Source organism: Pholcus phalangioides, unplaced genomic scaffold (assembly GCF_987345545.1).
Source record: "Pholcus phalangioides strain wild (caught in Gottingen) unplaced genomic scaffold, Ppha-v1.0 ptg000040l_1, whole genome shotgun sequence".
Taxonomy (NCBI): Eukaryota; Metazoa; Arthropoda; class Arachnida; order Araneae; family Pholcidae; genus Pholcus; species Pholcus phalangioides.
Genome location: NW_028301626.1, coordinates 5,692,089 through 5,756,094, shown reverse-complemented (window position 1 = coordinate 5,756,094; position 64,006 = coordinate 5,692,089). Strand labels below are relative to the sequence as shown.

The following is a 64,006-nucleotide window of genomic DNA, read 5'->3' as shown; positions in this document are numbered from 1 at the left end:
TTTGATAAACTTCCCTAAATTTATCACTTTTACCGTCGATTATGCATAATATCCAAGCGTCGTCCATGACATGATGAATCGTACTAAATTCATCACACTTGTCGGTTATTATGCATAATCGACATTTCGTATTGGTAAGTGAGATAAATCGGTCCCATTTCCGTGATAACATTTTATTATTCAGATGATTATCGGAATCAGATATAATGAACTCTGATGTAGCGAATTTTTCCGAACATCTTCGAAATAACACTTACAATCAGCTCATATTTGACGAATTCTGAAACCTGACCTTGATATAACAAACGCCTGTTTGACAAATTTTACGATTGTTACGATCTACATGCAATAAATCTTTTTCCCCAACGTTAGGTATAAAAAACAGACGAACATTCCCTGGATGTAATCACACAGCAATTTCTAATCTCAACAATTTCTTGAGGAAACGTCATCAGCATGGTGACGCTGGCAGTCGAGCCGTTAGGAAGCTAGCCTCTCACTGTGCAGGTCTGGGTTCGAATCCCGGTTCGGGCATGAATGGGGCCGTTCAAGTATTACGTAAGCAAGTTTTTAGCCATTTTTGACCCCCCTCCCCCTTGTCAGCAAAATTTCGTCATCAGCTTTGCCCCTCTGAATCCTAACTCATATTTTCATAAAGGGTGGTTGATGACGTAAGCATTATCCAAGTACCCCCCCCCCCCTTGTCATCAAAAGTCATGACGTAAGTCAAAAATGATGACGTAATACGAACGGGCCCCAATGTTTACTAACAAAGTCCCTGGACAGATCATGCTGATCCCTTGGGAATACGTGAGGATCACAAATTTAATTGAATAATTTAATTCGTCGTTGTATCCGAGGTGGTTGCATTTTTTATCGACGCTACAAGCAATGTTCATTAACATTATTCTTTATGGGAATGAGTACGAACAGTCAATAATTACAGCCGAGGTGTCGTTACAACCAAAGTCGTTATAACCGAGTTTGACTGTACGTTGGGAGTCACGCATATGCACAAAACACGCTCTGCATGCACGAATTCCTTAGAAATTTCCCAGAGAAATGTTTACGAGAAGCATGTGCGGTTAAGTAGCACGGTAAAACCCCTCTTAACGGGGACACTCCACTGATGGAGTCACCCCTCTTTTACGGCCAAATAATATTTTCCCTTGGTGTAATAAAAGTTATAAAATTGAAATACTTGATAAACGGTCACCCATTTTTTACGGACGAATTTTATTTTCGTCCCACCAGTGACCGCAGAAAAGAGGTTTTACGGTACTTACTCATTAATTACACTAGTAAACAAATTACTACTTTCTAAATCTCTTAAGCTAAGCAAATGGGTAACGTAATGGGCGGCTTTCCTTGGATCAGCGTGGAGTCACTTCGGTTATAACTGGAGTAACCACGAGACACCCACTGACGCAAAAATCAACGTAACACTTCGCCCCGCTCCCCCCCGGGAGGAGGGGGAAACCGTGTATCTCAGGTAAAACCAGAATTTATTGATATGCCAAAAATTAAATGTAGTGCATCGTAATGAACATTATGTGAATCGAACAATCAAATAAATCAAGTCAAAGTGCAACGGGCGCCAATCATAAATTACAGAAAGTTGTGTAAAATCATATCACACAGGAGCAATCAAAAGTTTGATCGATCAAGGATTACATGACAGAGGGGTGGAGCACCCCATTCCGCTCAGACAATTCAAACGGTACCAGTGTCCTCTTGTCGAAGCAGTCGATTGACGGTGTATTGATAACTCATGTGGTCAATCCTATCCATCCCGATGAAAATTTTACGGGAACCACCGAAAACCAACTTCATCACCACTGTGGTGACGGTGGAGTTCGAATCCGGGTTCTCGCATTCGACCACCACAGTGGTTTAGTGTACATACCTACGTTTGACTGCAGTAGTCTTGAATGAAACAGTTTCTGCTCAGCTCTGCGAACCCTTAGCCCACCACCTCAAAACCCGGCACCATTGGCACAGTGATACCATTGCCACGACGATGTTGTGTGTAAGTGGCTGAGCAACTGACCCCCAAATGCAGGGAGGACGAACGCAAAGGGTTCGCTCACTCAAACTGCCGGGGGTCACGATGCTCGGTACCTCTCTGGTCCACAGAGCTAAGCCAAACTAACAGGGGGAGAAAGAACAACGAACCACAAAAACATCAAACGAAGACATTGGGAACCCTTCCCACAGCTACCTAACCGTGTCAATGCCCACGACCGAAGCCCTAAAAACTGTGATTCTTACCTGAATCCTTACCTACCCTAACAGACGTTTCAACACCTCCAAAATGTATTTTTTAAGAGATTCCGTTGCTCAATAATGAGCGAGAAAGTAATTCATTCGTTGAAACACATTGTTATTCAACTATGGTAAGAGCGAATCACAGTGGTGCGCAAATCGTGGGTCGCAAGGGCGTAGCGAGGGGGGGGGGGCTTGGGGGTCTGGCCCCCCCTCGAAATGTGAGAAAATGACCGAAAAAAGGGAAAAAGATGGCCAAATCCATTGTTCTGTCACTTTGGTCCCCCCCCCGAACGAAATTTCTGGCTACGCTCCTGGTGGGTCGTGTCAATGAACTGGGGGGCGGGGGTCACGAGAGATTCTCCAAAATAAAAACTTACAAATAAGAAATTTGTATTAAAAAATATGTCAAAACTAAAGAATGCCTTTATTCAGCTGAGCTAATTACCATGTATCATACTGTAATTTGTTTTGTAACATAATTCTGTCAAATTCTGCTTGTGCAATAACCAATATATCGGCTACGTCATGCCAGAATCACGAATGTGCAATGTCCCATGTGTGTAACATGGCACATTCTCTAGCCATGCTACTCTATGGAAGCTATTTTCCTAAGATGTTTTGTAACGTGTGCTTCAAAAGGATACACATCCGCGTTTCAGGAACAACTTAGGCCCCTTTCACACGGAGCGGATGCGGACGCGGATCCGCATACCCTTTCACACGAGCACTGAAGATGCGGGTGTTTCGCCCGCATCTTTAGTTCGAAATTCGTGCATAAAAAGTGTTTTTTCGCAATTTTTGTACTTATTTTTCTCCTTCACCCCTGATTCAGTGCCCATATGCAGCCTAGAGGTATTCTTTGGTGGTTTAATCTAGAGCCACATAGAATATGGGAATAAAGATGTCTTCCTTCCGATCCTCACAAGTAGTCGATGGGAGAAAATGTCTTCAAATATTTTCAAAAAATTTTGAAAAAAAAATCCGTCTTTTCGGAAAAATATGGAAGAAAAATTCCAAAAACATCCAATGTTCGAAAAATCAAATCCAAAAACATCCAAAACTAATATGTTCCTAAAAAAAAAATTCAGGAGATATCAAATAATTTTCAAGTAGTAAAAAAGGGAAGGGGTAGAGACTTTCAAAATGCCTGCGCTTAGAAATATTCACTTCACAATTCTGTCTTAGGCCTGGATTACACTATAAAAGTTCGTTTATAAAACTGGAAAAATGCAACCGATAGGCCGATCAGTTAAGTTCGCTCGAATGTAACAGATGTGTTTATTGGTTACATTTTTCAAGTTTTATAGTGTAATACCAGCCTTAGGCCGGGATTACACTATAAAAGTTTTGTAAAAGCACTTTGATAAAACGTGAAAAATTCAACCAATATTATCTTATTGGTTGAATTTTTTGAATGCAAAATGTGTGTGTGTGCACCGGTTGCATTTTCTTGAATGCAACCGACGCGCCTATTGGTTGAATTTTTCAACTTTCATAAAAGTTCTTTTATAAAACTTTATAGTATAATCCCGGCCGGATTACACTATAAAAATTTTATAACAATTATTTAAAAAAAAGCAACTAATAAATTTATCGGTTGCATTTGCTCTAATGCAACCGATAAATTTATTAGTTGCTTTTTTCAAGTTTTATAAAATAACTTTCATAAACCTTTTATAGTGAAATCCCATCCTTAGATTAGTCATTTCTGAAATATAAAATTTCATTTTTTAAGTTTACAGACTGAATATTGAGTAAAATATACTTGTAGGTATGCGGGGAACCACCAAAAATATTCAAGTGCTAGGGTCTTCAAACGTCTTAATCCGGCCCTGAGTGAACCCCGTACGTGGATAACGTTGTTTAATAAAAGGGTTTTTTTTAAAGTTTAAAAAAATTAACAGATTAAAAATTTAAAAAAATAACACATATTTAAAATAATATTTCATATATTTTTAAATAATTTTAAAAATTTAAAAAGAAAAAAATTGAAATTTTTAAATTAAATTTAAAAGTTATTAAAGTATGTAGTCAATTAAATATTCGTAATGAACAGAACGGCTTATAATTTTGGTGCCGTCAGTGGCCGTTGTTGGCAGGTTTTATTGTATAAAATTGTGAAATATGGACAAAAGGCAGTTAAAATTTTGCTATATCTCAATCTCAGAAGGAAACGGAGGGATAGACGTATGTAGGTACATTATATTAATGAGCAGGGACCATCATATGGTGTTTTTAAGGGTATTTATGGCAAATAATTAAAAAAATTCTGTGAAAAATCACCTTCAAAAAGTAGCCAAAGATGTGGACGAATTCGCTCCGCATCCGCATCGTCTGAATAGCCCCGAATAAACCTATTGTCAAAACTTCTATGTGCGGATGCGGAGCCCGCACTTAGGTTTTGACACATGCGGACGATGTCCGGACCCGCATGAACATTTCCTAGGTGCGGAGATTTTTCGGCTCGTCTGAAAGGCGCAGTATATTCCAATTGTTAAAACTTCTTCCGGACCCGCATCCGCATCCGCTCCGTGTGAAAGGGCCCTTAGATAGCATAGATCAGCGCTTCTCAACCTTTTTTGACTAGCGGAGCCCTTTTCAGTACATAACTTTTATATCGGAGCCCTGTTTGACTCGAGGAGCCCTTTTCAGTACATAACTTTTATATCGGAGCCCTGTTTGACTCGAGGAGCCCTTTCTGTATATAATTTTTATGGTGGAACCCTGTAGGCCTCTTTTTTTCATTTTATATATATCTATCAAATTTACTTATTTTATTTTCCTTAAGTCACCGCGGAGCCCCTAAGAAGTGAACACGGAGCACAGGTTGAGAATCGCTGCTCTAGGTCATTCTTTTGGATGTTCACTTACATGGTTCCTTGCATTATGGATCTCATTCTTTTGATTATTTACACTTTCACCTATGCTTTGTATCATTTTTTGGACATTCACGTGATTTCACACTCTATAGGTCAGCGTTTCTTAACCGCCGGACCTAATGCTAGTCACACCGGGCAGTGAGTGATCGCAGTTTCATTTTTCCCATTAATTTCTCGTTGGTAGTGTGTATGAAAGGCACTTACCGGGCCGCGGGCTTCCAAAGGTTGAGAACCACTGCTTTAGGCGCTTTTGTAACGCTTTTAGTCACACTTTTGGTCATTCAAATGCCTGCACACTCTCTAGGTCATTCACTCTGTAGGTCACTATTTTGGTCATTCGCACGTCTACTTACGCTCTAAGTCATTCACTTTGTAGGTCATTCACATACTTGCTAAAGCTCTAAGTCACTCTTTTGCTCACGTGCTCTAGGGCACTTTTTTGGTCGCTCACTGATCTAGTCCCTATCTATCTGGGCAGATGCGGATTTATTGAATGTTATACAAATTTTGCCGCCCTTCTCCTATTCTACTAATTTTCTTGGACACTCAAATCAAATCACTCATTCCTCAAATTTTTCGCCCCACTGAATTTTCCTCCCTGGGCTATAGACCGCTAAGCACCCTGCAAATACGCCACTGGCGTTTTTCATCGTAGCTCAGTTGAATTCGTAATGCCTAAAGTCGTGAAAAAAAATAATATGCATAACTTATTACTGTGTGACAAAAATTTGAGTTTGTTCATCTCATATTTTTGTCGTGCATAACAAATACTGTACGTACATTTTAACATTTTATAGACCGAATTCAGATTGATTTTCATTATTTTGCCTTTCTGAAACCCTTCGTTAGAGATGATATCATTCAAGAAATTCACAGGAGAAAACATTTCCTGTATGTTTTTAAGATTAATTTTTGTCCCTGAAATAAAATTGGAATGAAAATGAGTTTTTTCCATCGAAAATGGGTGATTTTTGGAAAATATATCAATGGAAATAGTGTTACTATAATAAATGAAATTTTTGTTTTCGAAATTATCACTGAATTTATATAATGACGCACCAACCAACACCACTATCGATGTGTGTAAACATCTTATTCGTGATTTTTCTGTCTTGGCTAACGAACATTTTCGTTGATATGGATGTACGTACTAACATTAAACAGTCACGTCGCGTGAGCTGAATTTTCGTACCAATCATCAGAATTACTCTCACTTGACACCGATTAACTCATATGTCCACCTCGAAATATTTTTCCAGATGTACCTACACTTTTCTTTCTGAAAGTTCTGAATCATCTCATTAAAATGAAAGATTCAGTTAATAGGCGTTATTGTAATAGAAAATGCATTAAACAAAAAGGAGTCTATGCTTACGGAAGGCGCTTCCTTTCAGCGCAAGACTCTGATCGTCAAACTGAACAGTCTGGATATTTTAGGATCTTTCCTATCTGCATGTATCACACACAGAAATGAGCTGACCAAATCACAAATGTGGATGGGGACACCTAAGAATTCGACTGTGTTGTGTCAACATCGGCTTCAATAACAACGACACTGCCAACACCCAGGGCCGTCTTAAGAGTATCATGGGCCAAGTGATTTTTCTGAGGCCCTACCTACTTCACCGCACACCTAGTCCGGTCATATATCGCAGGGGTGGGAAGTGACTAAGTCCATTTCGGAGCAGCTTTGGAGCAGCAAAATTCAAGATTCGGAGCAGCAAAATTCAGGATTCGGAGCAGCAAATTCTGGATTTGGAGCAATTTTGGAGCAGCAAAATGTGGGATTCGGAGCAGATATTTATAAATTGGAGCAGTGAAATTAACAAGAATATTTTCGTTAACCCTCAACCCTTTTCAAAATAAAACTGCACTGTCTTTTGCTATGAAACATCGCTTCATCAGCTTGATTTTTGTTTTTGGTGTTTTAGTCTTTTGACACCTTGTTTGAAAGAGCGGCTGTCATAAAATTTTTTGCACCCGTCTATTTAGGATGATTTTTGCTTACTGAGGGCACTATTTGCTGCCTTGAACAGCAGCACTTCAAATGAGCTAAAAAAATGTTTATAAGTTTTTAATTTTTTTATACTTGGAAAGAAATTGTTGCAAAATGGGAGAAAATTTCGGAAGTATCAACTCGGTGTTTGGCGATTCAGCACTCATTATCTGGCGAGATTGGCGATCTGACACTCGTTATTTGGCGAGATTGGCGATTTAACGCTCGTTATTCAGCACCATTGGCGATTTAACCCTCGTTATTCGGCAACATTGTCGATTTAACACTCGTTATTCGGCAAAGTTTCTAAACTAACATTCGTAATTCGGCGGACATGCGCTTTTTACTCCCGGAATGACAATTTTTTCACGAAACATCGGGATTTAACACAATGACAATCGACTACAGTAATTTCTGCTGCTTCCAGTGACGACTTTTTTTTAAACGGAAACACTCGAATTTGCACTTTAAAGCTGAAAGGCACTGCAAACCATCTTCAGTTCCACGATCACGGGCAATATCGGGATTTCGCAATGGAAAGCCCGATCAGGGGCCGATAGTTTAAGTATAGTGGAATAAAACACGCTCTTTTCGTAAAGAAACGTTTCGTGGCTAGCAGGAACAAAAAAAACTTTTGGCGTCCTTTCCGAAATTCCGGGCATACTGAAGCGAAATTCGCTATTTGGCGCAGAAAAATGCGAAAATACGCTATTGGAGCAGGATGGCGCAAGATATTAGTTTTGGCGCAGTGCGGCGCAATTGGCGCAGAGTTCCCACCCCTGTATATCGCCATACGGCAATTTCCAACCAGTGGAGTTGGGTGGGAAATGAAGGCTCCATCCATAGGTGGTCGCCCCAGGCTCGGTAGGTAAAGAACTTGCTTCTGATGTTCTATGCCCGGATTCGAACCCAGGGATTCTAACATTCATAGTGGAAGACGAGCATCTTTACCAATGCGCCACTCGGGCACTGAGGCCCTACCTGGCAAATTCTAGAAAATTTGAACAGGTTCTCATTTTTGTGAGGACCCTCTTCTCTTGAGGCCCGGGTAGGCCCATGCGTTAACACGGCACAGCCAACACCGACTAAAGCTGGTGTGTTGGTTGTGCGCATACGTACTATAGGGTAATAGATCTCCTAGATAGATCCTAAAAAGATCTCCAATATCTCTCATCTTCCTGTAAATTCTCATTTATCCAATTTTGAAGCTGTTCATCTCTTAGCCTTCTGTCAGTTTTTGTCTTTTTTATTGCGTTCTCTCCTCGGCATTTTGAAAAATTCATCTTTAAATTTTTGGGAGAACCCAGAACGCGAGAATCAAACAATTTTCTCTTTAGAAACCTAGGGGGGAAATTACGTTTCAGCTTAAGAAGATTTCGGCTAATGAACGTGATTCCGGAACAAATCATCTTCGTTAGACAAGGCATCACTGTAGTTCTAGTCTGATTTTCTGCCTCACTGAACTTGCTGCCCTGGGCTTTTTATAGGCCCACATTAGAAACCCTGTAACAAGATCATCAGTTCAACTTTTTCTGGGGAGGGGCAAAGAACATATACTCAATGTATGTAAAAAATTATATATGTGTATATATTTCTAGTGTATTTTCTAAAGCTGGGGAGGGGCAATGGGTCCACCCGAATGACGGGCCTGCCCTGTAATACGCCACTGCCCTCACCCAGTAATTTTTTGGGAATGATCAAATAAAGGCAAAGAAAGTATTGGGGTTCTAACTTGTCAAGGGCCGCCCAGAGCACCAGAATCCCTCACCCCATTTCCACTCTGCGAACCTTGGAGTAGGTATTTTGGATTTAACAATGTTCAACTGTATTAAAAAACACAATCCTAAAAGGAAGGAGAATATGATGGCTCATCAACAAGAGCTGTAATGTGGAAAAAGTTATTTGGCATAATTAAGAACGTTGAAATAATTCTAGACAAAAAAAACAAAAACAATACAGTTCTTTAAAAGTGGAACGTATGGTCAAGAACATTTTATATAGACTATACAATTGTGTGCAATTTCGGGAGGGTAAAAAAATCAAGTTTATCCCTCAGAGTCCTCATGAATAAAGCCCTTCAGCCTACCACCAGGGTCTTCTTTAGGGGCAGTTCATGAAGTTGAGCCGCTTCTGCCTCGGGAAAAGTATCAACACCTTATTTACATTCTTTGGAAACTCTGTCATATAGCCAGATGCCTTCAGGTATGCCCTAATGAACACAAAGTCTCAAACCATTCGATAAGATGGGCCCAATGGGTGGTTGGCTCCATTGGTTTGACTCAATGGATGGTTTTGCTGGTTTCTGAAAGCAATCACTCATTCTCCTGTGATATTTAAGGCCAATTTGTAAAAAATCCATACTAGTGAACTGCTTTGGAAAAAAAGAATTCAGCATTATTTTGCAAGAAAGAAAATACCATAACCTACGAGTGATAATTTTTTTTTCTTCAAATGGTGTGCACAAATACTTTATTAAGGTGTTAGAAAAAAAGGTTTATCAAATTTATAACTAAAATTTTTTATTTCGTTACAAAAGAATTTTTCTTTTTTGTAAATAATGCCAAAAACTTCAGATAATATGAACTGGCTTCAAATGTGCAAGTCTTGGCACAAGGAAGCATCAGCCCCATTATTATTTACTGATTATGTCAAGGCTTGACAAATTGAGAAAAAAAATATTTTAAGTGCCAAGCGCATTTCTTTGGCCCGCGCTAGTAAGCACGATTGCTCAAATGGTGCAGTGGTAAGATGCTCGTCTTCCACTAAAAAAGTTGCCATCAAGGTCCATATGTTCAAAACCAGCCAAAGAACATCAGAAACAAGTTTTTTGACTACCGAGCCTGAGGCGACCACCGATAGATGGCACCTTCATTTCCCACCAAAGTCCACTGGTTGGAAATGGTGATATGTGCAGAGTTTGTGTGCGATATACGTAATCAAATAAAGAAAATTCTAGGCACCAATACAAATTTTTTAGCCACCATGGTGCCTTGGCACCTGGGATTTGTCATGCACTGGATTATGCAATAATGAAACTTTCCAATTCATGCCAACAAAATATTTATTTCATATAAACTACTCTCTCTGTATATATTAACAAAAACTTTATGGAAGACATTTACAGGTGTATAAAAACATCATGTTCATCAAACTGAAGTATGTACATGATCTGACCATTTTCATGCAATGGATAATGTTGTTAATCATGTCCATACATTGACAGGTGCTGGTGATTGAGATGGCTTTCTTGATACATAGGGAAGGGCATAGATTTGACATCGAGGACGGCTTATGGGTTTTCAAAAATAGACTTCAGTTTGTGACTTCAGACAAAATAAAAGCAGTGAATATTTGTACATTTGCTCGGTACTAAATGGTTTAAATTTGTAAACAAAAAATATCTGGAGTACAAACAACCGATGGCTTGAGTACCAACTGCACAACCTGGAAGAACTTAGAACACTGGGACAAATAAACACAAAGGTACTACTACTAAACCACATATGCACCTCATCCACATTCTTCTGTGGCAGGGATTCCCAAACTGTATGGCCATGAGCAGCAGCCATGCCAAAGGTTTTTCATAGAGATTCTTTGTTAAATTGTTCTGGGGAACTGTGGATGAGCATTGATTAGGGTGCCACGGGTGGAATAAGTTTGAGAACACCCTGCTATATGGAATTTCTAATGAATGAGTACATATTGGAATGTGTGTGTGTAATAAAAGTACTCTTTTCAGACCCCCTGATTAACAGTCACCCTCTTTTACAGACAATTTTTTTTTGTTCACAGATGTCTGCAGAAGAGAGGTTTTACTGCACATTGAGTTAATACTTTAATATTTTGCAAAAAAAAAAATGTGAGGAGGGGTGGTGACTTTGGTCATGTCATTAGTGAAGTAGGGGGTATAAGGCATTGATATGTTCAATAGGCAGTTTCACTTTGCGTGTCATTTCATTCATAAAAAAAAAACACATCATCAAATGCTGGTTTCTTACTTCTGATTCAAAATACACACAGATGGCAGTACCAAAAAAGCATTCACTTAATAAAAATTCAGTTATGTTCCACAAAAATTAATTACACACAGAGTTAAATGATTGTAAAGCACCCCCATCCAAATAAAATGGGACAGACTGATGTGAAGCCAATTCCAAAGGGCTATTACTCTATGATATTCCAGAGATTCAGACTTAGAACTGGTTTTTGCTGCTCTGAGAGAATTCTAATGGAAAATAAACTGAAGAATAGACAATATTACCTAGTGTATGAAGGCAAAATTCTTCCAAAAAAACAGTTTGGGCATGAAAAATCTCCACGATTTGAGACAACGGACGAGTTCTTATCCAGGGCTGTGTTAGGTCAATTTAAAAAATGAAAAGTGGGAAATATTTCATAATGAGATTATTAAAGAAGCGAAAGAACGTGAATTTCATTGGGGATTGCGAGAACGTGAAGGGATGTGTGGTCTAGTTAAAATGGCGAGGAACCACTGGACTTCATGAACTACTACAGTTGATGCTTATTTTCACAAACTCAAAGGGAGGTGAAAAATTAATTCACAGAATTGAAAGTTTGTAAACGGGAAAGAAGTTTAAAAGCATTATATATTGCTTGGGATCAGAAAATTAGTTTGTAAAAATGTGTGATTAGTAAATTGGAGGTTCATAAAATCGAGCAAGCATAGACTGTACTACTTAAACAAACATGGATTTCATGAACGTTTCTAATCTAGGAGAGCTGCGAAATTAGTCCATTCTGTGGAATTTGAATAACATAGTGTGAGATATGAGAACGATGAAATAAGAAAACCTGAAATAGAGAATTTCAGAAAGATATAAAAAGAGAGCCAAATTAGCACTGAGAGAGGAACTGAATTCCAAAAACCTTCCTTAGAAATGTTGCAGAACCTATCAAAGCAGGGAATAGACATCATCGATTTCAATTCAGTTCTGTCCAACATAATACAAATAAATATTGGTAATTAATTATTTTGACAATCATTGATAATACAAGAACATGGATTTGTTATTAAATCGAGATTTGACATTATTCAATTTTTTTAAAAAATCAAAAAAACTTGCCATGTGTTTTGATGTGAATCACACAATACAGTCAAATCTCGTTAGTGTGTCACCCGGTAAACACGTCACTCAGTCACTTTTTGTAAGTCTTAATTTGTAGTTCTTAACATTAAACATTTCTTAGAATAAGGTTGCTTTTACACACCTACCACTATCGAACTGTACGTGCATCCCTAGAAAATTCCTAAGAGGAACTTCTAACGAATCAGTACATGCATCCCCAGAACATTCCTTCAAGGAACTCCTAATGAATCGGTACATGCTGGAATGTTTGTTCGGTATGTATGTGTGGCTCCTAAAGTATTTATGTTGTCTGAGTTGTGCTTGTTTTGTGTTCTTGACGGTGATGCCATCTGTCTTCTACACTACTAAACTGTACATGCATCTCATATAAGCATTCCTCTGGGGAATTTTGAACAAACAAGCACAAGCAGGATAGTGTTTTGTGAATATGTATGCCATCCTAATGTTTAAAGTGGTCTGCGTTTGAGAGGTTCAGCTATCACTGTCTCATATATTAAAAGTGAATGTGGCTGTTAAAGCCCATGCGCATAAGCATCCATGTATTTGTGATTTGCCATAGGGAGGCGCTTTGGGAGAGAGTGGGGGGGGGGATTGACCTTTCCGGGGAGGGCCTGTCTTTTCATCTCTCTCTCTTACAGTGCACTCCTCAACAAGTCAAGTTTGGGTTCTCTCCTTGAGAGACACGCACATACTTTAAAGGGTCTCCGCTCGCCCATCTTAATGATTGTTTCTAAGCTGTTTTTAAGCAATTAAATGGCTATTATTGTTACTCCATAGTGGTGCGAACTTATATGACTCGATCCTCTGTCTCGGTGAGAACTAGTTAGCTATTGAAAACAAACATACAGTCCACAAAAATACATTGGTCCGTCGGAGCTAGAGAAAAGACGATATTCAAACACCTATGGAGCGCATCACCATCCTAAATAGGAAAAGAGGGACTATCGAGGTGAAAGTCTCGCGTCTTGAAGGACAGCTAGATGATGATGCTGAACTGATGGACATCGTTCAAATTCGCAACAAATTGAGCAGTGTCACTGAAAATGTGGATGAGACCAGAAATCTACGAAACGATTTATTTGAGGTGCTCAAGGACAGGATAGAAGGAATCAAGGTTAGACTAGATAGACTTCTCTTAGATAAAGTCAGTGTTGGCTCAGAAACAGAATCATCTGGGAAGGCCCAAGGCAGGCGAGGGCTACAAATGAAACTCCCTGAGCCCTAGTTAGCCAAATTTTCTGGTTCATTCGAAGAGTGGAACACATTCAAGTGCCACTTTACTGCGGTCATCAGCAACAACGATGCACTTTCGGATGGACAGAAACTACTTTACCTACGATCATCGCTAGAAGGAGAGGCAAAACATGTGGAAATGCCAGATGATACCTACTCATCACTGATTGCCTTGGAAATGAGATATGAAAACAAGCGATTAATAGTGAACAGCCACATCAATGCAATTATATGTTTCCAGAGGCTAGAAAGAAAATCCTTGAGGGATCTCAGAAAGCTAGTGAATGAACTTTGCAAACATCTTAGAGCACTCAAGCTCGTCGGATTGAGGACCGACAAGGTCTCAGAGTCGCTTCTGATAAACATCATGCTTCAAAGGGTTGACAAGCAAACAAGAAAGAGTTACGAAATGTCCTTATCTTTCAATGAAATGCCTGAGTGGAAGGACTTTCTAGAATTTTTCCAAAAACGTTGCGCTGTGCTAGAGAACATCGAAAGATCAAACATAGATTCCTCTTCGGTGAGAGTGAAAGCACCAAAATATGCCGGAGGACTAAAAAAATTTGGTATTGGAGACAAAAGAGCGCGAATCTTGCCCAGTTTGCTCCGGAAGACACGCAATTTACAAATGCCAGAAATTTCTGAACATGCCAACATTGAAACGCTTTCATTTAGTGAAAGAGAAAGGACTTTGTTTCAATTGCCTCTCGAATTCACATCGCATAGCAGGTTGTCAAGTAAGAAGTTGCAACCGGTGCGACAGAAAACATCACACCTGGCAAGAAGTAAGCGACAATACGTCAAAAGAGAAAAAAGAAAGTGAAAGAGGTCGTGAGGAGAAACAGGACAGCAGAGAGAAAAAGATGACCCCCCCTCCCCCCTCAGCTGAGCTCAACCTTCCAAGTTCAACATCAGGGTGTTTTGTTTCGGATAGCTGCAAGCAAACGCTATTGTCCACGGGGGTGATAAGCATCATGGATGTCAACAGGGAAAAAGAGACCCTGCAGAGCACTACTCGATTCTGCCTCACAATCGAATTTTATTACCACCTCGTGTGCAAGATCGCTGGGACTGGAAGAAGAAAGAACACACACCTCTGTGTCCAGGTTGAATGGAGCAACAATCATCATCAGCAGGAAAATACGAGCTACTATTATTAACGAGGAGAGAACCATTGCTAAGGAGATGGAGCTTCTCTTGGTTCGGAAGATCACTGGTTTAACTCCAATGAAGCCTGTCAACACTGCCTTCCTCCGTCTTCCAAGCCACATCAAGTATGCGGATGCCAATTTTCGCTATCTTGGCAAGATTGATGTATTGCTCAGAGTGGAGAACTTCTTCCAATGGCTAAGGGAGGGATGAATACATTTAAATTCCGGGCTGTTACTTCAAGAGACCGTTTTCAGCTGGATTGTCACTGGCAGATTCCCACAAGATGAGAATCATATTTCTATGTGTCACTTACTGACAGAATCCTTAGAGGAAAACTTGAAGAAATTCTGGGAAATAGAAGAGGTGAATGACCTCTTTCCTTTCCTTAGTCCCAAAGCCATCCAATGCGAGGAAGACTTCTTGCATTACTGCTCCTGCAACACCGATGGTGGAAGCATTGTCAAGATGATGCTGAAGGTAGACCAGCATCCACATCTTGGTCATTCAAATATGACAGTAGAGAGAAGTCTCGATTCCCTTTGGAGACGCTTGGAAAAAGTTCCAAATCTAAAAATATTGCAATTGGAGCTGATAGAACTACCCCGGTGTGCACAAGTGGTGTGTGAATGTGAAAAACTTGATGCCGGCATCATCAAACCGCACTGCCCAGGATTATCCAGTGCCAGATGAAGCCGAATTTACTGTGAAGACTTTGGGACTCGGTAGGAACTCCACTGAGGACTAATTCTCCTTCAAGGTAACAGGTAACCCCTAAATCTTCTCAGTACACAAAGCGAGAGCTGCATTATCTGGAATCGCTACTATATTTGACCCTCTTGGCCTTATCGGCCCCCGTCGTTGCTAAGGGGAAAATATTCATGGAAAAACTATGGCTACTTAAACTCAATTGGAATGAGCATGTACCTCAACCCCAGGCTAGAGAGTGGCATAAATTCATTCCAGAGTTGCACGAAATAGACACTTTTCGAATTTCCAGATTCGCTGGCATAAATTCTGAAAAGACGGTTGAGTTACATGGGTTCGCAGATGTATCTCAAAACGCTTATGGCACAGCTGTTTTCATCAGATGCATTTCTCGTTCAGGTGACATAACTGTCAGGCTGTTGTGTAGTAAGTCTAGGGTTGCACCCCTGAAATCACTAACAATACCAAGATTAGAGCTACGTGCAGCACTGCTATTGTCCAAATTGATTCGTAAATCTACAGTACCATTACGAACTTCCTTCGGAAGAGTTATGTTGTCGTCAGATTCCACTATTGCTTTGGCCTGGATCGGAACTTCAGCCCACCAGCTGAAGACCTTCGATGCGAATAGAGTATCAAGCATACAGGAACTGACTAAAGAATATCATTGGGGTCATGTCTCTTTGTCCCCGAATCCTGGAGATCTTGTATCTCGAGGCGCAAGCCCTAAAGAATTGCTTGATAATTCGCTATGGTGGAACGGACCTGAATTTTTGATGCAACACATTGATGTTCCTCTCCATGATTGCAAAGAGTGTTACAGATGCTTCATACTTGAAAGAACTAAAACCGATTACGGCACTACACTGACCATTGTCAACAAGGAAGAATTGTTACAGTGACCAATTGGAATTACTTGTGTACATATTGCAAACAATTTATTTACTCTATTGTGTACTTCACATTGATTCATATTTACCTTAAAATTGCACGTCATATGTTTACATAATTTGAATTCATCTGCAACTTATGTGGTTTGTAAATCATTAGTATGTATAATATGCAAATCATTAGTATGTATAGAGTGCAAATCGCTAGTATGTATAGTATGAAAATCGTTATGTTAGTATGATAAATCATTAGTTTGTTTAGTAGGATAAATCGTTAGTATGTTGTACAATTCAAGTTTAGAATAATGTGATATGTAATTTGAATATGTTCAAATATTGTAACATTTCAAGGCCGGGTGTATAAGCATCCGTGTATTTTTGATTCACCGTAGGGGGGGGGGGGGGCCTTGACCTCTCCGGGGAGGGTCGATATTTTCTTCTCTCTCTTACAGCACACTCCTCAACAAGTCAAGTTTGGGTTCTCTCCTTGAGAGACACATACATACTTTACGGGGCCTCCATTCGTCCATCTTAATGATTGTTTCTAAGCCGTTTTTAAGCAATTAAATGGTTATTATTGTTACTCCATAGTGGTGCAAACTTATATGACTCGATCCTCTGTCTCTGGTGAGAACTAGTTAGCTATTGAAAACAAACATACAGTGCACGAAAATACAGATGTGGCAGATGTCTGAATTTTTAGAGGTCATGCAGTTTTTGTTTGTATCACAATAAAAAACAGTATAGGGAAGATCTTTGCGAAACGACGTATTGCATAATTTTTGAGACGTACTGAATTATTCCTTGCTCAACATCCCTGAGATTAAGTACACTGCTTAGATATATTTATGAAAAAATATAAAACATTAAAGTGTTTCCTTCCCCTCACTAGGAAAAAAACCAATTTTATAATATATACATACAACACTGAGGGCACCTCACGGACAATGTCTCTCCATCAACTCTTCTAAAACAGCACACGCACATCCAACAGAACTCGGGAAAATCAACACACGCACACAATCCAAACAGCATCTCTCATGTGAATTGCAAGTGTGCACCTGCAGCTAGGATATATTCTAATACATTTTCCGTCAGCTCTTCAAAGCAATAGGTTTATGGTCGGGGTGGGGGGACTCTTGGGCTGTGAAACCCATGCAGCCATATGAACTATCTGAATCAGGACAGGAGTGAAGAATGCATTGGATGGATTAATTTGCAGAGAAACCTATAATTTTTGCTGCATATGCATTACGTACATAATTTCGCAAATTTTCCGATGCTGGTGTGGCTTATATGGTGAAAAATAAAATAAAAAAATCTCTCACAGGAGAGAATTTTGTCCCAAGCCACACTGGTTAAAGGTTCCCTAACCTATAGATACATATTTTTCACCAGGATGGGGGAGGAGGAATTAATTCAGATTTTTCACATCAGAAATAATTGCATTGCAATGTAACAAACATGAATCCCTAAAAAATTTGTTCAAATTTTATGAGTATTAAGAGACTGAAAAACAGTAGTTGTCTTGCAGAGTATATAGGTGTGATGTTACGACCCCTCTATTCTGAAGTTCTTCCACTGATACGAGGGAGAAGACAAACAGAAGCAGAGGAACAAAGGGAAAAAAACCCCAAAGGTGTTGTGAAGAAAAAGAGATGCTGGAGTTGGGGAGAGCAAAAAAGAACAAAACGAAAAGAAGAGCGACTTGTAGGACCGAAGTGAAAGGTCGTGGACTTGGAGGTCCATGGAAGGAAAATGAATACTTATACTTATATTAATATATATGCAATGATTATTGTGAGAGATGGACACCTATTCCAAAGAAATATAGGAGCATTGTCTCTAGTGAGGAGGAGGAAAAGAAAAGATGTCAAGTGGGGGAGCACGAAATGAGAAAAAAAAAAGAGAAAAAGGGGACATTCTGAGAGGAGAGACGACGGTCATAGAAAGAAGGGGTCCTTTCATGGCCTCCGGTACATGCAGACAATCGAGACAAAAAATGTAATATAATATATAAAGTGTATATGGAATATTAAATACCATACTAAACCAAGAAACAAATGCTTGGTTCGTCCGTTACATTCTGGTGGCAGCTACGGGATATGAAATCCCACAAGAAAATATACATCGACAAGCGAGTGGAGGTATCGTCTGCAAGGGGAAAGATCACCAACAGGACAGAAGCATCTGGTGGTGTCTAGGTCAGCGGAATGCTGAAGGTAACAACAAGCATTAACACTCCGGGAAAACCTTGTCGACAGAACAGGAGCAGCTGAGGATGCCTGAGGCAGCAGAACACTAAAGGTGACATCACCAGTGACTGTCCGGGAAAGTCGTCATCGACAGGCAGGAAAGAAGAACTGTAGTTCAAAGGAGGAACACAACAAACAGGGTAAGGGGACTGCTCTTCCTTTCGATCGGAACTCAGGGTAACTGTGCATTCAATTGTTTTATTTCTGTAAATATTTTATCTGAAAAGGAAAATGCCAGGGGGAAGGAGTAGATCAAAGGTGTACATGAGCGAAGAATTAAATGTTGATGAAAGAGAGAGGGAACGCGAATTTGAAATACAAAAGCTAGAGCTCCAACTAGAGTCGGAAAAAGTTAAATCACTAAACCGAGGTAATGGCACAAATGTTTGTACCCCAGAATCACTAGAATCCATCATTAAGAGCATAAAAATTCTAACTATTAATGTGCCAACAGCTCCTAAGGGATGGAATTTGTTTTTCAATAGTTTAGAGAGAGCGTTCAAACTTAAACAAGTAAAAGATGAACATAAAGCAGAAATTTTTTTTAATCTTTCGGGAGAGAAGGCGGCCAATATTTTGATATATCTAAGTGATACCGATATCATAAATTATGATGTTGTCAAAGAAATTGTGCTGAGGGAGTTTGAACCATCTCCTCAGACGTGCTTAGCAAATTTCAAAAATGCTAAAAGGAAAGCGAGGGAGACGCATCTTTAGTTTGCGTCACGATTGGTATCAATGTTCAATTACTATTGCAAACTGAGGCGGGTTACTGACCTGGAAACTCTTCGGGATCTAATTGTGTCGGACCAAATGTTCCAAACCCTGGATGATGAAACGGCATCTCATATTAGTGTCCGTCAAGGGCAAGACTGGTTTAAACCTATGGATTTAGCCAGAGAATGTGATGTATATTTCACAGACAAGAAAAAATCATCTGAAGAAGCATCCATTTCTAAGGGAGGTTTCAAACAGGAAGGGCCCAAAGAAATTTCTGGGAATAGAAAGGAAAAATCTAATCCTTGGGAGGTCAAACTGAACAAGATGTCTTGCTTTCTATGCAATAGCACGGAACACTTGAAAAGAAACTTCCCGTTGTTCAAAAAGAAAGAACAGAGCAAACCGGGGGGGGGGGGGGGTCCTCAAGTTTGGACGAACAGCATTGCTGAAAGGAAGAAAACGGTCATAAAATGGGAAAGTAATAGCGAAAGTCACATCTCTAGGGGAATCAGCTATGGGAAAAGAAAACGCTGATAACGAGCGCAATAAATTGCAGAGGGTCAAAATCAGCATTCAGGGGAAAATAGTTAACGCACTAATCGATTCGGGCACAGAATTGACAGTGGTGAGGGAGAGTCTTACTACAAAGTTATCCGCGGAGGGTCTGTCATCTATTTTCTTGCAGGGCACATTCGGCCCCGCGGTAGACTTCCGGAAGGGGATCTAGGGAATATTGTCTACCAGGAAATTCTTTGCGCAATATCACCATCTTTGGTGGAAGAAGCCTTAATTCATCCCAACACAATTGAAAGGCTGGGTAATTTTCGGAATGAGGAAAGCTTGAACACAGAGCAAGAAGGGGATGAGGAAATCATAGAATCTTTGAATGTTCACACAGAGGAGTGTTTTGAGATATGATCAGATGGGGAAACAACACCCAAAGAATTACTGAGTGTCAATCATTCATCAGAAATGATGACAGCAAAAGAATTCTCGTCATCTAGTGAACAATTCAGACGTGATCAAGAAAATTACGAGACTTTGGAAAAGGTCTGGCAGGAAGTCGCATCTGGGAAGAATAGCTACTACATAGTCGATAATTTGTTATACCATAGCTGCCAACTTTTGAAAATGAAAATTCAGGAGATTTTCGCGCAAACCCGTATTTTATGCTAAAACCACTCCCTAATAAATACAATAGGGATTTTTCAAATACAAAAGTTAGAGCGTAGGGAATAAAATACCTACTCAAAAACTGAAGTCAAATTAAAATAGGGATTTTACACACATGGAAGTTAAACCCTTAGGAATAAAATTCCTACGCAAAAAACAAGTGAAATTGGAGGCCAAAACTTCAATGATGTAAAAATAAATATTGTGTTCAATCAGAAATGCTGTGAACAAACATTCTGAGCGAATGACCCCAAAATCATCGGAAGATGAAGGAAAACACCGTCAATTTTTGAAGAACACTGACTTTTTGTGACACTTGCTTGATGTTTTTCTTTTTTTCATTTCACGAGTGATGATGGCAGTCTTTCTATGACCGATGTTTATGTCCGTAACACAACTTGTACAAAAAGGAAAAGTCGGCCCTCTTCTGGAACGTTTGATGAAAGGAAATTCATCGGAATAAGTATCTTTAAAATTGATTAAATATGTTTTTGCTTATCATTATTCATGCTTTGTTATATCGCACGTTATAACAAAAGAAATTTTGACCACATGTCCATCACCATAATCTTCAATTATTATCCAGGACTATTGGCTGCTAAGCCATTTCCCTGCACGATAAGACAAACAACTTTCTTGTTACCATCAGAGGGTTTGTAAAACTTCCTTAAAAAGGGAATTTCCCCATTTACGACGTGTGACGTCATTTCGAAAGGGAAAAAAAGATGCCCCACAAGAAATTCCTTAGGGATTGTTTTCATAAGCGGGGATTTTTTTTAATGAAGTAGGGAATTTTAAGGGACAATTAGGGATTTTTGTGATTTTCGTAAAAATTCGGGAGATTTAAGAACTTTTCGGGATGTCGAGCGATGAAGCTAAAATTCGGGAGATTCCCGAAAAATTCGGGAGACTTGGCAGCTATGTTATACCATCATGACACAGTACTTGGTGAGACTGTTGGAAAGCTTGTACTGCCGAAAAATAGGAGGGAAAATGTTTTGCAATTAGCCCATAGCTCAGCATTAGGTGGACATATGGGAGCAAGAAAGACAGCAGAGAGGATCAGATATTCTTTTTATTGGGAAGGTATGGGAAAGGACATAAGGCAGCATTGTGAATCTTGTAACGAATGTCAGCTCACTAGGCCTATTCGGGTAAATGATCGGGCGGCGATAACACCTGTAACAAGACCTAGTTTACCTTTTCAGGTAGTGAATATAGATTTGATAGGCCCGATTGATCCAGTTAGTTCTAGAGGCCATAAGTATGTATGCGTACTATGCTTAGTCGATCAGCACACAAGATGGGTAGCAGCTGTTCCACTTACAAGCTCTACGGCTAAAGCAACATGCGGGGCGTGGCTGGATATATTTTGTCAAACTGGGATTCCTAATGTAATTGCATCTGATAATGGTACGAATTTCAATGCCACATTGTCTGTGGAGCTAGAGAAAAGAATCGGGGCCAGTCCAAGATTCTCCACTCCAGGATATCCACAGTCAAATGGTCTGGTCGAACGCTTCAACAAGACTCTAAAGCAGATGTTGCATCATGCGATAAGGGAAGAGGGGCGCAACTGGCATACTCAAATACCATTTATATTGTGGGCATACAGAGAGATCCCAAACAGCACAACAGGGGTCGCACCCTTTCAGTTATTGTATGGCAAGACACCGCAAGGGCCACTCTCAATTTCTAAAAAAATTCATGGACTGGAAAGTTTGATGAGGCTCAAACCGAAACAGTCCCGGTGTCAAAATATTTAGAGGATTTGAAAGGACGTCTGGAACGAGCAGCCCGGATGGCAAATCTATTTTCGGAGATTCAGCAGGGAAGAATGGCCGGTATTATAATTTGAGGTCATCGGATAAAACTTGATGAATCTGAGATAAACCTGAGATAAGGCGATTGTTCTGATTCCTGATTCGTCTAATAAACTTTATGCATGGTGGCAGGGGCCAGGGGTGATTCAAGAGGGAAAAGGGCAGGCATTCATTTTTGGTTGAAATGAATGACGGAAGCGTGAAACACCTTCATCAGAATAAAATCAGACACTATATCTCCTATGTTAATTCCGTGAATGTTATATTCGAGGGAGAAGAGGAATTCTAAGATGTAGAGAACGTTCCAGTGGAGACAGGTGAACAGGATTTATTGGATAGGGTGAAGTCTCTAAATTTTGCTTACTTGGCTGACTATCAATCAGAACAATTAAGGATGTTGATTTTACAGTTTCAATCTGTTTTCGAAAATAGAATCAAACCAACCGATGTGGGAGAGCACAAAATCAAGCTACTCCAGAACACAATAAGGAAGAAGCTGCATTGCTATTCCATTCCCATGGTATATCGCGCTGAAGTAGAAAGACAGGTAGGTGAACTGTTAGAATTAGATCTTATAGAACCATCCGAGGCGGAAATAGCATACCCTATAGTATGTGTTGCGAAGAAATATGCAACTATGCGCATGTGCGTTGATTATAGGGCGCTAAATTCTGTAACTAAGATACCCATATTTCCTATGAAAGACGTCCAGGAACTTATGTGACGAGTTTAGACTTGTTGAGGGAGGTACTGGCAGATAAAGATGGAAAAAGAAAGTAAACCATTAACTGCTTTCGTTACTCCAAACGGAGCATATCAGTGGAAGACTATGCCTTTTGGTTTGGCAGGCACGTCAGGAACTTTCCAAAGAGAAATTAACAACGTTCTACGACGACATTCAAACTATGCCCAAGTGTATATTGATGATACCATAATATTCTCTAATACATGGGAGGAACATCTAGCTTATTTAAAGGCAGTCTTTGAAGAGTTGAATAAGGTGAATTTGACAGTAGGAATTAAGAAGTGTTGTTTTGCAGCCAAAGAAATATCTTATCTTGGACATACCATAGGGGGAGGTAAACATTCTCCGGATCGTGAGAAGGTGTCAGTCATTCTAGAATTAAAAAACCCCACTACACTAAAAAAGAGGTGAGATCGCTGCTTGGTTTGGTAGGATTCTATCGGCCATACATTACAAACTATGCAGAGTTGGCATTACCACTAACTGAGTTGACCAAAGGAAAAGTGGCAAATCCTATTCCTTGGGGGATAGACACTGGAAGGGCATTTCAGGACCTTAAAGAACAACTTAGCCACAGGTAACATTTCTATCAACACCAGACTTTGACTCACCATTTCAAATTCACGCAGATGCATCCAATTATGCAATCGGGTGCTGTTTAATGCAAATTAATAGCGATGGAGACTATAGACCCATAGCATTTGCCAGTAAAAAGCTTAGTGCTGCTCAGAAGAATTGGGCAAGCATAGAGAAGGAAGCATGGGCAGTCTTGTTTGGTTTGAAAAAATTTGAAAAATGGATTCATGGAATGAAGGTAGAAATAATTAGCGATCATCCATTGAAGTACCTTACTGAAATGACCCCGAAAAGTCCCAAATAGACCCGCTGGTCGTTAGCATTACAACGTTGGGATTATGTCATGACACACAAACCAGGAGTGCACCATAAGGCTGCCGACGCTCTTTCTAGATTACCTAGAGAAGGTTGGGAACAGGTAAATTCAGGAGATAATTAAGGTAATAATTATGTATATATACAGTCGAATCCCGTTTTAATGAATAACATTATAGCAAAAATCTTGTTTTAACGAACCCTTTTCTAATCCCCCAGATAAGTTTACATAGGAATAATGCTAAAACCTGGGATTCCTTTACAACGAAATTTCGTTATAACAAAGTGATTTCTACAGTCTCTTGGAGTTCGTTATAACAGGATTCGACTGTATTTCTTTTGTATTATAACTTTGGATAGATATGTACTGTATATGTTTGTAATAAATGTAACATTCATACATATTGAAAATGCCACAGTATTCCTGAATTCTTTTTGAGAGGTGCAGAGTAGTCTACTGCTCTGGATTGTTGGTATACAATAGTTCATCCATGATATGAGAAAAAAAAAAACAGATAAAAAAAAGAACGGGGAAGGACATTTCTCCGTGGTCAAAAGCAGAAATAGTGAAGCAGTGAGTTCTAATGAGCAGATGTTCGGATGTCCTAAATGGACAATAGGATACGACGGGAACCGTACGCACGTTCAAAGGAAAAAGGAGGAGAAGCCGATTTGCAATGACTTTCCCGCGTGCGTTTTTCTCTTACAGATGTACGTGGAAACAAGCAGCAAAAACTGTGGTTCAAGACAGTGGTAGCATGTGCATGTGTTTAGCCTCAAGCGTATGTGAGTGTGTGCGAAACAAGCCCTTAAGAGGCAAATTACGCTCTTGGTGGGGCGTGTGAGAGATGGACACCTTTTCCAAAGGACTATAGGAGCATCATCTCTAGTGAGGAGAAGGAAAAGAAGGAAAGACGTCAAGTGGGGGAGCACGAAATGAGAAAAAAAAAAAGAAAAGGGAACATTCTGAGAGGAGAGGCGAGGGTCATAGAAAAAAGGGGTCCTTTCATGGCCTCCGGTAGATGCAGACAATCAGATGCAGTTTTTTACACTTTTCTTAAAATTCTTCCAGATTGTTCTGCGACATATGTTGCACATTCCAACATATTCTGTTTTGGGGATTCAAGGGATGACTTAGTTACAAGGGTCAGTGTTGAGTTGAGAACAATGGAGCTCCCGCTCAAGGCCAAGGATATTCCTTTGACGCTGAAGAATGTTAAAGGAGAGGCGGAATTCAGATTGGATTCTGGCGCCAACATCACTTGTATTCATCAAAGATTCTTAGGGGAGGAAAAAGAACCAGTGAAAGGTTATGTCCGCTTATACGGCTCCTTCGGGGACAGTATAAGGGTGCCTTTGAAAGTTCTAAAGTTGAGAATAGGAGAAAAAGGGTTACATTCTAGAGATAATGGCATAGAGACCACATGTCCTACTGTCCCAAAGCTAAGTAGGGAAGGTCTTCTGTCTTTGGTGGATTTCAATACATTGGCTATACGGCACAAAGAAATTTTTCCGTCATCTAAGAGGGGCATTCACATGAACCAAATAACAATGTGTGCTCAAAGAAAAAAAGAAGAGGTGGCGACCAATTTAAAAAAAATCGTTTTACCGCCTGCTAAAAAACGACAGTGAGAAGAGATCTCAACAAGTGGATCCGATTGTGACAGAGAACAAGATGGTTTAGAACCCATAATAAATGAGCAGGCAAATTTCCAGAAATCGGAGGGAGAACGCTTCAAAGAAGAACAATGGGAAGACGATAGTTTGAAGAGAGCGTTCCAGATAGCTGACAGGGGGAAGAGGGTTTTGTTATCATGGATGGTTATCTCTACCTCCTACAGGATACTATAATCTGTCAACTGGTTCTGCCGAGGAATCGAATAAAGAGGGTTTTAGAGGTAGCACATAAACCTGTTTTTGCTGGCCATTACGGTTTCCGAAAAACGTTGGAAAGAATAAAACTTTCTTTTTTTGGCCTGGGATGAAGGCAAAAGTGAGGGACTATTGTGATCACTGTCAGGAGTGTCAATTGAGAAGAAAAATAACTAGATACAATCTTATACCCATAACCAAGGTGGAAAGACCTGAAAAAGTTTGGTCAGCAATTAATGTTGATTGCATTGGCAAAATTTATCCTCTATCCTCAAGAGGGCATAAATATGTTCTTATGATTGATGATTATCTATCTATTATTATTCATGATTATCGATCAACATTTATGATATCCCGAAACACTGTTTATGATCATTGCCTGCAAAGGCTACCGTGACACACCTTTGACCCATCTTTCAGCAATATGGTATCCCTGATGTTATTGCGTCTGATAAAGGAACAAATTTCACTAGTGCACTGACAGTTAAATTCGAAGAGGTATTGGGCATATCCCCAAGATTTAGTACTCCAGGTTATCCTCAGAGATTGGTGTGAGATCCGTGATGACCTTCCACGACGAAAGCTTGTGAAAGGTCAAGGGTCAGATAAGGGGACTGGACAGCTGCATACCAGGAGCCGAGCAGAGAGAGAGGTGGACAAGGAGAGGAGATGAAAAGAAGAGAGACATTCTAGGAGGGAACGTACAAACAAGAGGATGTAAGCAGCTCATGTGAAGAGCTGGCTAACCAAATTATACATACGATGTAATAAGTGTACATAATTAACATATATGCATTAATTAAAGAAAATGCACCTAGCACAAAAAGAGTGGTTCTTCCCGTGTTTCGGCTGCGTCGTTATTATATTGGTGGCAGCGCGTGTGTGATGATAGAGTCCATTGTCTTGGATAGAGGAGTGACGATGTCAGCAGTAGGAGAATCAGCACGACGGAACACAGAAAGGACGAACTGACGTGAAATAGTGCGAAAGAGTTTTCAACACGGACTGGCGCATTGGAACAACAAGGCTGTATGGAGATCCTGGAAATAAGGGGTGAGTGGCATGTTTATCTGAAACCTTAAGATTGCTGGATCTGATGAGATAAATTCAAGTTGTTTGGTTAATTTTAAAATATTTTTGATAGAGTATAATTAACATTAATAGTATTTCATCATGTCATTTCTAATGAAAGCAAAAAAAATGTGATTTAAGGGTACTTGCCGAAGAATTGGGTGAAGATCCCGGTAATGCCATAGTATTTGAACTCAGAAAGTTAATACTTAAAAGTAAAAATTTTAAGGAAGAAGCAGTAGAGGAACGGTTAAAAACTATAGTTGAGGAAAGAAAACAAGAAGAGCGATCACAACAACTTGAGTTAGAAAAACTAAGACTCGCTAATGAGTTGGAGCTGGAAAAAATCAGATCAGGCTATGGATCTCATAGGACGGAAGAAAGCGGTTCCGTAGAAATATATCTGAAAAGTATTCGGGCATTGACGGTGGAGGTACCGTGGAAGTCCGAAGGCTGGAATTTGTTCTTCTTCAGCTTGGAGAGAGCTTTTAGAACGAAAAATGTGCCAGAGCCGTTGAAAGCCGAAATTTTGATAACATTGCTGGGCAGTAAAGTGGCAAATATTTTGACTCATTTGTCAGAGGAATCTATAGTCTCTTACGAAGATGTGAAGATGTTGATTCTCAGAGAATATGAGCCATCTGCGCAGGCATGCTTGGAAAATTTCAGGAAAGCAAAACAGTATCAAGAGGAAAACCACATACAGTTCGCATCCAGGTTAATTACAGGGTGGGAACATTACTGTAAACTTAGGGGGGCCGACACGATTGAAAAGGTTAATAAATTAATCGTTGTCGATGCTCTAATAAACACCCTAGATCGGGAGACTGGCGCACATATCCAGCTGAATACGAGCAAAGACAAATGGTTGGAACCCATTGGAATAGCCCAGGAGTGCGACAAGTACTTTTTGGCTAAGAACAAATCATTTTTGGTTTCTGGATTCAATAAAGAAAAACCTAGGCACAATGGAGGAATGGATAGGTATGAGGAAAAAGGGAAAGACCCTCATATCATAGAAAACTCCCAAATTGGGAACCAAGCTTCACCGGTAAGGGGTGACAGGAGCTGTTTTTCCTGCGGATTGAAGGGACACTTCAAAAAGGCTTGCCCACAGTTGAAGGGACAAGGGGGAAGTGGAGGACATCCGAGATCAGGAAAAACAGGAGTGCAACAAGCCTTATCGGGGAAAGGTAAGGTTCCGGAGGGGGCAGTTCTGGCCAGAGTGTCCAGGGAAAGGTATCTAAGGAGCTGCAATAGCCAGTTTAATGAACTCAAAAGGTGTGCTTTGAGCATTAATGGGAAACTGGTGCAGGCTTTAGTTGATTCCGGAAGCGAAATGACTGTCGTGAGGGCCTAAGTGGTTCCCGGGACAACTTTAGAGGGGGAGGCAACCATTTATCTTGAAGGTGCTTTCGGAAATGCTGTTCAGGTTCCGTTGGTACAATTGCCAGTAGCGATTGCTTCAGGGATGAACACTAATGTGTTACACCAAGAAACAATGTATGCTGTAGCCCCGGAGTTGATTGAGGAAATGATCATACACCCCAATACACTAAAAGAACTTAAGGGACAAAATGTGGATTATCCAACCTTAGGAGATACCAGCGAAGAATGAATAACAGCCGGAGAGGAAAAGGATTCAAATTTGTTAGGGTTGTGTGTCATTGAAGAGGTGGATATCAGTTATTCCCCCAGGATTCGGAAAATACCCTGTCAAATTCCGAAAGGTTCTCAAAAGAGCAACGGGATTGCCCAGATTTAGTGAAATTTTGGGAAGCGGCAAGAAATAAGAAATTGGGCTACTATGTGGTAGATGGTTTATTATTTCACAAGGATAATATTTTAGGGGAAGCTGTTGGGCAGCTAGTGGTGCCTAAGTGTAAGCGCGAAGAAGTTATGAATTTAGCCCATTCTTCAGTGTTCGGAGGACACAATGGGGCACGAAAAACAAGCCAAAGAATCAAATATTCATTTTTTTGGGATGGTTTGTCAACAGAGGTCAAACAATTCTGTGAATCGTGTAATGCATGCCAGCTAACGAGAAGAGAAAAGGTTAAAGATAGAGCACCTATTACCCCAGTGGCAAGACCTGATCTGCCATTCCAAGTGGTAAATGTGGATATAATTGGTCCCATAGATCCACCGAGTTCGAAGGGACATAAGTATATTTTATGTTTAGTGGACCAGCATACACGTTGGGCAGAAGCCATTCCACTAGGTAGTTTATCGGCAAAAAGTACTTGTGAGGCGTTGTTGCAAATCTTTTCTAGAACTGGGATACCCAATGTGATAGCGTCGGATAATGGAACGAATTTCAATTCGTCTTTGACCAAAGAGTTTGAAAAATACTTGGGGTAAGTTCACGATTTTCAACCCCTCAGTATCCACAATCCAAAGGATTGGTGGAACGATTTAATCAAACGTTGAAGCGTATGTTGCATCATACCATAAGAGAAATGGGTAGGAAATGGCATGAACACGTACCCTACATTTTATGGGCTTATAGAGAAGTACCTAATAGTACAACGGGGATGGCACCGTTTCAGCTACTGTATGGTAGACCCCCAGAAGGTCCGTTATCGATTTTGAAATCTTCCTGGACCGAAAAATATCACAACGCTCAACTGAACACTATGCCCACTTCGCTATACCTACAGAAACTCAAGGACCGACTACAAAATGCAGCAGATTTAGCTAAGCTAACTTCGGAGGTGATGCAGGAACGTATGGGTAAATATTACAACTTGAGGTCAACAGATAGAACTTTTAGTGTGGGAGATACGGTTATACTGTTGATTCCCGATTCCACTAGTAAGTTATACTCACGATGGAAAGGGCCAGGTACAATTGTGGAACAAAAGAACCAACATTCATTCATAGTTGAACTAGAAGACGGTAGTCGCAAACATGTGCATCAGAAAAAAATTCGGAAATATGTAATTAGGGCAAACGCAGTGAATGTAATTTTCGAGGGGGAGGAGGATTTCGGACAGGTAGAATTCACACCGGTAAATGGGGAGGAAGCTGTAGTAGAGAAAAAAATATGTGATTTAAAAAATTCTGATTTGGGACTGAGGGAAAAACGGGAATTGCAAGAATTACTAATAGAATTTAAAGAGTTGTTTTAAGGTCCAGTAAAACTTGCCAAGGTAGGAAAACACCGAATAGAGTTAGTAGAAGGGGCGGTTCAAAAGAAACCCCATTGTTACAGTATTCCCATGGTATATAGAGATGAGGTAAACCGACAAATCCAGGAATTATTAGAATTGAATTTGATTGAACCATCCACAGCCGAAATAGCACATCCGGTCGTTTGTGTGGCTAAAAAAGATTCATCAGTAAGGTTATGCGTTGATTTCAGGGCGCTAAACGCAATTACACGAGTGCCTAATTACCCAATGAAGGATGCACAAGAATTGCTATATACGGCTGGAGCGGTAAACTGGTTAACAAGTTTAGATATGTTGCGTGGTTATTGGCAAATTAAGATGTATGAGGGCAGTAAACATTTGACTTCCTTTGCCACTCATAACGGCACATATCAGTGGAAAACAATGCCATTCGGATTATCCGGTGCGGCAGGGACATTTCAAAGGGAAATGAACAACGTTCTGAGAAACCACCAATATTATGCACAAGCATATATAGACGATATCATAATTTTTTCTAACAGCTGGGAAGAACATAAACACCACCTCATTTCAGTTTTTCAGGAATTAAGAAAATCGGGTTTCACAGTTAAATTAGAGAAATGTAAGTTTGCTCAGAAGGAACTGAAATACTTGGGACATAAGATAGGTGGGGGTAATCACGCTCCAGATGAAGAAAAAATTGCGGCTATAAGAGAACTAAAGAAACCAGTCACTAAGAAGGACGTTAGATCAGTGCTTGGGCTTATGGGATTCTATAGAAATTACATACAAAATTTTGCAGAGTTATCGATTCCCCTGACAAAATCCAATATTTCAAATCCCATCCCGTGGGATAAAGAGGCAGATGCGGCTTTCGAGAAACTTAAAGAACGGCTGTGTAAAGTGACCAGGCTGGCAACACCAAATTTAGAATTGCTGTTTCAGCTACACACTGACGCATCTGACTTAGCAGTAGGTTGTTGCTTAACTCAAGGGGTTAAAGGCAGATACCAGCCTATCGCTTTCGCGAGCCAGAAGCTGAACAACACCCAAAAGAGATGGGCCAGTATAGAGAAAGAAGCTTGGGCCGTATTATTTGGGTTGAGAAAGTTTGAAAAATGGATCCATGGCCTGAAAGTGGAGATTATAACGGATCACAACCCTTTGAAATACTTAACCGAAACGACTCCAAAAAGTCCAAAATTGTTACGGTGGTCCTTAGCCCTACAAAGATGGAATTTAAAGATCACTCACAAAGCAGGAGCACCGCATTTGGGAGCTGATGCTCTATCGAGGTTAAGTAGAGAAGATTGGGATTAAATTGTAAAATAGTAAATCTTTTTTTTTGTAAATAAGTCTAGTTATGATAATTTTTTTATATTAATTATAAGTAGATCATTAGAATATAGTAAATGTTTCTTTTATTAGTATTATTATTTGATACATGCAGTATCCAGCTTTCTTGGGGTGAGGGAAACTGTTCACTTCACTCTGTTATTACTCCAAGAAAAGGGTCCAGTGTTGTGTGTGCGTGGGAAAAAACAAGGGAAAAGAAACACCCATTCTCCCAGCTGGTTGGGAAACTGTTGCATTTGAAGAAAGAGAAGATGAGGAGAGTCTATAATGAGAGAAGGCTATCCCGTCATAAAAGGGGGTGAAGAAGCATACTCACCAGGGCTCTTTCTCCATCTCTACACCATCTCGATGTGAGAAATACGTATGTCAGCATAAACAAAGAGTGTCCGAGGGTCCGAGTCCTGGCAAGTCCATTGTATCCTACGGTGAAAACAACAGCGCAAGGAGAGGAAAGAAAAACTCAACCATGAAGGCAGAGTTTTTACTTGTGTTCGGGCATGTGAGATCCGTGATGACCTTCCACGACGAAAGCTTGTGAAAGGTCAAGGGTCAGATAAGGGGACTGGACAGCTGCATACCAGGAGCCGAGGAGAGAGAGAGGTGGACAAGGAGAGGAGGTGAAAAGAAGAGAGACATTCTAGGAGGGAACGTACAAACGAGAGGATGTAAGTAGTTCATGTGAAGAGCTGGCTAACCAAATTATACATACGATGTAATAAGTGTACATAATTAACATATATACATTAATTAAAGAAAATGCACCTAGCACAAAAAGAGTGGTTCTTCCCGTGTTTCGGCTGCGTCGTTATTATAATTGGAATTGGTTGAGAGATACAATCAGACTGAAAAATATGATACATTTCGAATTGAGGAAGAAACCAAAGGATTAGGATCAATGCATTCCATTCTGTGTATGGGCATATAACGAGGTGCCCAACAGCACTATTGGATATGCACCTTTCGAAATAATGTTTGAGCAAAAACTCAGAGGAATGTTAAATTTATTGAAAAATGTTATGATCAATGAATTATTAATATCATTGGGAACTACTAAAAGTGCAAGTGAATATTTAATAGAACTTAGATCCAGATTAGAGGAAACAGCTGAAAATGCTCATATTAATGCCGAGAAAAATAAAAAAAAATATGTAAATTACCATAACAGGAGGACTAGGCTCAATTTAAAGAAGGGGATCATAAAATAGTTCTGTCTATGGATTCTACCAATTAACTTTTTGTCAGATGACAAGGTCCTGTAACAACTTTGGGGAAGGTCGAGCAAAATAGTTACGTTGTTGAAAGGCCCAATGGGGATCAGAGGAATTTTCATGCTAATAAGTTGAGAGAATTCAAGGCATCCACTGAAGATGAACATTCATCTAGGCGAGGAGGTGTGTGACATTATGACCCCTACATTACAAAGTTCTCCCACCAATATGAGGGAAAAGACAAACAGAAGCAGACGAACAAAAGAAAAGGAGGAAAAAACCCAAGAGGGTTGTGAAGAAAATGAGACGCTTGGGTTGGAGAGAGATAGAAAAGAAAAAGAAAAGGAAAGAAGAGCAACTTGTGGGACCGAAGTGAAAGGTAATGGACTTGGAGGTCCGCAGAAGGAAAAGGAATACTTATACTGTGCATATGTAATGATTATCTAAAAAGTGTTAACAATATGGCAATTAAGAAGAATATATAAATTTATGATATCCTACATTCGTTTGTGCCAATTCTTTGATTTAATTATTGCAAATCAAACGAACTAGTGGGGTGAGTTAACCTCACAATAGGCCTATCACAAATTTTGAGAATTTCTTCGTTGAAATGTTCCAAAACATGAATATACAGAGAAAACCTTTCGAAATGATACACAGGGGACTAGAAGAAAGTATGGCACATGGGGAAACAGGACATGTGCACAGGGTCTCCAAATTTTTGTGACCCATTTGGATGCCGAAATTGACTTTTTTTTAATGTTTTGATTAAAAAAAAAAATATAATCAATTATTTTTAGTTTTTGATTATCTTTGGGGTTAGGGCACGGGCCCAACACGCCCCTCTACCTTTGCATATGCCTCTAACTCAAAGAATGCTATATATATATATATTATTGGCTTGCAACACTATACATGTGGGCTCCTTAAAATTAGTGTTTGCCCAGGGCCCAAATTGAACAGGTCTTATACATTCTTCGAAACTATGCTCAGACTAACTTAAACATCTGACAACCACTATTGTGTAACTAATTGAAACATGTAATTGTGGGACTTACTGTATTTTTCAAAATTAGTTGAGGCACATTCCATATAATATGTGAATGCTACCAAAGGATGAATCTTTGCAAACACCAGGTGTTCATACCCCTACCTGAGCAATAACACAAGTTAAGTACATACAGTTCTTCAGTGAGCGTTCATCTATACTCTTTCAAGACCAATTCATGGGAACTAAATAATAACATAACAAAATAACAAGTAAACAACCTCAAAATATATAAAACTATGAGACTAGCTGGAACATTTCTGTATGCAAGAATTCTTCTAATAACCTGAAACGGTCTTTTGGCAGTGCCGAGAAGTATTTTATGGCAGCATCTGAGTATTTCTGAGAGACTGGTATAATGTCCCTGAACTGTCCATCTTCCCAGTGATGATTGTACTTCTCAAGAAGCTCCAGCTTCTTCTCTGGAGTGGAAACCACATCTCTCGGGTATCTCCTCTTAAGGCTTGGACAGGTGATGTTTGGAAATATTATGACGCCACGTATAGCAAACCAGCCACCATATTTCGGATGGATACAGACGCCATAGACCTCGAAAATAAATATATGTTAAGTAAATATCAACTATCACATTAACGAAATTTCTACATTAACACGTCAAGAAACAAGATATTCCTGATGACTGAAGCAATTCTATTAAATAAAAGTGGCATCCTGTCTGCAAAGAGTATTACAATTCAAAAATTTTAAGCAGAAAACATACCAACTTGAGGGAGGGGCGAATTCATGAGTTATTTTTGTGCATGCAGAAAAAGTTTCATTGTTGAATACTCTTCTGTTGTATGATGATAACTGTATATCAAAGATGATAAACCTTAGGGTCAAGTGGGGTAAAGTGGTCAGGTGGGGTAAAATGGTCATACTGAAAATAAAATGGCATAACTTAAGAATTTCAACTGATATTACTACCAAATTTCTGTTTTAACTTTCACTTGCTAGTAGCAAAGTTTTTCACCTATAATATAATGCCAAGCAACATTTTAATGGAAATGAAAATTTTTTTTGTTGTTGAAGCTCGGATTCCATTTTTTGAGTGCCTGAATAACTTCTCTCTACCATTTTAGTTGCTAAAACTTTTTATAGATTGGCTGTACAGGACACTCCAGAAGTACCTCAAGAACACTATTCCATGCACTGGTAAGTTGTAATCATTATATTTCATATTTTACAGTAATTTAAACAATGTGGGGTAAAGTGGTCATAGCATTAGGCTTAACTAACACTTAGTTGCTAGGAGCTATTTTGCCTAACATATAATTGAAGTTGTGAGAGTTTTTTTACTTAATTTACTTTTTACTTAATGTAGTTCAATTTTTTTCTTTTCCAGAGCAAACATGCACTTGGAAAGTAAGTGTTTGAACCTATATGTGAAAAGAATATACAAGAGTACTCTGACATTCTTCCATTAGTATTGTTAGCTGTTGGAAAGAGCATTAGAGTATCATGTGAGCTGCAAGAACATGAGTTAAAGATTCCATACGACTTAAGGAAGATGGATCATTAACAAGTCAAGACAAAAGGATTCTAGAAGAAAATCATGGTTACCATGCAAAGGAGACTAGTATTGAAGGCTTGAAATCTCTTGCTCAATGTGAACAACCCCCCACCCCTTTTGTAGATGTTGAACTTTCACAATTCACAACCAAGGGAAGTAAAGATACAGAATCAACTTCATGAGTGGCTGACTTGAACTTAGAAAGTGTCAGAATTAGCTAATATCAGTGTTGTGTCTGATGAGAGACTTGAAACGAGCCATATACTGACTACCTTGCCCTCGTTAATCTTAGCTGCAAACGAAAGGGCAAAATGAAAACATGTTCAGGATAGAATAGGAGAAACCTTAATTAAGGAAATAGTTGAACTTTGACTGCCACAAAATAAATATGCAAAAATTGCATTAAACTCTCATAGCCAAAGAAAAAATTTCTTGAAGATCTGAGGCAAATCTATAACTATTCAAACTTTATGAAAGATGTCAGAAGGCTGTGTGCGTGGGGTGCTGGTTTATTATGAAGAGAAAAAAACCAATAATGCAAATTATCAGACAAGTGATTAATAAGGATTTATTATCTGTTGAATATCTTGAAAGAGCCTAAATAATGAATTTTTATGCCTTTCCAGAAAATAAGGCCATAGATGAAATAAGAGATCAGTTGTATTTGAAGATCCTAATGAAGCCAAGATTTATAACCATAGAGTACATTAAAAGTTGTAAATTTAAAAGTATAAAATGATTGTTTGATAAATGTGTTAAATAAAATTTCAATGCCCACTGATTATTTTCCTAAAATTTCATTATTATTTGGTATGACCATTTTACCCCCATGCACTACTCACTTTGCCCCACCCCATGGGGTGGAAAGAATTTTTTTAGACCTCACTTTTATGACCACTTTACCCCACCCCATGGGGTAAAGTGGTCATAAAAGTGAGGTCTAAAAAAATGCAGAAAAAAAACTGTTACACTCAAAAAATATTTTTGAAAAATGTGCTAATATACTCTCTAAGGATGTAATGTAAAATATCAGCAAAAATATATCCTATTTTTGAAAAAGTCATATGGTTATACCTCTTCAAAGATGAAAACACCTCTTTTTATGACCATTTTACCCCACCTGACCCTATTAAAAAACTTTTTTGAAAAAGTTCCCGAAATTACTTCAATGGCTTTTAAAAAGCCATTGAAGTAATTTCGGGACCCGTTGTGGGCCACTTTCATGATTTCTCAACAGGTTATGGCCGCATTGTCATAAAATACTTGGTTCACGATTTGGAGATTTTAAAAAAAATTTAAATGACAGTGATAACATTAAAGCACATATAAACCATGTTCATTGTAAACTCTGGTATATATACATTATATAGACATTTAATATTTACATTCCACAGATTTGACAATCTCAAACCATATATAAGCTCATAGTTTCTATTGGTCTTGTATTACTTATTTCATTCTCACCTGCTGTATGAATTATCAGTTTGGGGTTCCGACTACATATTACTCATTAATTTACCTTCAGAAAAGAATAATCAGATTAATCACATATGACTATAGATCAGGCGTCTTCAACTCATTGCTCACAATTGTCACGGTGGGAAAAGTCGTGAGACACTTCCCCCCGTTTGACAAATAAGCCTGACATATTTTTAACCTAGAATAGTCATGTCAAATAAGTGAAATTTGCTAAATGTAGATATAATTGTGTTTGTTGTGTGAATAATTATTGAGCTTCTGTCTTTATTTTATTGTGGAAGGCTGAGATGAATCTTGTGGTTGTCTATATATTTTTTTTCTTGTGTTATCATTCCGTCCGATATTCATAAAACGTCCAAGATCTGAACCACCGATCGTTTGTGTAGAGTGGACGCACACTCTTTACGCATCACACTGTATGTGTTTGTCGGGAAATCCTAAATATTGAATGCTTTGCTTTGACATCTCAATCTTTTGAGCTTAACAACAAATTCCTTGAATTTTTCTGATTCTTCTTCCTGTAAAATTTTGGGAAATTCAGAGTTAAATTGAACGAGAAAATGTGTGTTCTTTTGAATAATATACTCTTTCCTTTGTGAGAGAGACACCTAATGATTCACAGATAATCGAAGATATCATCACCATATTGATGAGTCAGTTTTCTTGTTCCCGCACGAACTCTTCTGGTACGTGTAAAAGGAAGATAAGATTCCTTTTCTTTTTTGTTTCTTTCTCTCTCGTTGTTCGTAACCTGTTGAATATTTTTTTTTATTCTTGAAAAGCTGATTTTTCGCCTTCAACATATTCTGAGTCTATGTTTTTTTAAAAAAAAATAAAATAAATAAAATAAAATAAGGGAAGCAAATATTTTTGTTAATCAAGAGTTAAATAATTTTGAGACCGTGTGTCTTTCAATTTTAAAATTTAATTTTTTTCCCCCTTTTCTCTCCACTGTTTCCGATGCTTAAATTAAAAAAAAACTTGTGTTGTAAAATATTGTGAGGGAGAGAAACTTTGAAATAATGTTATATGATTGAAATTATTCTCTGTCATCGAGAAAGTGTTGAATTTGAATTTTTTTAAGAATTTCCTTTGTCTAGATTTAAATTTGTTGGCGTGTCGCAAAACAAGAATATTTATATATGATGTAGCATATCGTTGGAAAGCTAATCTTTTTTCCCGCACAATGTTGTTGATGTTTTTTTGATTTTGATGAATATTTATGCATTTAATCCGGAAATCTTATATTGAAAATTATTGTTGTCATTAAAATCTTTGTTGCAGTCTTTTCATTTTGTCGGATCGACCCTGTGGTGTTTTTCTTTTGGTTTCATGTTTTAGTTTTGGTTGTGATACAATTGGATAAAAGTTTAGATGACGCAATTTGCACGACTAATTAAAGGGTGCGCTTTCTCAAGCTCCGCCCATCACTCAATTTTCATATTATCACTGGAAAACTTTGGAGGCGTGCAGTTCATCGGGATCAGTTGCACAGTAAAGTGCAGGACCCTCGCGAATAACAGTTCCCCCACGAAACTTGAAGATCCCCCGAAACTTATAGTCCCAAGTCACTCAAACCCCTACTAGTTCTGAACTGCCAAAAGTTGTAACGTGAGAAGGATTTCTTGAAGATGTAAGTTCAGAAAAAAACTACAAGCCAGTATGCAGAGTCTATTAAGTCGTCAGTGATGTCCACACTGCCCCAAGCGGTAATGAACCAGGAAGAAGGTTTACCTGTCACCTTCGCACAGTATGGAGGAACCAAGGAGCAACTAACAGTCATGCCAAAGAGATGAAGCCCAGCAGCAGTCTCTTGCAGTCCAGTCCAAGGATGCTACTTTGTCCATGTCCACACTACCCCGAGTGGTAGTACAACTGTAGAACTTTTGGTGGTGCTCCGACTTTGAAAAGCATGTGCATGGACTGTCGCCTCAGCAGGTACAGTGGACATTAATCTTTCAAGTCAAGTGTCTGATGACCAAGCAGATTCGCCCGTCAAAGGATGACTTAAATTGAAATGAACTGTCACGAACTGTCTTTTGGGAAAGAGCTCACCCAAGATGGTCTCTCTGAGCGGTCAACGGTCATATCTGTCTATCCACACTGAGTGTTCAGTTGATGAACTCTTCCCTTGAAAAATCCGTTTCTCAGGAATCTGACTTGCAATGGGTGAATGCGAGTAAAAATTTCCTTTTTCCAATTTTGTATTTCGAGAGGTCAGGCAAATCGATAGTTTTTAGGCACCCAAATATGTTGCGTTAATACCAAAGAAAAAAATTAAGGGGTCAGAAATATATTTTTTTTGTGTTTATCTTATGAATATGTTTGGTTTTGAGAAGGACTGAAATTTTGTTTGTTTATGTTTTGATTCTGCTATTAGTTGAAACACTTTTGAAGTTGAAAAAATATATATTTTTTTTGTGTGTGTGTGTCTAATCTTGTGAAACAAAAAAAAAAAAGAAAGAATTTCTTAGAATTAAATAACCGAAAGTAACTTAGACCTCTGTGTGTTGACATATTCTTTTCGTTTTTTTGTGACTTAATTGTTTGGGTTAAAATGCTCTAGTGCATAGGCCTATTCATTCAGGAGAATTACTCACCGACACACAAAGGGTTGTTGCAGGCGAGGTAACAACTCAAAATTGTATTCCCAACTAATATGATCACCAGGCCAAAAGTTTTCTTTCGTGGGGTACTGTCAATTTAAATAGTACTCAGTAACTTTTCACCATAACATAATCGGTGCCGTGAATAACTGTGCTTAAGCACCCAGAAAGCTTGATGCTTGTGACCACTTGATCAACGTTCGAATGAAATACCCTGTACAAATTGTATTGAAGGATTGAAATCATCCTGATTTCAAGCATTCATATGGCAAACTTGACGTAAGGGGTTATTCTTTTGATGATGGGTACAGGCAGTGCTCACAACAAGTGCTTTAGTGTTTTACATATCAGAAGATATGTGACGAATCTCATCCGGCTCTTGGCTTGAAATAATATCTCAAAATGTCTTACTAAATTTGTGTTGAGTCTTGGCAGGTACAGGCTTTTTTATGATGAATTAATACTAATTCTCTCATGTGAGCCGTGACTTCCCTTGAGCCGTGAGCCCTTCCACAAAACGTACCATGTGATGATGGAAAATCTCGACTTTTAATTTCCTTGATGATGATGCAGTTGATATCCTCAACCATATCATTTGGATTGATCAACTATGACAATCCTCTATGTCTGTGCTTCATTGGATTCTTATGCTAATCCTCCTCTAGATAGCATCCGTTGGTGAGCTGGGAACTTGCATCTGATGACTAACATCTTATCTATGTTCTTGCATCATGTTCCTGACGGGTTTCATTGACTGGACTTCTACTGGCTCTGATGCTGTGCACATTACGTATAGAGTACCTTGGTGTGAGGAAGCACAACGACCAGTGAAACATGTTCACATCCATAAAAAATGTTTCAATACGAAGTTTATTCTAATTGGACAAACGTCATGTATTAGTCTACATTGGCTTAATCCCTCCAAAGCTGACCATAGGAAACTTGGATATTGGAAATCGCATGGACAGTGGTTCTCATCTAGTCATGTGCTGAAATTCCGGACCCACCATCAGATAAGTGCAACAGTAACCAGTGCAACAGTTGTTTTGTGATATGTTCATGTTCTATTTTTATATTATACTAAAGTTTCATTAATGTTAACGTCATGTTTCTACTAAGTTTTTGTAATTGTGTTTTTGAGAATTTGAATAAATGTCTTAGTTTGAAATATGACTGCGAGTCAGTTCCTTTGCTGTCAAATGACTTGAAGGATAAAAATAGAATCTGCAAGTGCTTTGAATGGTTGCACCAGCAGGCATTGCATCTGGGGAAATACGAGGATGTCAAGAGTGGCCACGTCTACGCCATGGAGTTTGAAGCAGCTCATCAAGCTACAAGAAGAGAGCGATGAGTGATCTGGGGTGCTATTGCGGAGGACGCCACGTTGCACATCATCAGAGAGTTGAAAGAACTCCTGAAAAGTGCCAGAAACGACAATGAAAATAAAAAAGAAAAGCCCCTGGTCTGCTCGAGGTGCTATGAGAAAGGTGGATTTCCCCAGCGAAAACAAGAACGGCCCATTGATTGCTATCACTCTGGTGGATTCATCAAAGGGTGTTGTCCCTGTGAGATTAGTCAATATCAGCGACAAGTCGAAGGAGGTTTGGAAGGGAGAAGAGATTGCTACTTGAGTTTCCGTCATGTGTGTTGTTTGTGATTCATCCAGAAATCAACCAGAAGATGCCAAAATTTTGTTTGATAGGAGATGCCCAGCTGGATCCTCAACAAAGACAATGTGCCTAGTCGACAATTGAAAAATTTGGAGATGTTTTTTTCTACTTCATCAGCTGATGTAAGCTGAATCCGCTTGATGCAACATCACATCGACACCAGGGGCCATTCACCAATTAAACATCCTAGAAGACTTCCGTTGGCTAAGCAAGAAGAAGTTGGTAAACTGCTACAGGAAATGCGAGTGAACATCATCAAGTCATCAACGAGTCTATGGGCGTTGCCAATCATGCTGGTGAGAAAGAAGTATGGTTCTACCCAATTCTGTGTTGACTACAGAAGACTAAACAACGTCACGAAGAAAGACAGTTATCCGCTGCCAAGAATCGACAACACTCTTGACTTGCTTTCTGGACATCAATGATTTTCTACCCTGGACCTGAAGACTGGATACTGGCAAGTGGAAATACACCCTGACGATCGAAAAAACAGGCCTTCACGACTGGACAAGGATTGTGACTGTTCAAGGTCATGCTATTCGGCTTGTGAAATGCTCCGGCTACCTTCAAATGGCTGATGGAGACCATTTTACATGGACTATGTTATAACTCGTGTCTTGTATACTTAGATGACATAATAATAATTGAAAGAACATTCTCTGAGCATCTGAAGAATTTGAGCAAAGTTCTTCAGAAGACGAGAGATTACAATTTAAAATTGAGCTCCACAAAGTGCTGTCTGTTTAGACACAAAGTCACCTACTTGGGTCACATTATCTCTCGAGAGGGAATAAGGCCAGATCCTGAGAAGACCAAAGCTGTGGAAGACTGGAAGCAACCAGAGAATGTGCACAAGCTTCTGAGCTTTCTGGGAATTTGTGCATGTTACCGAAAATTTGTCCAAGGTGCCTCCAAAATATTGAGACCTCTTCATCGACTCACTGAAACTGAAAAAATTCTATTCTTGTGGACTGATGAGTGCATATACATCACTGAAACAAGCCTTAAGATTGGCTCCAATACTGGTGTTTCCACGAGCAGAGAAGCAATTAATCTTTGATTCGGAGGCAGGTAACAACAGGATCAGGGCTGTTCTATCACAAGAAGTGGATGGCAAAGAACACGTCATTGCCTACTTCGGCAAAAGCTTGTCCAAGCCTGAGAGGAGTTATTGCATCATTAGGAAAAAGCTGCTCGCAATAGTCAAAGTCGTGGAACATTTCCATCACTACCTCTAGTCAAAAATTTCTCCTTCCCAAAGACCATGCCTCATTGAGCTTGCTGTTAAACTTCAAGAACCCAGAGAGTCGGTCAAGTGTGCTCAATGGATACAATGACTGCAAGAGTACAACATAGAGATCCAGCATAGTAAGGGAGCACTTTACTAAATGCAGACACTCTATCGAGAAGAATGTGTCCACAAAACGGTTGCCATTGCTTTAAGGCAGAAGAAACGTATGGGCCGGTGAACCCCCTACAGCAAGACATAACATATTAAGTCTAAAAAATGACTGTCCTTATAGCGAAAATAACACCTGGTAGGTCCAGCTAGAAGATCCTGACATACGACCAATAATGGACTTGAAGGAATGAAACGGGAATAGACCAGCTTGGTTCAACCAACCTCTTCTAGTCCAACGAACAAAAGATACTGGGCGCTGTGGGACTCCCTGAAGATGAGAGATGGTGCACTGTAATACAAATGGGAGTCTGAGGATGGAAACACATTCAGGTGGCAACTCATCCTACCCAGAGGCAGCGCGAGAGAAGTCGTGAACGAGTTGCACGGGAGAATGATTGGTGGCCATTTCGGCATAGCTAAGACTCTCCAGAAGGTCCGAGACCGATTTTACTGGGACAAGTCCAGGACCAATGTGGAAAAATGGTACAAGAGTTGCGATGCCTGCCCCGCTCACAAAGGTCCTCCGAAATGCAGCAAGGGATTGCCTTCAATGCTGCAATGGTGGTGCGCCGTTCGAGAGAATTGCCTTGGACATCCTTTGACTGTTACCAAGAACTCATGATGGTGACACGTACATACTTTTAGTGATAGAATATTTTACCAAGTGGCTAGAAGCATATCCCGTTCCTGATCAAGAAAAAGTGACAGCGGCTGAAGTTTTAGTGCAAAATTAGGTGTCTTGATTCTGAGTCCCCATGCTGATCCATTCTGACCAGGCAAGAAACTTTACTTCAGCAGTTTTTGGCCGCATGTGCAAGATTATAAGAATGGAAAAGACGCAAACTATGGCACTTCATCCTGAATCTGATGAGATGGTTGAGATTCAACAGGACCATTATGAACCACCTTTCACTCTTTGTGTCGCAGAACAAACAAGATTGAGACTTGAAGTTATCACTTTTCCTGTTGGCCTACTGAACTGCCGTCCATGAGAGCACTTGATTTTCACCAGCGCAGATGTTTATGGGACGAGAACTTTGGCTGCCAGGAGACCTGCTGTTTGGGCAACTGCCAGATTCTCCTCTTCCACTGGAAGAATACATCAAGGAACTCCACAAGTCTCCCAAGGATGTGCATTGAATTGCCAGAAACAGGATCAACATTGGCTCCAAAAAGATGAAGAACCACTACGATGCAAATGCCACATCTCACGACTTCAAAGAAAAATATTTCTTCTGACTCTGGAAATCAAAGCAAAGGAAAGGACTGTACCCGAAATTCCAGACGTCATGGGAAGGACCCTACAGAGTTGTGAAGAAACTGAATGATGCGGTAATTCAGATTCAAAAGACTTCATTGTCAAAATGCAAGGTGGTCCATCTCAACAGACTGGCTCCCTACCACAGTGAGTGACGACTCACTGGCATGAGGGCTGAATTGTCGGGATGAACAATTTTAAAAAAGGAGGCAGTGTCACGAAAAATATCGGTAGTGTAATTTGTTGAAGGCCCTAAAGTTAACAAAGCCATAAGGAAAAGAAGACAGAGATCATTCTTCTAGAACATTCAGGAAAAAGTCTAACCCGTCCAGAAGCGCCATTTTGCGAGAACTACAAGCAATAATTGAGTTTGCTGGAATTATCTATTTCTCGAAGTTTAGAAGGGTCTATAAAAAGTGATGTGATCACAAGAGGGTGATCAGAGTTGTTGGACTTTAAGCTCAGTACGAGAAATCTATTTATAGGTGCACGTTGCACTTTCGATTCGTTTCATTCTTTGATTTCCATAATTTTAATTACGGTACTATATAAAAATTTTTGACACAGTAATTAATTTACAGTGATTTTACAGTATTACATTTTGATTTTGCTGGGGGCTGAAGCAGGCCCCTCATTTGGGGGGGGGGGGTCAGAGGGTCCCTGGCTTTGAAAAATACACTAGAAATGGTGCATATATATGTATACACACGCACGTACGTTGAGTACATGCCCTTCCCCCTCCCCCCTAGAAAAAGTTAAAATAATGATCCTGGGCTGAATTGCTTGCATTGGTTCTTGCGGCTTCTCGAGCACATTTTACAGACAATGGTATAATTTATAGATGTGCAAAATGTCATTATTTCACGGTAATACTCAAAACATTGAACAAAGCATGAAAATAAATGGTCAAACTCACCTTGTTACTTTTGAGTATGGCACTGCTGTTGTTGTTTTCATCTATACAAAGATCTTTCATCTGGTAGAAATAAGCGGCACCGGCAACGTGAGCAGCAGTCTGCATCAGCATTTTGGGCCTCCTGTTCGGATGCAAATCAAAGTCGTTTATCACGACGGAAGACAATTCTGGGAAAAGCTGTTTGGCACAGGGGAGAGGGAAAGAGAGGAGTGAGTTTAAGAATGCACAAGTTAGATATTTATTAAGAAATATAGTAAAATGCAGTACAGCTTATAACAAGAATTTCGCTGTTACAGATGATTTAAAATACTCTGTCAGAAAGCTGAGTTGAAGGCACTCTTTGTCAATACTGATATTTCCCGAAATAGATGATGGAATGCATCAGGGAAACAGTGATTGTGTGCTGAAAATTTGCAGACAATTTGTCTCAGGGCAATTCACTAAAAGGAAAATTCACTGACACGGTAATTCACAGCAAACAATAAAGTGACATAATGAGTGGGTGGATAAGCAGGTGGGTGATTAGTCAAGCAATTCTGGGAGGAATGACCAAATCACTCATATGGCTACTCACTTGCTTTGTCACTTATAAAGTTACTCACACTCACTAGCTTATTTGTTAGCTCATTCAACAACTCATACGGTCACTCAATCGCTCATACATCCACTCGCCTGCTCAATCATTCAGTAACTCACTCACTGGCGATGGACTGTTGTCAGTGAATTATCCCAGCTGTGATTTTTCTGTCAGTCAATTGTGTGTCAATGAATTTTCATTTCAGTGAATTTCCTGTGGCGGTGAATTGTTTGTAAATCAGTGAGGATACTTATGAACATCCTGCTTTGGGTAAGAGGATACATTTATATGAAAACATTTTCAATCATTTCAATATGGGCGCCCTATGAGAGAGAGAAACAGCCTTTGTGCGACAGGATTAAGCAGAGAACTTCTAAATATTCAACTCACATCTTTCATGGACGAGAAGCACGATATCATACATTCATCGATAGGATCTCGAGTCACTTTTGCGCAATACTTTTCTCTCAGATATGGTAAGAAAGTTTTCTCGAACATCGATGGTTTGCTTATGACTAGAATGGCCAAGGAATCATCGTCGTACTTCATATGGAATATCGGTTGCACGCAGGAGTTGTACCAGCCAATCTAAGGGGGAAAAACATACAAAGTATGGATTTTTATTTTTTAAATCATAGGTGGGTGGCTTCATAGGAAAAAATTGTTAAATAGCATCATGGGGAAGGCGGCGCCCTGCTCAAAGTGATGTACTGGCCCCTTACCTAGCTGAGAATACCTTCATACCTATACTCACTCTTGAAAATCATAGTAGGCCTCAGGGTCATCTTAAGTGCACCATGGGCCCTCGGGCCAAGTTATTTTTCTGAAGCCCTACCTGGCTTGCCTACAAATTTACATGCTTACTTTCAAAAATTTCAACCAGATCTCAGTTTTGCAAGGCCTTTTTTTCTCTTGAGGCTTTGAGACGTACCTGGGTGGGCCCATGCATTAAGATGGCACTGGTACACCTATATAATCTCATTATTCAATAAGCCTCCCTATACACTTGAGACCCCCATTCTGGAGTAGGGTTCCTAGGCGTTGCGTTGGTGGCTTCCAAGTCAGGCTTTTCACTGGTTCTTCAATAGTGAATTCATAGCATGAGAAAACAAAAAAATGACAATGGATGTGGGGCCCTGTCCGCCTACTTTTACGGAGGGGGGGGGGGCATGCATCAAAACAGTCAACGATAATTCAGATTATAAACTGTTTTCATTTTATACAATGAATTTATAAAATCCTGGATTGGTGCCTATGGGCCATGTCTCCAGGATCTGGGGGAACCATGCACTAAACTTTCTGCACTTAGCTCCCCACCCCTGTAAATATGCTCGTCTCCGAGTCACATTCTTATGCACAGAAGCATCAGAAATATTTTAGACCTGTGGGTGTTCAGCTTGATCATTATGCTGGAGATTTTGATTTGTGGATGCTCAGACTGGTGCGACAAAATACTGAGGATGGGTGAACACCCACTTCAACCCCGGCTATGACAAATACAAATACAACGCCACAACAGGCAAATTGCCCAATGAGGTGGCTGACTTAAGAACATCATGGATCCCCGAGCCCTACCAACTACTGCTACACCACACATGCACCCCGCCCACACCCCCCCCCCCGCGGAACCCCCCAATGAATCGGTACATGCGGGAATGTGCGTGTACGTATAGTGAAACCTGACGTGAAGTTTTGTTGTTTCTCTGTAATGCTTGTTATGTGTAGTGCTGCCATCTGCCACAAGTTTTTCTAACTATGAGTGAAGTGTTATGATTGAATGATTTATCGTTGCAGGACTGTTGCTCTCTGTGGCGAGACTTTTTAACGGGGAGATCGGCTCGCATTTGCGCCTTGAAGTTGGGAACCACAGAAAACCAACTTCAGCCGACCACCACTGTGGGGTTCGAACCCGGATCCTCGCATCGCAAGTCTGTCACTATAACCACTCGACCACCACAGTGGCACACCACTGCTTACACGTTTTCTTGGTTGCTCACATCAAGAAGCCAGGTATATCTGGACCACTCTTTTTGCCACTGACATGGTTACATATTTTGTTCTTGTAAGTAACATATTTGTACATGCTTAAGGTTCTTCCTTCGGTCCCTCGCTCTGATTTGGTCCCTTGCTCTCTAGATAGCTAAAAAGGTATGCAAGCATGTGAGCAATTTTTTGGTAATTCAGTGACCTGGTGTATCGCTCTCTAGGTCACTCACATGATCGCACATGCAGTAGTCCACTCTCTTGACCCCTCAGATTATTGTACATGCTCTAGGCCACTCTTTTGGTCACTCACATGATTACACATCCTCTAGACTACTCTTTTGGTCACTTACATGCTGTAGTCCACTATTTGGCCACTAAAATCATTACACATGCTCTAGGCCACTCTTTTGACCACTCACATTATTGCACATGCTCTAGATCAATCTTTTGGTAATTCATTATTGCAGATGCTCCAGATCACTCATTTTGTCATTCACATGATTGCATATGCTCTAGGTCACCCTTTTGATCATTCACTGACACAACCCTTTGCACTATAAATCATTGTCACTCACTGATCTGATCTCTTGTTCTCTAGGTCACTCTTTTGCCGACTCAACAACCTAGTTCCTAGCTGCCTGGTGGTTACTCCTTTGGTCCAAACATAATGGTACACATTCTAACTTTTTTTTTTGTCGCTCACTGGATTAGTCCCTTGCTCTCTAGGTTAGTTTTTCTGACCCACCAAACTAGTTCCTTACTAACTTCTGTTCACTAATAGTTTGTAAACTTGCCAGGCATGGCCATTGTGTGACTTCTTGAGGCCCCAGGGCTGACTTTGTTTTTTGTGCCCCCCCCCCTGAAAGAGTAAATACCAAAGCGTATCAATAATAAGCGTTCCCACCGTGCATCACAAAGAGAAGCCGATTTGACTCGAGCGCCATCTCGGGGGAAAGGGCGGAATTCGAACGGCGCTCCAGACACGCCCACATTAACGTTGATTGACAGCGCTGATTTTCCCCTTCCTGCTACTATAATATCCAACTATTATATATAGACAGCTTTGCTCTTAACCTCTCAACATTGCATGAGAGGTTGATATAATTTCGCAATTTCTTTACCACCGGTATTCAAGGATGAAAAGAAAATCGCGGTTGGATCCAGAATAAATGTCAACGAATATATATTCCAAAGTAAGTGGAATGATAAAAATTAGGTGAAAAAAATTTAAAACTATGGAATTCAGAACTACCAACCAAAAATTTTGATTTTTGTGAAGAAAAAAAAGTAAATACGTTCACAGATGCAATCTTTAAAATTTTTTACCTCAGGAAGATAATTTGATCTTGCCACGTGCTGGCCATATAACTCATCCTTATAAAAAAGAAATCCTGTTCTTGAAAGTAAACGATATTCTTCACGTTTAATATAATTACAATGAAATCCCAAGGGGGATGGGGGAAAGAGAATTTCTTGAAGCAAAATCGATACATCAAACACCCCCTTTCCCCACAAAGATGAATCCCATCATTATTTCATTTCTTCTACACTATGAAATTGCCCCAGACCATGTACTAATAGAAATAATTGATTAGATTGACAATAGAAAATACAATCATAGAAAGTATGGCAAACATTTTATTACATAACGTGGAAGTACATGAATGAGATCAGCTACATAAGCAGTAAAAAAATCTGCACCAACAGGAGATTGCATTATCATTTATAAATGCTGAAATACATGTGGATATTTTATATACACTATTTAAATCAATCGTCAATGTTTTCTTAAAATGTCATTCCCATTTGCCACTTCAAAACTTATGCATCGCTATCATAAAGTTCTGAAATTAAGTTAGGGAAAAAATGTCTACATGTCTATCTCTTGGTGTAATAAAAACGAGTATTGTCATTACACATTTGTGAAATAAATGTTCGACTTATCTCTTACCACATCTTCCCAAAAGATGAAAAATTAACACTTCATTCGATAGTGTTGCTCTGAAGCAACATGACAAATCATTCATACATTTCTCGAGTGCATTGATGCTTTGAAGCAATTCCTGAACTATTTAGCAATGCTTGCAGTTTTAATGATCACCTATAAAAAATGATCGACTCAAAAAAGTACACATGGTTTCTACTTTTTGGTAAGTCAATAGAGGACGATTGTTAACCGTTGGATTTTGGGGAGTGAAATATTCAGTACGTGTTTTTAATATTTAGATGTTGAAAAGTACCTGCACATTCCTAAACAATGAAACAGTTACATTGTCAAACAATGATATTTTTGAACTATTCTAATCAGGACTGGGTTTTGACATAAAAAAATTAGTTTTTGACATGATTAACAAAAAACTGGTTTAAATGGTGTGAATATACTTAAATGTGAATGCTTCTGAATAATGTTTTTGAACATAATTTGTATGCGATATGATGAAGCATTTCCTTGTACATTGTGTGTTTCATTTTTAACATTTAATTTATTGCAATGCTCAAAACAAGATATTGGTTGTAATTTGCAATTTTGAAATTTTTTTTGACAAAAAGAGAGGCCTAGAACATATAAAATATAATTTTGTGGTCCATTTCACCTGACCCAACTTTGATCTCACCTGATTTTTTGGAAAAAAAAAATTGTTCAAGCTGTAAAATAGTTTCGTGCTAAGCGTATTAAAAATACGCTTCGGTTTTGTATCAAAGAAGAAAGAGCAGCTATATGTAGTTTGCTGTTTCACATCAGTGGTTTTCAACCTTTCTAAAAGATTCCAAAATACGTATACAATGACTTACGCGCCAGTGCCCACTTAGTTTTTTTATCTGTTAGAAAATTTAGTTTTTATGTAATTCATTACAATAATTATCTGTTAAATAACTTCTATAATTTTTTCTATAACCAATTGCAAACTCTTTCACTTGTTATTTAATGTCACACACATTTTTGGTTCTGGGAAATATTCAGTTTTGGCTTTTGTTTCTGAAAAGTTAAAAAGCTATCTCTGAAACAGTAATTGTTTGTTTTTCGAAGTTAGGGAAAAGGGATAAATGAATAGTGCTTACTAATTCCAGCCGGAATAAATATGCATGGTATGTGTTCAACACTTCATTAAATTTTTCTATGCTTTTCTTAAGTCATGCTCATGACAATGTCAAATCTAAGAGACAGTTTTTGACAAAAACTGGTTTAAACCGTCAAAAACCTAAATGAATACATTTTGATAATGTTCTAAGGTGTAATAGGTATATAACATGATGAAAAACTTATTTTTTTGCATATCACAATGTTTTTTCAGAAAATTAATTTATTACAATAATTAAAACAAAATATTAATTGTAATTTGCAATTTTGAATTTTTCAACATGGTCTGGAGCATAAGATTTTATGGTTTATTTATCTAAGCTGTAATCATTACTTGTGTTCAATTTGCTAAGTGGAATAGAGCTGTTTATTCAAAATATGTATAGCAGCACATCAGAGGTTAGATTTTTGACCTCAGAAACTAACTGTCAATGATGTGAAATAGTTTTTGTTAACCTGATAGCTATGTTAAATAACAAAACACTCAATTTCATGTAAATTGAAGGGTTTTATATTCAGAATTATCATTATACTGAAGAGAAATATCTATTTTTTGATATTTTAAATTTTCTGATGTGCCCAAAATTTAATTCCATATAAAAATTCTCTCACAAAGCATCTGTTTTTAATACACTAATTAAACTCATTCATTCTCACGTAAAAATTTCTTAGCTCAGGGTGTTTAAATTCACAGAGTTTTGAAGTGTATTTTCAACCACGGCAGAGCTGATAGGACGTGACACCTAAAGCATTTTTTTTTGCACGTTTGGATACAGCTTCAATTGGAAAACCATTGCATTATAAATGTTAGTAAATATGCCATATCTTAGTGCAAAAGCAGGAATAACTAAGTTCAGCTAAAGACAAGTTACTAGAGTTTCTTAAGCATCATATCAGCTAGCATTGTCAAATTACATGATAATTTAGTCCTTACATTTTCTCTATTTTGCTCGCTAGATATATTTTAATGTTCTGCGCAATAAGAGTATCATGGGTACCTATATCATTCAATAATAACAGACACCACCATGAAATATATGATGTAATCAACTTCTTTACACACCTATCTGTTGTAAAAAGAGTACACCAGATGGTTTATATCAATGCACACATATATATATAAGCAGTTGAAGAAATTTAGGTTACTTACAATGAATAGTGGGGGGGGGGGGGAAATTAAATGTCTTACAAGGTTCCACTAATACGAAAATGGTTAGATTTAAATTCAGAAAAAGTTAAGCGTGACAAAAAAAAAAAAAAAAAGTGAAATCTAATTACTCTTTGCAACAGATATATTTTAAAACCAATACCAGTTACCATTACATGATTTAATTAATATCCACACTCATTCACATTAACCTCTTCACTTAATTCCACCACTGCTGGAAAAATTCAACAGCATCATATAAACTACTAATTTAATTGAAAATGTAATAATAGTTATGACAGCAATTAGAAAACTTTCCCGAATGGTTTGCTCAAGAGTATAAAGAAAATGGTCTCTACTATTACATTTCATACCATCAATTAATTTTCAATATAAATATAAGTTCATACTTTATATAAACTGATGTGATAAGTAATTGCTTTGCTAGTTGTTTGTGCAAACTTACTACTTTTACAAGTGGTAGGCTGCACATTCAGGATGACAACAAAATGCACATAAAGAAAATATTGACATGAAATGTATCTGCAAATACACATCCCAAAATATAAACCATTCCCTCGAAAAACTGTTGAGAAAAATATATTTCCCATAAAATATTATGGTTGTCTTGATCTCGGTAAGGACCAATTCTTGATTAATTCCATCATAGGTATCATATTCCTTTTAAAACAGGACTATTGCAATAGATACCAGTCTAAGCTATTCCATTTATTCACAACAACCCTGTTGCAGAAAAGTTTTCTGAAACAAAACTGCAGGCACAGTAGCACAGGTCGATTAGACACTCGCCTGAACTAACACAGTAAAGTTTTACTGGTTCATGTTGGAATACCGTGCAATGGGAAAGCAGACACAGCACCTAGAACATCTGTTTAACATCAGCAATAGCCTTTTGGTCTCTGTAAGTGACCATTTTTCAGTCCTCCGAAAAGTGGTGCATTGCTGCTGGCAGGAACAATCTGATTAATAATAAGCTGCATGCCATCAGATCCACACTTGGCCATTGCCGTTCAAGCTGCACGAGTTACTGAAAGGAGGAAGACTTGTTAGCCTGGTTATGCATAGGACACAGTTGGCTCGCACAATCATTGTTTTCATTTCGAGAGTCAACCAGAGTGCCCCCATTGTCAGAGTCCATTGAACATTGTTCATGCTTTTTGTCCACACCATCATTATCATTGTATGACAACTTTTGGTCAAAGTCATCTTTCTCTTCGTGGCATTCCATCTGACCATTGAGATGCATCTCCCATTTCTAAATTCATCAAAGCCATTGGTTTTTACAACAAATTAGTTATTTACAGTCTGCATCATTGTTTTACATTTTACTTAACATTGTTTTCTTAACGTGCATACTTTGACTATCCAATATATTAGTTTTCTATAACCAATTGCAAACTCTTTCACTTGTTATTTAATGTCACACACATTTTTGGTTCTGGGAAATATTCAGTTTTGGCTTTTGTTTCTGAAAAGTTAAAAAGCTATCTCTGAAACAGTAATTGTTTGTTTTTCGAAGTTAGGGAAAAGGGATAAATGAATAGTGCTTACTAATTCCAGCCGGAATAAATATGCATGGTATGTGTTCAACACTTCATTAAATTTTTCTATGCTTTTCTTAAGTCATGCTCATGACAATGTCAAATCTAAGAGACAGTTTTTGACAAAAACTGGTTTAAACCGTCAAAAACCTAAATGAATACATTTTGATAATGTTCTAAGGTGTAATAGGTATATAACATGATGAAAAACTTATTTTTTTGCATATCACAATGTTTTTTCAGAAAATTAATTTATTACAATAATTAAAACAAAATATTAATTGTAATTTGCAATTTTGAATTTTTCAACATGGTCTGGAGCATAAGATTTTATGGTTTATTTATCTAAGCTGTAATCATTACTTGTGTTCAATTTGCTAAGTGGAATAGAGCTGTTTATTCAAAATATGTATAGCAGCACATCAGAGGTTAGATTTTTGACCTCAGAAACTAACTGTCAATGATGTGAAATAGTTTTTGTTAACCTGATAGCTATGTTAAATAACAAAACACTCAATTTCATGTAAATTGAAGGGTTTTATATTCAGAATTATCATTATACTGAAGAGAAATATCTATTTTTTGATATTTTAAATTTTCTGATGTGCCCAAAATTTAATTCCATATAAAAATTCTCTCACAAAGCATCTGTTTTTAATACACTAATTAAACTCATTCATTCTCACGTAAAAATTTCTTAGCTCAGGGTGTTTAAATTCACAGAGTTTTGAAGTGTATTTTCAACCACGGCAGAGCTGATAGGACGTGACACCTAAAGCATTTTTTTTTGCACGTTTGGATACAGCTTCAATTGGAAAACCATTGCATTATAAATGTTAGTAAATATGCCATATCTTAGTGCAAAAGCAGGAATAACTAAGTTCAGCTAAAGACAAGTTACTAGAGTTTCTTAAGCATCATATCAGCTAGCATTGTCAAATTACATGATAATTTAGTCCTTACATTTTCTCTATTTTGCTCGCTAGATATATTTTAATGTTCTGCGCAATAAGAGTATCATGGGTACCTATATCATTCAATAATAACAGACACCACCATGAAATATATGATGTAATCAACTTCTTTACACACCTATCTGTTGTAAAAAGAGTACACCAGATGGTTTATATCAATGCACACATATATATATAAGCAGTTGAAGAAATTTAGGTTACTTACAATGAATAGTGGGGGGGGGGGGAAATTAAATGTCTTACAAGGTTCCACTAATACGAAAATGGTTAGATTTAAATTCAGAAAAAGTTAAGCGTGACAAAAAAAAAAAAAAAAAGTGAAATCTAATTACTCTTTGCAACAGATATATTTTAAAACCAATACCAGTTACCATTACATGATTTAATTAATATCCACACTCATTCACATTAACCTCTTCACTTAATTCCACCACTGCTGGAAAAATTCAACAGCATCATATAAACTACTAATTTAATTGAAAATGTAATAATAGTTATGACAGCAATTAGAAAACTTTCCCGAATGGTTTGCTCAAGAGTATAAAGAAAATGGTCTCTACTATTACATTTCATACCATCAATTAATTTTCAATATAAATATAAGTTCATACTTTATATAAACTGATGTGATAAGTAATTGCTTTGCTAGTTGTTTGTGCAAACTTACTACTTTTACAAGTGGTAGGCTGCACATTCAGGATGACAACAAAATGCACATAAAGAAAATATTGACATGAAATGTATCTGCAAATACACATCCCAAAATATAAACCATTCCCTCGAAAAACTGTTGAGAAAAATATATTTCCCATAAAATATTATGGTTGTCTTGATCTCGGTAAGGACCAATTCTTGATTAATTCCATCATAGGTATCATATTCCTTTTAAAACAGGACTATTGCAATAGATACCAGTCTAAGCTATTCCATTTATTCACAACAACCCTGTTGCAGAAAAGTTTTCTGAAACAAAACTGCAGGCACAGTAGCACAGGTCGATTAGACACTCGCCTGAACTAACACAGTAAAGTTTTACTGGTTCATGTTGGAATACCGTGCAATGGGAAAGCAGACACAGCACCTAGAACATCTGTTTAACATCAGCAATAGCCTTTTGGTCTCTGTAAGTGACCATTTTTCAGTCCTCCGAAAAGTGGTGCATTGCTGCTGGCAGGAACAATCTGATTAATAATAAGCTGCATGCCATCAGATCCACACTTGGCCATTGCCGTTCAAGCTGCACGAGTTACTGAAAGGAGGAAGACTTGTTAGCCTGGTTATGCATAGGACACAGTTGGCTCGCACAATCATTGTTTTCATTTCGAGAGTCAACCAGAGTGCCCCCATTGTCAGAGTCCATTGAACATTGTTCATGCTTTTTGTCCACACCATCATTATCATTGTATGACAACTTTTGGTCAAAGTCATCTTTCTCTTCGTGGCATTCCATCTGACCATTGAGATGCATCTCCCATTTCTAAATTCATCAAAGCCATTGGTTTTTACAACAAATTAGTTATTTACAGTCTGCATCATTGTTTTACATTTTACTTAACATTGTTTTCTTAACGTGCATACTTTGACTATCCAGACTTGAAAAGAACAAGTTTGATTAATAATTGGTCATTTGTTTTGGCGCAGTCTGGCCTAATTAGTCCCACACTGAAGGGGGTTAGCGCACCAAACTCTGAGCATGGATAAGGCTTCGATGGATTCGGAAGCAGCAATAAATTACAGGTCCCAATCTAATTAGCCCTCATGTGCAGAAAGTAAGCACGGTGTGACAAAAATTATGAACAAAACAACCTGCAGGGGACTTTACTTTTGGAAGCATTGAATTTGGACAGCATTGATTTTTGAAATACGCAAACTCTCGACATGAGAGGAACAAATAAATTTGAATGACCATTGTAATGCATCTCACATTTTTAAATTCATCAAAGCCATTGGTTTTTACAACAAATTACAGTTGTTTACAATCCATGTCATTGTTTTACATACCACGCAACATTGATTCGACAAATGGCAACACTACTTTACTTATTGTGCATGCTGTTACTGAGATGACAGGAAGAAATTCAACCTTAATAGTCATTTGTTTTGGCGCAGTTTGACCTAATTGGTCTTTTCGCTAAAAAAATCAAATCCACCAAACATTATCTCATTTCTAATTGGTCATTTGTTTTAGCCCAGTTTGACCTAAAAAGCAGAACCAAATCTAACAATTTGAAGTAGATGCCACATTTCACACAAAAAAAAAAAAAAAAAAAAAAAAAAAACCACTGCATGCTTCTCACTCATGGTTCATGACAAAGACCAACCAATAACTCACCACAAAGCTGTTCACTGAAAGGAAAAGTTCACCAACAAACAAGTCCCTGACACAAAATTCACTAAAAGGAAAAATCATCTGTGAGAAAATTCAATGCCTCAGAGATCGAGCGAGTGGCTGAGTGATCATGTTGGCCAAGTGATAAAATGAGTAGGAAAGAGCATAACAGGAAAGATGAGTCACTGAGTGAGCAAGTGACAGATTCAGATAGCAAAACAGCGAGCAAGTGATTGGGTCAGCGAGTAAGGAAAAGAAATTATGTGTAACAAAGTTAGTGGGCAAGAGTCACTCGCTCACTCATTTGATCAATTAGTCTGCCACTCACTCAATTCCTCACTTACTCCACCATTCGCCCACACAATTACAAGTACTTTCTTGCTCACTCTAAGAGTCACTTGCTTACTCACTCACACGATCACTTACTCCTTCACCCGCTGAAGCAATCACTCACTCACACATTCACTTTCTTGTGCATTCTGACTATCACTTTCTTACTCACACAATCACTTGTTCATGCGCACAACCATACACTTCCTTACTCACACAGTCACTTTCTTGTGCATTCTGACTATCACTTTCTTACTCACACAATCACTTGTTCATGCGCACAACCATACACTTCCTTACTCACACAGTCACTTGCTCATTCACCTGTCCACTCTTACACCCAATCAATTGCTCAGCCACCCACTCACTAACTTATTACTCATTTCTCATTTTCTAACTTACTGGCTCAATCACTTGTTTGATCACTTACTCGCTCATTTGCTCTCTGAATCAGTCACTTGCTCACTCAGTCACTCACCTTGTCTGTCACCTGCTAGCTGGCTCATTCCGTCACTTGACCAGCTCAGTCACTTGGCCACTTTCTTGATTTCTGTCAGGGAATTTTCCTGCAGATTAATTTCCCTTTCAGGGAAAATTGCCCTTGTATGTTGGTGAATTTTTCCTATCATGCTTACACTCTTTTTCTCTTTGCCAGAGTTTGAATGTTTTTAATGTCAAAAGTCGTTGATAACTTTCTATTCCTCTCTCTGAGATATATTTTAAGAAGAAGCTTCGAAGCATGAGTGGTTATTTTTTCTTTTAAAACTTCTGTGTGGGCATCACAATCGATGAAATCCAGAAGCCTCGCCTCACGCACTGTCTGTTTAAGGTGCAGTAACACGCATCCTTTTGATATGGACGAGGCTAGATGGGTTTCAGCGATTGTCATGCCAGCAGCAAAGAATTGCACAAAATTTTCTGATGGACGTTTCAATCTGTAGTCGCTATTGCTGTCGTACTGCTTGAAGTATATATACAGCAGGTGTTCCTTCAACTTAGCAGAGTCAAACATCGCTGTTTTGCACAGCGTGCAACTAACACCAGACAGAGCTCTGCGAGCTATGTAGCCAGCAATGTATGAACATGCATTAACCTCTGTTAATGACATGGCATCCATAGAAGATTTATTGAGCAATTCACCATCTGCGTCTGGAGTGGCTGACTCACAGCATGATGGTTGCTCTTCCTCCTCTGATGGAACAAACTGTGAACCAGACGATAGTAAGTGGAACATGAACTTGTCACCATCTGGTTCACAGTTCGTGAACCTGCTGGCTCCACACGCATTGACTGATGCCAATTTGAACGCTGAGTGAAACTCATGGGCAGTTGGATTGGTGCGGTTCCCACCACTCCCCCTTACTCTGCTAAAAAAATTCTCGAGGCAATCCTGGTTGCATCGTCCTGGCATGAAGAATTGGAGCCCTGACAGGAGGACCTCTTCAGCCAACATGGCTAATGAAGTCAGGGTCAGGGTCCAACCTGGTTTGCAACGAGGCTTCTTCGTGCTTGCCAGGGGATCCACAAATCTCCACGATTTCATGGATTCGCAAGTGTCCTTCCACACCTGTATGTGTTGTGTGTCTGCGGACACTGCACAATGCAACGGTTTGCCTCTGAGAGGTTTAGCACTGGTGACATTTGTCGAATCAAACAAATCATTTATTTGCTTAACAAACGCAACCGTTGGAGCAGCTGACGCGCTTATTAAGCCCCCCAATAAACACAGGTTCATCCCTGCTGACACAGAGTTACTGAAAACCTGTGCAGCAAGGCTGACCTTCATCGAATACAGACCAGCTGCATAGATGTGCTCATCGGTGAGCTTATAAGCCGTTTTGGCTGCCATTGTCTTTTCCAACTCGTAAAATTTTTTTATATGTTGGAAAGAAATGATACCCTTATCGGTTTGCAGGTCGTACTTCATCAAATTTTTCCTTAAATTTTTTAGAAGATGAGGTGGGCCGAATATTCCAAATATTTTAGCACCCTCAAAATCAAAATAAGGTTTATGGGGGACAATGTCCAACATGCTGAACAGGCGTGAATTGTTGGTACCTTGAACGCAGATCAAGGCTTTCACAACCGCACCAGCATTGCTTAATGCCTGCAGAGTTTCTAGAACTATTTGTTTGAGTCTAGCTGCAGGCATGGCATGTTCTGAGAAAAAAAAACCCAAAGGTAATTTCTTCCTGCTGGTGAGGCTGCGCAACATCAAAACTAGCGCCTGATCAGCTATGTTTGAGGATCTGATGCCACCCCCAAAGTCCTCAAAACCTACGACACTGTCCCCCACAGGATCATAAACTAGATGCTTCTTAATGGACATCTCGTCCAACACCAGAGCAAATAGTTTTTCCTGGTATGTTTTATTTTTTAGGACGTCCTTCAATGCTTCCAAAACGTCATTATTAATTCCTGGAACTGCCAAACGGGAAGAAATGAAGCGCTGCAGTGTTTGAGGCGATGGCAGTTCCAAGAAGGTGCGCATGAATTTGTACGCAGACCTACTCTTACAGAATATCTGATAAGCACTCACTTTATCTGTTAGAGTATATCTCTTACCCTTGTTTTTTTTCAAGCTGAGGCTAACTTGCCTGGCAACGAACCCAGAGAGTTTGGTGTTGACCCCCTGCTGTGTGAACGTGGCTCTTAAAGACTGTTTTTTTGCGGTCGAGATGGACTGCCTATATGCCGCAAACCTTGCTCGCAACTTCCTTGCTGAATCCCTCTGTCTCTTCAGCTTCTGCGCCAACTTCATTTTCCTAGGGGTATATTTCCTGGAAACTGGTGTGCTGCAATTTCTTCCCAGCGGCGTATTCATGTCAGAAAGCAGAAGGGACGAAGAGGATAAGGTATTCTCAGAAGTTGAAGCCACAACTGGGGTGCTTGCATAACTGGTGCTTCCATTCAAAGTCGAAGAGGGAGACACCTGTGCATGAGCGGCTGGTTGAGGTAGCACAGGCGCAAGCAGTAGCTCTGCAAGCAAACTTGAGGAAGCTTGCACAATGCCCTCAGAAGCCTTGCCACTCTCAACTGCACAAGAGTTTGATGGCTCTCCATCTTGCTGCTGATTGTGCTGAGGCTTTGGGGAATTTGGGACCGCATTATGCACCAACCGATTCCTCTGTAAGACATTCATGAAGCACCAGTTTCCAAAATGTTTGTCACAAATTCGAAAACTGGCATACAACTTCTCGGCGGCTATCCCAAGTAATTTCGGATTTCCGCAGGTGGAGACCCATGCTTGACACCTGTAAAATAAAGATAGGCATCAACTATTATACATGAAATGCAAATTAGAAATAAGTTGAATAATAAAAGTAAAATATTTAATGTACTCCAACAATTTATATTTTAATAAGCTCTATGTGCCCATTTTTTCCAATGAATATAAAGCAATGGTTGTTAAAAATTGAAACTACCTGTTTGATATTGTGATGCACTTATTTTTACTCGTGAAACTATCACACAAACAACATAAATTTTAAAAAAATACAGAGAAATTTTGAAATTTATAAACTTTAATTGTGTGTTTCCACTTATTTCTTTAAATTATAAATGCATGAATTTCTGCGGAGCTCCCACTCAAACAATCAGAAAAAGTAGAATGGGGGAGGGTACCCCACTTAGACAATATAATCATAGCATAATGAAGAAAAATCCCTGAAATTTTTATCTTTTTAAAAAATTTCAATTCCCCCCTCCCCCCCATCTCACTATTTCAGTATACTGTAAGATTGACTCAAACTAAAGCAAAATTACAGAAATGACTTCTTCACAAAAAACAATATTTGGCCAAAACAGTATACTAGCAACTACAGATAATTCTTTTCTGTCTCTCCTCACAATATTTAACATTTTTTATTTTTTGGAGTCTCCTACAGCCCAGTGTAACTACTCTCTTTGACAATTCACATGACAAATTATGAAGATATGTAAGTTTTTAAGAATGAAGCTTTTTTGAGATCACTTCCAAAAGCACAGTGAAAAATGTGTAAATTACAAGATCCGATATAAATAAGGTTAGGTGAACTTGATAGTTTTACTGTGTTGTCAATCCCTTTTATAAAAGGGATCTGTTTAAACATTAGCGTTCTGCTAGTGTATTCATATTTGACAAATGAAGCACTTTCATTTCTAGCTCTTCGCTGAGCAGTGTAAATATTGTTTATGCCCTAAAAGTACAGAAGAAAATTTAACGGTATTGGGTGTCATTAGTAACAAAACCCAGAGTAGGCCTATATACCCAACTGCTTTGTTACGCAAACTGTAGTTTCACCTATGCAGAAAATGTGCACTATAATGATGAATGCTAGTTACTGTTCAAGACAATGAAGTAATAATTACAAATTTTCTTTTTTTCAACTAAGCAAAAGTTTTAAGTGAGAACCCTGTTTCCGCTGTGTTCTTTTTTTACTTTTCTCTGTTTATTTTTTTGATTATCATTGCTATTTTTCTGAGGATAGCAAGCTAGCTTAGTTCCAAAAAAATTTGCATCAGCATTTCATGAAATGATAATTATATCGTATATGAGTAGATGGAAATATATATATACATATATATTAACCACATTAGATGGAATTGAAATTAACGAGGGTGGGGGAACAACATTTTGATGAAACTTCAAAATGCAGAAAATAAATCCTACCCCCACCTTTATTTAATGAGATTGTAATCAAATTGAAATCGTTAACTGTAAATTCTTCAGGTGCAAACTGAGTTCATAAGACTGAGACTTGTTATGTGCATGCCAAAATTACTAGAATATATCGCCACTTCTGCTAGCATGGAAAAAGGTCTTCAAGTCCAGGGCTGGGTGCTGGAGCAAATAAAAAATTGACATTGGTGCCTGAAATTTTCTTTGCAGTTACTAAATTGCAGTCTTGGAGCAGCACAAAAAGCTTAGAACATACAGCAGCATATCTGGCCACATGAAAAGTCACTGTGCCATGAAAAAGTTGAAAGAAGCATTATTTTAGAAATTTTTCTTCAGGTAAAGGTTTTGTTTGTACCTACATTTTTTTGCGACTTGCCCAGCTTTGCTTAAGCCCTAAAAAAATGAGTACACAATTTTGGACTGGTTTCATCAGGAAAAAAAGTTGCTTGGCGTCATTACATTTTGTCACGCCTTAATATAAGACTGAAGTAATTAATTTTTAGCTCTGGGCTTCTTATACATTAATGGATATTAATAATGTAATTATATAGAGCGTACATCTCCATACATGTATATTGGGTTTGTGCAAACCCCCATGGCACCCACATCCTGAAGCAGGGGCCCTACGCTTGATTATGGAAGGGCCCATAGCCCCCCACGTCCTGGAGCAGAGCTTCTAGGTGGATATCACTGGTAGGCCCGAAGCCAGACTTTTCATGGGCCCTTCTCTAATGAATTTACAGTACAGAGAAAATTATAATTTTTCCAGGCCCCCAAGATTGAAGCTCTGTTGCCTCCTTCCTCCTCCATGGAGGGCCTGCTGAACAAGGGGTGGCCCGCAAGGTTTATTTTATCATTTATTATTATTAATTATCATTTTCTTTGTACTGTAAATTCATTAGAGAAGGGGCCCATGAAAAGTCTGGCTTCATGCCTACCAGTGATATCCATCCACCTAGAAGCCCTGCTCCAGGACGTGGGGGCTATGGGCCCTTCCATAATCAATTACAGCCTGATAAAAGAAAAAAAAATTATGGTAATTGTTCCGGGCTGGTGCCGTCCCAGCCCCCCCCCCTAAATTTTTCAAAAACTAATACTCATTTGACAATTGTAAGCAGTAGTAAAGAAAGATAAGAAATTCATAACTAACCTGTTGTCTTTAGGAAATCTGAACATATGAGCTCCTTCAGTATTGGAATGCCTTTCACATCCTTGGTAACTACAACGGTTAGAAGTTTTTGCCATCGCAAAAATGAACGTAATTCAAAAAATTAAATAAAAAATAAACTTCAAAAGGGAAAAACACGTTCAGAGAAGTTAAAGAAAAAAAATAATGACCCTGAAAAGGACCTTTTATTAAAATAATTAAACTAAATGATGAAATTAAATGGGAGAAAACAAGTACCACGAGTCGCTAATACAAGGAAAAGGAGGTGGAATGTCCTTCAAATTCAAATCCCCCAGCCCCCAACGGCAGTTTCGGAAGTTCTGCCCTCTGCCGACGGTGTCGCATGCCCTTGAAAGGATTGACCTCTCATCTCCGAGGAGAGGACCGGTTCCTTCATAGGAGAGAAAATGCTTGTCTTTAATACGCTTTGGTAAATACAGTAACACTTACTATAATTACCCCTTCGTCCCATCCAAAATGGATGTAATAGTGGGAGGGTCGTTACATCAACAGGAAAACATAGCCTATATGATAATCCTTATTGGGACATATTTTACCGATTGTTTGAAATAGAGTGATAGCCATAATGTGGGGGGTCATTATAATGAGCGTTGACTGTATTGCACAAAATAAGAGGAAATTTTTGTGGGGCCCTGGGGCAGTGCTCCGGTTGCCCAAGCCTAGTTACGGGCTTGTCTCCAGGTCACTTACCGGTCTACACTCTAGCTCCCTCTCTGCACAAAGGCAGATTAATGATTTCACCGCATGTGGGCTTTTGAAATTCTGCAGCCCTTCCCACCCCCCTTATCTAGTTCAATTTCCTTGATCCCTGTTTCCTCAAACTTGCCACCCTGAGTCACAGCCCGCTTAACCACTGCCCCCTCCATGAATATGCTTCTAGGGAATAGGGCTATCTCGAGGCCATGGGCAGACTTTTCCTTCGGCTGGCAATTAATATACAAAATATGTGAATTTTTGTGGGGCAACATTTGGCTCGGAGGAGAGCCCCAGTTACCCCAGCCTTATTACGGGCCTGCTGGGGGGGGGGGAGAGGGGGCACTTCGCATTCAAATTAATCATACAGAGCGAAAGCGAATTGTTGAACAGAATGTCCACTCACCTTGAAAGGGTAAAACTCGAAACCACGTGGTCCGAACCCTCTCTCAAGCATCGAGACCATTTCGCAAGCTTCTCGGGTCTCCATCGGAAGATAATTCAGCGTGGAGATCTCAGCAACAACGAGTCTTTATATCAACATGCAGGAAGAATCATTTCAATCACTCTATTCGCTGACAACAATTAAAAAGCCATTAAAAACAACTCAACCACCGGCCGAACATCACGCGCACACCAATGTAAACAATGCTTATTCCGTGCTTAAAATAGGTTGAATTGCGTTACTGCCATCTAGTAACGAACACCGCTACTTCAAAATTGAATAGTCAGTGGAATATTTGTACTGCCATCTGTTTTACAGTTTTTGAACATGAATCTATTTTATATGTTCTATTTCAGCTCATATCTGATAGATAACAGCACTAGTCTTTGTGTCAAGTTTTTTTTCCTCCTCTACTAAACAAACGTGACCATACGTCCCGTACTTACCGGGACACTGCCGGGTTTTTGCGGATATCCCGATTTTTCGAGAATTGTCAACGGAGCCAACTTGACTTTTATTCTTCAAATCAATGATTAAAATTATCTTCCCAACTCAGAAACTACATTCCGACAATTAAGACCATTTATTAAGAGCATTATTTCCCAGCCATTTATTTCCCATATTTGTCATGTTTTTTTATTGCAATTCACTGCAATTTGAAGAG

General features: G+C 38.9%; 1 protein-coding gene across 1 annotated transcript; it reads right to left on the bottom strand.

Moving 5' to 3' along the window:
• Positions 1-30,791: 30,791 nt before the first annotated feature.
• LOC149065323 (cyanocobalamin reductase / alkylcobalamin dealkylase-like) lies at positions 30,792-63,544 on the bottom strand. The gene is made up of 4 exons (XM_089254232.1): positions 63,304-63,544; positions 45,339-45,536; positions 44,372-44,548; positions 30,792-34,076 (listed from the first exon to the last, which is right to left on the bottom strand). Exons 1-4 carry the CDS (start codon positions 63,385-63,387, stop codon positions 33,765-33,767), a joined length of 771 nt encoding a protein of 256 aa, XP_089110358.1. The 5' UTR covers positions 63,388-63,544; the 3' UTR covers positions 30,792-33,764.
• Positions 63,545-64,006: the final 462 nt, after the last annotated feature.

Bases quoted from the DNA above. Each gene is read 5' to 3' on its own strand.
- LOC149065323 (XM_089254232.1), bottom strand. From the start codon at position 63,387: ATGGAGACCCGAGAAGCTTGCGAAATGGTCTCGATGCTTGAGAGAGGG. The intron at 45,537-63,303 runs GTGAGTGGACAT...TTTCCCCCTTAG, and splicing joins TCGAGTTTTACCCTTTCAAG to ATTGGCTGGTACAACTCCTG. The intron at 34,077-44,371 runs GTGAGTTTGACC...TTTATTTTCGAG, and splicing joins CCATACTCAAAAGTAACAAG to GTCTATGGCGTCTGTATCCA.